Below are 72,089 nucleotides of genomic sequence, written 5' to 3'. Positions count from 1 at the left end.
GAATCAGGTTCGAATGAAACACACAGTTGTGTGTCACTAATTTTCATGCATGCTCATTGTGGAAGTGAGTGCAGCCACGCACTTAGCAATAGTGAGAACTCTCAAGATGAACATAGCCAGGAAGAAGTAAGAAGAGTAGAAACAACATTTAGGATGAATATAATTGGGGAGTTGCTGTTTCATTACAATCATTTCATGCAAGCAAGGATGTTCCAAAATTATAAAGGGAAGGAGAATGTGCTTAACCAAAAAGCTTGTATTTCTCAATGTGACCTATCGATACCTCTGGAATGGTCATTGGTGTACAGACTAGAATTTGTGTGCATACTCCTTGAAGGAACAGAGGCAGAAATGATGAGAGGCATGGCAACTACGTGTAGATGCATTCCTGGAGAATTACAGATCATGGTAGAGAAAAGAGAGAATTAAATATGAAATGACAGTTGGCAAAGATTACACTGAGTCATGTTTCAAAAGCTGGGGAGGTTTGTAGACATGGTGGTAGGAAGAACCAGTTCCTCGATGTGCCATGCACTCCGAGTGACATAGTTTGGTACTGCTGCACTAAGATACCATTGACTTATCGGCAGTTCCTGCTAGGATTGAAGGCATAAACACGCTTCATAACACACTGCATGAAGTGGAGTTCATGTTTGACAAGCAAGGTATCAGAGAAAGAAGATGATATCATGAGAGCCACTTCAAAGGACCATCGTGAAGTAGAACAATATCAATTACAATACCATGAACGGACCTACAGGCAATGGCAATCACTTCCAAGATGCGTCTGGCGTTGGAGATTAAGCTTGCGATTTTGGACCACAAAACAGGGGCTGGGGAACCACAGGAACAACAATAATGGGCAACGGCTTATGATGAATGATGTGGCTGGAGATAGGATAGCTAACGACCAGAGATCATGGAAATTAGGACACCGAATCCAAGCATTGACCAATGCGGAAATAGCCCATCGCAGAACTGACTAAGATAAGACAAAGGAGAGACTGATTTTAAGCACACCATGAAAATTGGAACCAGGCACATAAATTTTATAAAATACGGCGACATTTCAGATGTACTGCTTAAAGAGAAGGAGCATACGACGATGGACACCCATGCTGATAGGGGAAATAATATTACGAGGGATTCTGGACAATGGAAGCCAGATTTCAGTGACAGCTGACACTACTTTCGAAAGGTGCGGAAAAAATTCATTTGGTCAGTATTTTTGTTATTAAGAAAGACAAGAATATAAAAGAGTCATATTTGATAAAGTTGTGGAAATAAGCTGACAAGAAGGCGAGAGTGAGAGAGTACCAGGTGGTGCAGAAAGTCGTTGTTGAATCCTTCCAGCTTTCTAACAAGCAGAATAAGTTGTGCCATACGTTCTCCTCTGTGCACAATCGACTGTTAAGAATTAGAGGAATTGCTCATCCAACCATATTCGAAACAGATGCCATCAAGCCCAAGAATTTAGATGGTTTGCTCCAAATAAGTCACATCACGACTTTCATAGAATACACAAACTCGAACAGTAATGAAAGCAACATTAATACTTGAAGTGTGTATATGACTGGAGCCTGTATGGAATAACAGCGTTTTGGCAAGAATCACAAGAAAATGCCAATGTAAATATGCTTATCATACTTCGAGGTGCTGAAGCTCTCAAAAAGGAAAGATTTATATCGTAATAAGAAGAAAGTATCTATGTTTGATGAGACGCACTAATGTCTGACATACATTAGTGTGCATTATGAGTATTACAGGAGGAGGATAGCCAAACATAGCAATGTGAGATCCAATAGGAACCGAGTTTGTACCTCTTGTCAGGTGACTGTTGCATGGGAAAAGAAATGAATGTGGATCCTTAAGATACACTTATTATTTACAAGTCTGTTACAATTGGCATGTCGTCTGCACTGTTTAAGCATTGGGAATAATTATTTGGTGAATATGTATTGAACTCCTCACCAGAGATGTCAGTATACGTTAATTTCAATGGATGTTTGTGAGATTTCAGTTGTACAACATTAGAGAATGTTCAAACGAAAGGATTGTTAAATCGGAACAGCTTGTTTTTTATATAGTTAGATGATAATGAAGATATTTGTTTTGTTGGGTGCTCAACTACATAGTTATCAGCGCCTGTACAAATTCCGAATCTATTCACTGTCCAGTCCCGCCACTTTCTCGAATGATGATGAATTGAGGAGGACAACACCCAGTCCCTGGCTGGGAATTGAACCTGGGACCCTATGATCCAGAGGCAGCGGTGCTAGCCATTAGATAACAAGCTGCAGACTGTATTGTTTGACGTGGCAAGCAAGGTAGTGAAGAATGAGGGCTGATGAGGATGGGTCATGACTACAAGAAGACATGCTGCATTGTAGTACATTCAGAAGTTCATTAATCTGCAACAGTCCTACCTTCAGTAACAGCATGTGATTAGATGTGGCATTTACTGGGTACTAAAGTTATTTTTTATTGTTTTAATAGCATGCAGGTGGAACAGGACGTATGATGGATAAAATATATGTATAACGAAATAGAGATATGAGAGACACAGATTTTACACAATGCTGGGTTTCTATTAAAACGAAAAGGGTAAAGTAAAGCAATAATTACATGTATGGAGATATATACCGCATAAAGCAATAATTACTTGTATGGAAGTATCTACTGCATGTAGATTACAAAGTAATATAGTGAAATTTCAGCTCGTCTTCGTGTGCAGGTTTTTAAAGGCACAGAAAAAGTTGAGGTGTGTATAGTATGTGATAGGGTATTGTTTTCCACGTTGTGAAGATTTTTATTGATGGGTTAACACTGCAGCAAATGAAGATTTAGTGAAGAACATATTCTATGGAGGAAAGATAAACAATAATGGCTAGATACATAAGGATCGTACCATCCAAGGAGAACACTTCTGGTTGTACACAGTAAGAAAGAGTTATAATTGTTAACGTGTCTATTGGCTTTTTGGAATAGTCTACTTAGCTGAAGAACTCAATTTGCATGCAGATAATTGTTAATAGTGGTATACGTAAGGCATGATGTGAAAGGAAGGCAGGGACTAATATGTACTAATCTTCTAACATCTCACACTAATTTTGTATTAATCCTGTATCTGTGACTAAAAATATTTTCATGAGGTAAAAGAAACTGGATACATGATTTGTCATCAGAGACACTATTTTGTGAATCAGATTCTTTATCCAAAATCAATAGCTTAAAGAGAATTAGTAATAAGGAAAACAATAATTTCTTAAATTCCACAAAGAGAGAATTCTTTCTGTTCAACAATTTCAGTATAAAACTTCCTGGCAGATTAAAACTGTGAGCCGGACCGAGACTCGAACTCGGGACCTTTGCCTTTCGTGGGCAAGTGCTCTACCAACTGAGCTACCCAAGCACCCGAGCTACCCGAGTTCGAGTCTCGGTCCGGCTCACAGTTTTAATCTGCCAGGAAGTTTCATATCAGCGCACACTCCGCTGCAGAGTGAAAATCTCATTCTGGAATTTCAGTATACTTAGGATTATACTAGATGTCATTTTAATCCAGTTCCATATGTAAAGTTTGTAACGTAGTATTTATGGTGATATCATTGTAGGTTACACTCAATATTGTAATAGTTTTCATTCGTACTGAAACTGATTGAAACTGGTCCTGAAGATTGTGCAGAGAAATGCATGCAAGGACTACGGACACGACAGTGGCACCCACAAGAATGAGCGAGGAGCAGCTACTGCATCAAGCTGTGGCCCAGGCGAAGATCACCTGGTTATGGAGGCAGAACACCCTCAATGGAAATGCAAGATGAATGGGGGACCAACGGGTTTGGTGTCTTGCCTGGAACCCCCTGGGAAATGGAGAGGTGGACGGTGGCTTAGCTGACTTCCCTGTCACAACAACAGTCATGCTGGCAGGGCGACAAAGCTGTTAAAGTAAACAAGGGGACCTTGTGAACTACAAGTATCCAAATAACTTGGTAAAATATCAAAACAAATGAACTCACTTTACCTTCATGAATCCATGATATGTCAGATTTACCTTATTATGGATTGACTCGCCACTTTTTCTCCTCATGGAGGATCATATGCATTAGCCAGTCTGCACCACAGCACAGTGCTGTTGTAAATAATCACTATCCAGTACACCATTTTGTTTCCCTTGTGAGAATACCCTGGTATCATCTGCTGGCTTGTTTGGTATTGATCAGCAAACCCATTTTCAAGTGTAATCCATGGACAGTGGACCTAATGTTCAAGCTACTCGACGAATTGTCACTGTCCAACTCAAGGAGGATAGTCATGGTACAGTCGAGTTGACAACGAATGACTAGCACTATTACCAGCACACTGATTTTTGCGATGTGTTACAGATGGACACTATAGAAGAGGCAAGTCACACACTCACTTGGACAGGTGTTGTCACACCTAACATCACTAACACCTCTCTTCTGACCACGACTGGGGGAGTGGGAGGATGATTCACCTGCTGTCCACTGCCTTTTCCTGTGCATGCAGATTGGTCATGCCCACACTGTGAGTCCCGACCAGAGGGAGATCCAATGAACGGATATACAGCTTTTCCAATGTACATTATGCATCGATGAAAACCCTCCATCCATCTGTGTGCCAAGGTGAATCTCACAGTACACCTGAAAGTACGAAGTGATACCATCCCCAGATTAGGTTCATTCAGTGGTTTTTACGATCACAATGGACCATTATGTACTACGAATATGTTCTGATAGTTATCTTGCACTATATTCTATACTGCATTTTTACTTTTATTTATTTATTTACTTTTTTAAATTACCAAGCATTAAAATGTCTATTTTTAAGTATTCAATAACATGTAAAGATTATTCTTTGTTATCATAGTCGCATTAGATGTAGCAAATGCTCCATGGTTTTTCACAGACTTTATTTGACAGAATGATTGGAATCACCTTTGACATGAAATTTACGCTTCTCACGTAATTGAGAACACGAATAGTCATAAGGAAACCACTGGAATCATGTATTTTGTTTTGTGTATGTGTCAAGGCTATCTAAACTGGTTTACACATCATTGTATACTACCTTACTGTTCTTTCAGAAGTGTGTCGCTTGTTGATTTTGAAAACAATTACATCTGTAGAAGGTCACACTCTTTATCTAAAGCCCTATTCATATCGCAGTTTGAATAGATATCAGTAGATGTCATGTACCTTCTCTGCACTAGTAAGGTGCTGATGTGAGTGGACCTTCTGTCATTAGATGTTATCCAATCATGTAGTGAAAGGGCAACGAACGACACTTGATGAAAGGCAAAATAATTGCATAATATTATAAAACAATTTGACTCTGTCCTTGGGGAAGTTAATTATGTGTTTTCAGCTGATGACAGAAGCTGTATTTGCGTTTGTATATTCATTAATTGATCAAGTATCTGCCTTCAGCATTCGGCGTAGGGTGGTTTCCTTGAGCATGCATACAGTTTCTTCTGATTGTCACTTGGTTGTTATTTATGTGTTGTGTTTGTAAGTGTTACTTTGTCTACCCTTTTGACAGTTATTGATGTTTATTGTCACTTGGACAAACATGACGTTCACCGAGAATCAGGTGCATTGTGGGTAGTAAATTTTGCTTGTAACTGCCCCTCTACCTGTCTTAAAAGCACCTCGTCCAGTATAGAATTTTATTGTTATTGGGATATTATGAAAAACAGCAAGACATCTGTTATGCCCCTGTTCATTTAGTACGATAATAACTCTCTACTTAGAGGATAATAAGGGAGCAGAACATGATAATAATGTTATTAAGGCGTTCTGGACTGCGGTGATTGTGCATAGAGACTACTAACTAACTTCAGATCTTAACTACATTTCGTGTGGTGTGGGTCTTCTTTTCCTTTCACTTTTGAGAGTTTGTGGGAACAGGACAGAATTCTGGATCTGGGAGAGGCACAGCAGTATCCAACACGACGAAAAAAGTGGCTTTGGCATCCACATAGGCAGGCAACCTCAGATGTTGTCTCCATTAAAGCTGCCTCAACGGGTGAGTTCCAGGGGGTTGGAGTTACTGTGTAATTATGAACTGTCCCCAGCCCTGCGGCCAAATAGAGACCAGGGTAAGAAGTTTGTCAGTGGTAGGTCTGCACTTTCCCATATTCCGAGGAGTGCCTTCTACAAATAACAACCTTATGGTTTCCTTAAGAAACATGGCTTGCAGAAACATGGCTGAGGTCATCAGTCCCCTAGAACTTAGAGCTACTTAAAACTAACTAACCTAAGGACATCGCACATAACCATGCTCGAGGCAGGATTCGAACCTGCGACCATAGCGGTCGCGCGGTTCCAGACTGTAGCGCCTAGAACCGGTCGGTCACGCCGGGCGGCTCTTGCAGAAAAATAAGAGCATAGCCTTGGGGGCAATTCTTTGCTTTCACAGGACCTCTGATGTGAGACAAGTTCCTGGGTACGAAAATGAATGATTAGTAAAATTGTTTGTGATATCATGTAGACGGAGAAGAAGCAGCAGCTTCATTGAGAAAGAAGGGCGAACCAGAAAGTCATCGGTATTTTAACGCGACTCGCTTTCTTGGTGCGATTTTTCTGGAACAAAGAACTATGCCGTTGGCCGTCTGAGTGTTCTTATTCAGTGGTGGGCATGTCCTGTTTGGGGAATGAAAAGAGCAGGCTGGGTGATTCAGCTACAATATAGAGAGCTAGCTGTGGGACGGACACGCAGAAGGATCAAAGAATTCATCCAGAGACGAACAGGTGCGGATCTGGTGCATTTCTTAGTAGCTGAACAGGATGCAGAGTTCGTGTTGTCGGAAGCATGACCCAGACACAGCATGACACAGACATGACAGCATCTTTCTGCATGTCTGATGCCAAATATTTACAATAAATATTATGAACCGGTAAGATAGGACAACCCTTGATCTGCATTTACCGAGATCATTGTGGTTATCTGTCTCAAGTCAAGGATTCAGTGTGTTACGCCTACAGTCACTGTTTTCATTGGAATAAAAGCTTGTGAGTAATTTTAGAAAGTCAATTACACCTAAAGGTCACTTTCTCATTTACCTTCTACTAATGCTGAAAACCAGCAGGTTTATTTGGTGTAATTCACATACGGCACAGTTTATAATTTCAATTGAAATTCTTTCAGAGTCAGATGCGTTTAATGTGTGTCCTTAATTTAATAAATCAATGTGTTCATTTAAAACTTGCTCCTAATAGCATCCCCCATTAATAGCATACTTAACGCTACACAATTCCCCACTTTAGGACCCACAGCTAGGGCAATAAATTCTGTGCGATAGTTATTCCGTTGTGCACATATATTTCAACTTGGGTCTTAAAGGCGTGTCTGGCTCGTGACTAACTTCCTGGGGCAGGGGAAACGTTTTTAACATTAATGCAGTTTTGCAAGACAGTGCCAGTGAGAGTGGGATAAAGAGAAGGAGACAGTGGAAGTGGGTGAGAGCCTTTGGTAACAAGGGACAAAGTCTATGATAACGACAACGAGGAAGGGAAAGATACTGAGAATGAGAAGAGACAGCAGCAGTGGGAAGGAATGATTGAGATAGTAAGAGACAGCGTGAGGGAGACAGGGACAGGGAGAGGAGACAGTAATAGTAGCACAGAACGAAGGAGACTGTAGCAATGAGACAGGAGACAGTGAGAGTTAGAGAGACAGTATGTTTGCATGACAAAATTGTTCATAAATTTTTGAAGGTGCTGAGGAAGGAAGAATGAGGCAGCTGGTATTCCACATTTAAGTTAATCTTTTAAACAGGAGCATATTCGACTCTTTTGTTCTCCAACGGCAGCATTTTTTCCACTGGTGGGGAGATGCTACAAAATCTCCCAGCCAAGAATCTTCGATTCGCTGCATGGGGTTGCTAACTGTCGTTAAGGAGACTGGTTTCTTTTGTAATGATCCCATACCGTTTGTTTTGGACAGACCTTCGGAGTTTAGAAAAAGTCTCTCAATAAAGCTGTAATGTCAGAGTATTCTCACGTGTTGCTCCCATAAAATCTGCTGTTAAAATTCCTGTACAATGCCAAAATTTGTACTAATCATTTTGCGATCTGACAGCGTCTACTTGAATCTTTTGGACTTTTCTGGAGAATGAGTGTGCATCCACTGTCTAAAATGTTCCCTAGTTCCAGAGTGTACGTAGTACAATCATGTCTTGCCCCCAGTCACGACTTTATTCAGAAATTTGACCCTCCCCCCCCTCCCCACCCCTCCATCACAGTATTGAAGGAATGACAAGAACAAATCTATTATTTCAGTTTTGTGAACAGTGGTTACACGTTTTGGTACCAACTGTGTACAAAACTTACAGGAACCTAACCTCTCACTGACGATGTTAAAAAGGGTGTCCTTGATATCAAGTACATCTCCCCTCAGGCACATCTTCAGTATCTTCGGAAATAGTGAACCGACACCTCGGACGCAAATTAAGCAAACACGTTACGTAAGTTAATTAGTCAAACGTGAATGTCCTCGACTACCTACGTTGTGCACATTTGTGCGACGAGCTTTTGAAATTTCTGTACCGCACCGTCGTAGCACCATCACACATAACCCCATCCCCATACACACGGAACAAACGCAATGAACCCCGGCGGCAATGATTCATTATGCTTGCAGTGGCGAATGACATAACGTACAACGCTACTGGCGATAGAAGCAATAACGCTATTCACTACAGTCGCTTGCTGCTTACACCCTGGTGAATGCAATAGAGAGTTGATCGACGTAATATGTCCTTCAAAGTTTTCTTTTCAAACCGTACAAGCACTATGAAATTACGAGTATTTGTTTGTCTGTAATGGCGAATCAGAAGTTAATTTATGAGTAGTCCACGTTTTAATGATTATCTCAGGGTACCTATCCAGAGCTAATGTCTTTGAGTGAGACTTTCAGTAGGACACTTTACTGTGTATCATTAGCAGATACCGACCATTTTGTTCGAGCATCGGCTGTTGTGTAGCTTCTGTGCTGCATTCTGCAGGAGGATGCATCGGTGGGTGACATTTGTCTCCATGGCTGTGGCGTTGGTGGCTTGGACCAGTCATCAAACAGCAATGACTGATTAATCGAAGAGGAATTGAAGTCCCCCATCAGGTCTACATACTGTTGGGTCATAATGTTGCACGGCTCTTGGTCTGAGTTCTAGCTCATTCTGCAAATCAACGACAAGGGTGTCTGCAATAACAACAAAATCGCTCAGAAGTTGCCTGGAGTGTCACAGACTGAGGAAATGCTTTCGCTCAACATCTTCGTCAACCAGGATATTACTGTTTTTGTTTAGAGTAGAAGGTGCTGAAGATACAGCCATCAAGAGTTCGTCAATTCTACGCACGTGACCAAAAAACCAAATTCCCTTTTTCTATATTACACACGCAATTTCTTCTGTTTTAGAATGTATCGTATTTCATTTCAATTTTTAATGTAGAATCTGTCTCTCAAATTTGGACCCAGTATACTGTGTAGAATGTACCTTTTCGTTCTTATTCAGCTGCTAAATGTTTTTCAAAGAGGATAAAACAATCTGCTCCATAGTACAGTTGTACTGATGAATTTGGATACTTTTTCTTGTTTCTTATGGTTAGAAAAATTATTCCCATAGGCTTTTTATCGAAGCAACTGATTAATCCTTTCATCCTAGTACTTAAAGCTACTACTGTGTTCTTTTGATTCAAATCTAGTGCTTCGCTGGACTCTATTGCCATATTATTGTTAGTACTATTCCTTTGATTAGAAGTTTTCGAGATGTGGTGTTACGGAATTCTGAAGATTAAATGTATTGATTGGATAAATAATGAGTAGACATCGAACTGAGTGGGAGTAAAAAAGAGTTCTTTATGGTGGAGCTTGTCTGAGGAAAGGTCCGAGTTGATCACACACATTCTGAGACATCATAATTAGGTAATTCGTTAATAGAGGAAGTTTGAGGGCTGAAAGTAGTAGAAAGAGACCAAAACTCGGTTTCATTATTCAGGTACAAATTGTTGTAGAGCTGCAGTAGCTACGCAGAAAAGAAGAGAACTGTAAGGCTAGAACAGCGAGCCAGCTGTCTTCAAACTGAAGACTACAACAGCAAGACTTAGCAAATCCTCGCACTCAGCGACCTTAACGCTAGTGATGTTTGAATCCAAATATTGTACACATTTTCTTGTCGTCTATTTAGGGGACAATATTCATTGGTGCACACCCAGAATACATTTGTGTCAAACTTCGTGACAGGTTGAAACTGTATGCCGGACCGAGACTCGAACTCGGGACCTTTGCCTTTCGCTGGAAAGTGCTCCACCAACTGAGCTACCCGAGCACGAGTTACGACCCGTCCTCGCAACTTCAATTCTGGCAGTGCCTCGTCAAACTTCACAGCTCTTCTCTTTGTGTCATTTAAATATTTATTTACGTGTAGCCCGTAAAGTAAAGACACACTTATAGTCTACAATCTAGCCAGAAGCGGCACTGGTAAGAAATCACGAGACAGTCCTGTTACACAATTGTAATAATAGAATTTCTGTGTTTTGATGAACTTTTGAAACATCCGCAGTCGGGAAACGAAGATTCTGTAATAAAACCACCACCAGTTATGCACCTCCTCAACGCCTTGAAAACAGAGTAGTAGAGTGGTATTACGCCTGGGAGCGTGATCGACATTTAGTGAAATCTGTATCTGTACGTGCTTATGCCGAAGCGGTTTAGGAAACACGGGAAATTTAAATTGGCATGATCAGATAGGTATTTGAGTTCGCTCTTGCCAAATACGACCTTAGCGTCCTTTACAGTAACAGGCTGGCGCGTCTAAGGAGAGGGAGCGCAGCTCCAATTTCTCTACATGACCGCAAAGAGCGCGGATGTCAATACAAACATGGCCTGGATTAACTTACGATACCGTTCAGGCACTGACCAGCGGTCGTATCTGACAGCCATTAGAGTCACATGTATCACGGCCAGACCTGACACCACATAAAGCACACACGGGTGGCAGCTGCAGCGCCCGGCGTGTCTGCAATCTTCCCTCCCCCCTCCCTCCCACTCTCCCTGCTTTTTTTTCGCGATTTCCTCTTTGACACTGAACAGTATCGACAGCCAGAAGTCCTCCAGCTGTCTGCCGAAACTGCTGTCGCGAAGCCATTAGTTTGGCTCGGGGACAGTCGTGCGTTTAATTGGCTGCCCCTGGAAGCCTTCTGTACGTAAATTAGCCGCCGCCCTCACCGTTTGGCTTCGTAATTTACGCAACGGGCAGCCGGCTGCCCGGGCAGATGCAAATAAACGCAGCAGCGGCGGCGGTCGTGCCTGCCCGACCACGAGACCGCCCCGGCGCTGCGCTGCGTCGACCACAGGTCCCCTCGCCGTGCTTTTCTCTTTTTTTTTTTATCCCTGCTCCCGGGACGAGCGCGGATTTTTGTAGACGTGGCTCTGTCCGTGCTGTTTGTTTTGTCAAGCACTGTTTGAATTATTGCCTCGTCCCAGTACTGTTAGACCTGCGCACTTGTCACTCGTATCTCTTTGGTGCACATTTCACAGGACAGCGATGCGTTTTTACGAGTATATAATTCTGTAGGGTTTCGTAGCCGTTGTCATTGAAGGGAAAATCTTCTAGATTGTAATCTGCATCATGCTCCTCTTCAATATTCGACGTTTCGATACCTCCAGTGAGGCTTTCCTCAGGCCTATTTGTTTTCAGTTGAACACTGTTTAAAACCAGTGTCGTGTTCACTTCTAACATGACGTTTACCTGCGCTTCTACTTGTCCTGAATGAGTGCGGGAAAACATCCTTTTATAGGTTAACGCGATACTGGTTTTCGACTGTGTTCATCCGTCCAGGGACACTGAAGAGTCCTGAAGACGAGAGCAGGAGAAGGTTCGAAAATGTCGGCTTCTGAAGAATAAGTTTCAAAAGGAACATTATGCGGCCTAACAATTCAACAGGCTCAGTTCTAAAACAGCTCCTACTGTCATCTTTGGGAGAGAATGTAAACATGTGATTGCCGCCCCGAAGGTTGGTTTTTAAGAATGCAGTGCCTCATTAGGCATAGTAATCTTGCTGGTGGAATGCCCTGGCCTACCTCTGCTTGCTGAAACGTGTTTCTGCCATCATCCAACTTGACACTAACTTCTCAGTAAATGTCGAGGGAGTCATCAGATTTGTTTTTGGTTTGCAATGATATTATATCTCCATTAGGTGTACGTATTTGTTGTTGATTTTATCTCTGTGACATCTTCATCTATGTCATACCCCGTAAGCCATCTAATAGTTATTAGCGGAGGGCACTTTCGGTACCACTATCTGATCCCATCAGCCCTGTGCGTGGGAAGAGTGATTGACGGTAAGCCTCTCTTCTCGTGGTCACTATGCGAGATGTATGTGGGGGGAAGTAATATGTTGTTTAATTCCTCCTGAAAAGTGCTGTCCCGAAATATCAATAGTAAATCTCTCCGTGATGCACAACGCCTCTCTTGTAACGCCTACCAGTGGAGTTTGTTTAACATCTCCTTAATGCTCTCTCTCCAGCTAAACGATCCCGTGATGAAACGCGCCGCTCTTTGTTGCATCTTCTCTATCAGCCCTACCTGATAGGGATCCCAGATAGATGAACAATACTCAAGAATCGGGCGAACAAGCGCCTTATAAACCACTTCTTTCGTGGCTGAGAAGCATTTCTTTAAGATTATTCCGATGAATTTGAGTTTGGTGTCTGCTTTTTCCACTGTCTGTTTTATAAGGTCGCTCTGGGTGGTTACGCCTAGGTATTTTACGGCAGACGCTGTCTCCAGCAGTTTGTCATCAACTAGTGTGAATGCGGAAGAGACTTCTTGAAGAAATGCAGCTAGTGTGTTTCTTCAGTTTTTCGTTGTAATTATACCAGCCGCAAATTAGTCTGAAACCCACGGGTGTCGATCAGAATTTTAGGATTCAGACAGGAACAAAAGTCCCCTCCAGATTACAGTCAGTAACCTCATTGTATCACTCTCAGCTCACTGGAATGTGGCTGGAAAGAATCGACCTTTATAATAGGCTGAATTGTAAAACGTCTCATACTATCCCCCTGGCTAGAAAATGTAAACATGTGATTATCCACGCGAACGTTGGTTCTTTAACATCGCAGTGCCTCACTTGGAATAGCCCTACTGTAGTTGGAATGCCCTTGCCTACCTCCGATTGTTGAAATGTTTTACCCAGCCAGTTATAGGCGGATCTACAACTTAACGGGCCCTTCGAACCACGCTGTAACTTCACATTTTCCATGTCATAGGACTAAGGAATAAAAGTGGAGACAAAAAAAAAAAAAATCATGGTTCCCATGACGACTTAACGGGCCACTTTGAGTTCAGATAGTGGTGATGTCTGGCATACTGGATATACAGCGAATGGAAAATACTTATGTTGTCCTACTATAACAACAGGCAAAATGACTTTGAAAATACGCTGTTTGCTATGATCTTACACATATTTTGTGCTGTAGTCTCTTCCCCATCTCACATGTAGTTAAATATCAAAAGCCGACCAAACATTCAGCATGCTCCACTAACGGAAAACCTTCTTTCGCAGTTTTAGAGAAACGATTGACATCCAGGTGCCTTTGAGAATATCAAAATACACACTTCTCCTCCATCCTGTAGACGGAACGAATTACGTTATTTTTGTTCTTTTGTTAGTTAAGGTCAGTTACTCGTATTTATAGTGTTTTTTATTTACCTATTCGCAGTACAAAGGCAAAGCTCCCGTGTCAGATTCCTCACATTTAATTGATTTTTTACATCAAGGTCCAATGAAACAGTCTACACGAGTTTCACGAAAATCCGCTGTTCGTTCATAACGATTTCCTCTGTGCGAATTCGTCTTCAGTAGAGATGAAACAGTGGAGAAGAAATACACCATGAACAAATACACCATGAGCAAGTACCAAAGCAGATTTCCGTGAAACGCAGCTGCAACTGCTTCTTTAAGATGGAGCTATCACTTAGTTATACACTAGCAGCAGATGTACACACAGTTGAAAAACTTCTGCTAATAACAACATGTTTTCAATGTCTCTATTTGCCAACAAAAGCCAATATGCATGCGTTTAAAAAAAGTCTGGTGGAGATCTTACAATAAAAACAACTAATACGTCACTGTTAGAGACGGTGACTTTCGACGTTTTTGTGTAAGACACAACAAGGCATGTCAACAGTTCGTATGATATCGTTTAAAATGTCCTGCAGTAAATACCATTAACAATTTTAGTATCATCAGCCAACGAAGGGTTCAAATGGTTTAAATGGCTGTGAGCATTATGGGACTTAACATCTGAGGTCATCAGTCCCCTACACTTAGAACTGCTTAAACCTTACTAATCTAACGACATCACACACATCCATACCCGAGACAGGATTCGAACCTGAAGACCGTAGCAGCCACGTGGTTCGGGACTGAAGCGTCTAGAAACGCTCGACCACAGCGCAACGAAGGGTCGTTGAAATGAGTGTCCATCTCATAACGCTCACCTGGACCCAAAGAGAAATATCTTTTTCAGTGTCCAGCTAAATTCTTTGTACAATTGTGAATTCTTTTAATCATTGTGTCAGTCAGTAAGTCCCATCTCTGCGAATAAGGTAAGTACTGGCCCGTGACGTGTGGTTAGCCGGTGTTTCCGTCGCCCCGATACTGTGGCGAAGTGGTGACTTCACAGCCAATTGTAAGCTATAGCCAATTGTAAGCTATTCTGTTCTGTGAGTACCTTTGTTGCAGAGTTTTCGAAGTAATATTAGTAATCTCGTCGAATTTTTCTTATTGTAGATGACAAGAAAATGGGCGAAACCGTATATGCCCGAAAGAACAGATAACACATATTAACTAAGGTGGGGACGATCAACTGATCATTTCAGTTCAGACGGACGCCAAGTTTGAATCCTTACGGGAATCAGCGAAATGCCACGAGTATTGTGGGTAATGGGCAAAGGGCGCTACATCAGTAGTGTGTGGTTCAAAATGGCTCGGAGCACTATGGGACTTAACATCTATGGTCATCAGTCCCCTACAACTTAGAACTACTTAAACCTACCTAACCTAAGGACATCACACAACACCCGCACCCGGTGATCGCGAGGCAGAGAAAATCCCTGACCCCGCCGGGAATCGAACCTGGGAAACGAGAACGCAACCGCACAACCCCGAGCTGCGGACAGTAGTGTGTGGATAGGTTGAGAATTTGGCTCTGACGGGAGGCGTGCTAGGGTAATCCGTGCAGTTGCGATGACCCATGTGTCCCGATGGTGCAGTGATCCGTACATCTGCCTAGTAAATAGAAGACCTGGGCTGGACCCCAGACAGACAAAAATTTTCAACTTTACCCATTGATTTAAATTAAGGCGCACTAGCAACTATTTGTCAGTCATTTCTTTGTGTTTCGATCCATAGTGGCTGCAGGATCAAAGTGTGCCTGTCCTTTTGTACATGTCAGAAAGCACAGACACCACATATATCAATCTGCAACCAGCACAAACCTTAATATCTTACTTACTGACTGAAACTGAAAGTACATCTTCATTTATTAAACAGCAGTTACCATGATTTAATCTTCTTTTAATGCTGACGTAGCTGCTCTGTATACTTCAGGAGAATGAGCCTTATTGTACATTTAGCTATTTGGTAAAAATAGCTTAGGCTTGTGTAAGAATCACCTGTAAACATGTATTGCTCCATTTCAAACGATATACTTTTAATAAACATTTTACACTATATCATAAAGTGGTATCAGCACCTACTCATCTGATGCTAAAAATGACGAAGTTACATGAAGTCATTTTGTTAAGCTAATAGTTTTTCTGAATTTAGTTTCTCGCTTTAATGTAAAGGGACCAGTTTTACAAGCAAGCTTTTCGTAATCAGATAGTTTTATTCTTAACACCTCAACACAGAGCTCAGACATTAATTAACTGCAGGCTCCAAAATTTTTACATCTCAAAGTCCGTTCTGGAACATACAGTGAACTTTTATTCTCTTTTTCTGGCATCTTTAGTGTAATCACACAAGCCATCATTTTGTGTTTCGTTGCTTTCAACGTGGGAAGTTGAATGAAAGAGATGTGCGACACACGACACAGCTGCGTATCATGCTATAACTGTCGGATGTAAATGTACCTAAGTGCGCTGTGCATTTATCACAAACTTTAGTACTTCAGGAACTCTCATATACATTACTGGCCATTAAAATTGCTACACCATCAAGATGACGTGCTACAGACGCGAAATTTAACCGACAGGAAGAAGATGCTGTGATATGCAAATGATTAGCTTTTCAGAGCATTCACACAAGGTTGGCGCCGGTGGTGACATCTAAAACGTATTCACATGAGGAAAGTTTCTCATACACAAACAGCAGTCGACCGGCGTTGCCTGGTGAAACGTTGTTGAGATGCCTCGTGTAAGGAGGAGAAATGCGTACCATCACGTTTCCGACTTTGATAAAGGTCGGATTGTAGCCTATCGCGATTGCGGTTTATCGTATCGCGACATTGCTGCTCGCGTTGGACGAGATCCAATGACTGTTAGCAGAATATGTAATCGGTGGGTTCAGGAGGGTAATACGGAACGCCGTGCTGGATCCCAACGGGCTCGTATCACTAGCAGTCGAGATGACAGGCATCTTATCCGCATGGCTGTAACGGATCGTGCAGCCACGTCTCGATCCCTGAGTCAACAGATGGGGACGTTTGCAAGACGACAACCATCTGCACGAACAAGTCGACGACGTTTGCAGCAGCATGGACTATCAGCTCGGAGACCATGGCTGCGGTTACCCTTGACGCTGCATCACAGACAGGAGCGCCTGCGATGGTGTACTCAACGACGAACCTGGGTGCACGAATGGCAAAACATCAGTTTTGCGGATGAATCCAGGTTCTGTTTACAGCATCATGATGGTCGCATCCGTGTTTGGCAACATCGCGATGAACGCACTTGGGAAGCGTGTATTCGTCATCGCCATACTGGCCTATCACCCAGCGTGATGGTATGGGGTGCCTTTGGTTACACGTTTCGGTCACCTCTTGTTCTCATTGACGGCACTTTGAACAGTGGACGCTACATTTCAGATGTGTTACGACCCGTGGCTCTACCCTTCATTCGATCCCTGCGAAACCCTACATTTCAGCAGGATAATGCACGACCGCATGTTGCAGGTTCTGTACGGGCCTTTCTGGATACAGAAAATGTTCGACTGCTGCCCTGGCCAGCACGTTCTCCAGATCTCTCACCAACTGAAAACGTCTGGGTGGCCGAGCAACTGGATCGTCACAATACGCCAGTTACTACTCCTGATGAACTGTGGTATCGTGTTGACGCTGCATGGGCAGCTGTACCTGTACACGCCATCCAAGCTCTGTTTGACTCAATGCCCGGGCGTATCAAGGCCGTTATTACGGCCAGAGGTGGTTGTTGTGGGTACTGATTTCTGAGGATCTATGCACCAAAATTGCGCGAAAATGTAATGACATGTCAGTTCTAGTATAATATATTTGTCCAATTAATACCCGTTTATCATCTGCATTTCTTCTTGGTGTAGCAATTTTAATGGCTAGTAGTGTACATATCCATGACATAACATCTCCTTTTTTTGAGTGTTTTCGTCACAGAATAGCGCTTGCAATCTGCGTCTTCGATTATTTGCCACATGTATTCCAATCTCTGTCTTTCCCTGTATTCTGCACCCTCTACGGCTCCCTCTATTAAAATGAAAGCATTCCCTGATGTCTTAACGGATGTCCTCTCTTCCCGTCTCTTCTTAATGTTAGTGTTTTCCGTATATTCCTCTCCTCGGCTATTCTGCTGAGAACGTCCTCATTCCTTACCTTATCAGTCCACCTTATTTCCAACTTTCTTCTGTAGCATCAGATCTAAAATGCTCCGATTCTCTTCTGTCCCGGTTTTGTCACAGTCCTTGTTTCACCAACATACAATGCACCAGACGTACATTCTCAGAAATTTCTTCCTCACCCAAGACCTATGTTTGATGCTAGTAGATTTCTCTTAGCCAGGAATGCTCTTTTCTCTATTTTAGTCGGTTTTCCGTGTCCTCTTTGCTCCATCATGATTAGTTCTTTTGCTTCCTAGGTAACAGAATTAACTTTCGTGCTCCCTAATTCTAATGTCAAGTTTCTCGCTATTCTCATTTCTGTTGATTCTCATTACTGTCTTCTTTCTTCGATTTACTCTCACTCAGTATGTAAACATTCAAAGCAATTTTCTGTCGAGAGACGTGCCAAACTGTAGAAGAAAAGTGTCAGACGCAGACACACCTTAATAGAAGCTAAATTTTAGAAGACGTTCGCAGAAATTACCCACGACTTTGCAAGTTTCTGTAATTTCTGAAAAGAACTAAATTACATGAAAGATTAAACGCTCCTACTTCCTAGAATATTGGCAACTGTATCTAAAAACAAGCCACTAATCTTCTCATAACGATTATTCAAGAAGGTTCCGTGCACGACTCTCCGGGTCTGCCGAAACTAGCGCGCGGCAGGGCTTGTTGCTGTTGATTTAATAAGCGGTATTAATTACCGGCTGTTCCACTTTCGCTGCGAAAAGTATCCAGCAGAGGATTGTATGCGTGAGCAAGCAAAGGTCAGAGTCATCGATGCATATGCATGCGGGAGCGCAGTAGCTTCGAGACCGTTCGCTTCGCTTCGCTCGCTTCCCGTTACACGCCTGACTCAGTTGTTGTGCAATCTGGCGTGTCCTCGAGGGAGTGCCTGATAATGCTGTTGCACGACAGCGCAACGCTTGCAATAACGGCATTGCAAACAGATTACGGAAGCAAATGAATTGAGCTCTACGAAGTGCACCTGCGTTGTGAACAGGGTATACGGAGAGCGCTACAGTGGGCATCATCATGGCCTTCGTCAAAATCACTCATCAGGATCACCTGCTCTCTTCAATAGTCCTCATCTTTACACGACGTCACACATTACACCTTCATGGATGCGCAAAAGTATATATCTTTTATTCTTATTATTATTAAATAAAGAAGAGTGCTGTTCGAAACAGATTTATGGGTAAATGAATAATAAATGAAATGCACCACATTGCTTACGTTTTACAAGATTAATTAACCGCTTTTCAGCATACAAGGTTAGCATTAGACTTGAACTGACTATCGTCGATAGAGAAGTTACAATGTTTGTAAACAACATTGGAAAAAATGTTACACATCTACACTCATGCTCATAAATTAAGGATAATGCTGAAACATTGTGAAACAACGCTCTGCTGGGCGATTTGCGGGTTTAAATCACGTCGGGGTATGGCCATGCGGTGCAATTGACCTGGGATCGTCGCACTGTGGCGCTGGCAGCAGTCCACATACGCAGAGGTGTGTTGGTGCATGTCAGGGTAGGGTGCAGCGAGTATGTGTGTAGACGTTTTCAGACATGCTAATGGTGACTGTGTGTTGAAAAAGGCTCAAAAAACACATAGTGATGACGTTATGAGGGGTAGAATACTAGGGCGACTGGAGGCTGGTCAAACACAACAGGTCGTAGCACGGGCCCTCCGTGTGCCGCAAAGTGTGATCTCAAGATTATGGCAACGACTCCAGCAGACGGGAAACGTGTCCAGGAGCTACAGTACGGGACGTCCACAGTGTACAACATCACAAGAAGACGGATATCTCACCATCAGTGCCTGCAGACGACCACTTTGTACTGGAGGTAGCTTTGCTCGTGACGCTACCGCAGCCACTGGAACAGTTGTCTCCAGACAGTCTACAGACGACTGAACAGACATGGTTTATTCGCCCAGAGACCTGCAAGGTGCATTCCACTGATCCCTGGTCACAGGAGAGCCCGTTAAGCCTGGTGTCAAGAACATAGTACATGGTCACTGGAACAGTGGTCCCAGGTTATGTTCACGGACGAGTCCAGGTACAGTGTGAAAAGTGATTCTCGCCGGGTTTTCATCTGGCGTGAACCAGGAACCCGATACCAACCCCTCAATGTCCTTGGAAGGGTCCCGTATGGAGGTCCTGGTTTGATGGTGTGGAGTGGGATTATGATTGGTACACGTACACCCCTGAATGTCTTTGACACAGTAACTGTAACAGGTCAGGTGTATCGGGACGTCATTTTGCACCAGTATGTCCGCCTTTTCAGGGGTGCACTGGGTCCCACCCTCCTCCTGATGGATGATCAACGCACGAGCCCAATGAGCTGCCATCGTGGAGGAGTATCTTGAAGCAGAAGATATCAGGCGAATGGAGTAGCCTGCCTGTTCTCCAGACCTAAACCCCATCGAGCACGTCTGGGATGCTCTCGGTCGACGTATCGCTGCACGTCTTCAAACCCCTATGACACTTCAGGAGCTTCGACAGGCACTGGTGCAAGAATGGGAGGCTAAACCCCAGCAGCTGCTCGACCACCTGATCCAGAGTATCCCAACCCGTTGTGCGGCCTGTGTACGTGTGCATAGTGATCATATCCCATATTGATGTCGGGGTACATGCACAGGAAACAGCGGAGTTTTGTAGCACATGTGTTTCGTTACCGTTTTCTCAACTTATCACCAATATCGTGGACTTACAGATCTGTGTCGTGTGTGTTCGCTAAGTGCCTATGCTATTAGCGCCAGTTTTGTGTAGTGCCACGTTGTGTAGCACCACATTCTGCAATCATCCTTAATTTATGAGCATGAGTGTAGATTGAGCCACAGACATACGGTAGATGTCGTCTTTGACTGTATGGTGATAACGCAGTTTATCACACTGTCAAAGACAACATTCACTGTGTGTTTCTGCCTCAGTCTGGAGTGTAACATCTTTTTCGATAAGATAGAAGCTGAAGCAATGAATTAATTTTTCGGCTTCTATCCTTATTGAAGATAGATTTGAGACTCATATGTCTCCAGGAAAACGTAATTTCATCAGATCAGCTTTCCAGTGTTCTTTACAAACATTATAATTTCTGTGGCGACGATAGTCAGCTAAAGCTGGATGGGTACATAGACTTGAAAGTGTGTCACTGTACTCTTATACAGTGTATTTAGACCGACACAAATGACGTAACGCATATGAGAGAGCGCTTGCTGCTCCCCCGCAGACGCGCTGAAGTGCGCAACAGGAAACGGAGGGACGCAGGGGGGGCCTTGATAATCTGCTGACGCGGCCCTGTTACCGGAGACGTATCGCCGCTGTACGCAGGCGTTTTAAATCAGCGCGCCGTGAGGAAGGGCCCCCCAGCCCGCAGAAGAAAGCGCTTAACAATGCTATTAGGGCGGGCAGCCGCGCGTTTCCAGCGTATCTCCATAATTTTCCAGTAAGCCGGCGCGGTAAGTGTCCGCTGGCCCCCGCTCCGGCCGGCTCCGCCAGTGTGCAAATAAGCGAGCGGCCGGCCCGGAATACTCCAGAGCCCGCAATGGCCGACCTCTTACACGCTAATGCGCTCGCAGACATGTGTTCCGTGCCGCTAACGACGCAGCGCGAGTTATGCGATCGCCGGCCACTTCATTCCGGGCTTCAACACCGAAAGGCTTTACCTGGTGCGGTAACGAACGGCATATTCAATTTCCTTTGGTGACCGCTTCACTAAAAGAAGCTGTAGTTACCTTAGGTTGCGGGATTAAAAAGTCATAGCCGCAATCAAAGGCCAATAGGGAGTTGCTGAGATAAAAAACTGCGTAAAGCAGGGGTGAGGCCAATCTCCTATTCAATCTCTATATCTACACTCCTGGAAATGGAAAAAAGAACACATTGACACCGGTGTGTCAGACCCACCATACTTGCTCCGGACACTGCGAGAGGGCTGTACAAGCAATGATCACACGCACGGCACAGCGGACGCACCAGGAACCGCGGTGTTGGCCGTCGAATGGCGCTAGCTGCGCAGCATTTGTGCACCGCCGCCGTCAGTGTCAGCCAGTTTGCTGTGGCATACGGAGCTCCATCGCAGTCTTTAACACTGGTAGCATGCCACGACAGCGTGGACGTGAACCGTATGTGCAGTTGACGGACTTTGAGCGAGGGCGTATAGTGGGCATGCGGGAGGCCGGGTGGACGTACCGCCGAATTGCTCAATACGTGGGGCGTGAGGTCTCCACAGTACATCGATGTTGTCGCCAGTGGTCGGCGGAAGGTGCACGTGCCCGTCGACCTGGGACCGGACCGCAGCGACGCACGGATGCACGCCAAGACCGTAGGATCCTACGCTGTGCCGTAGGGGACCGCACCGCCACTTCCCAGCAAATTAGGGACACTGTTGCTCCTGGGGTATCGGCGAGGACCATTCGCAACCGTCTACATGAAGCTGGGCTACGGTCCCGCACACCGTTAGGCCGTCTTCCGCTCACGCCTCAACATCGTGCAGCCCGCCTCCAGTGGTGTCGCGACAGGCGTGAATGGAGGGACGAATGGAGACGTGTCGTCTTCAGCGATGAGAGTCGCTTCTGCCTTGGTGCCAATGATGGTCGTATGCGTGTTTGGCGCCGTGCAGGTGAGCGCCACAATCAGGACTGCATACGACCGAGGCACACAGGGCCAACACCCGGCATCATGGTGTGGGGAGTGATCTCCTACACTGGCCGTACACCACTGGTGATCGTCGAGGGGACACTGAATAATGCACGGTACATCCAAACCGTCATCGAACCCATCGTTCTACCATTCCTAGACCGGCAAGGGAACTTGCTGTTCCAACAGGACAATGCACGTCCGCATGTATCCCGTGCCACCCAACGTGCCAGGTGGAAATGGCATGGCAAGCTGTTCCACAGGACTAGATCCAGCATCTCTACGATCGTCTCCATGGGAGAATAGCAGCCTGCATTGCTGCGAAAGGTGGATATACACTGTACTAGTGCCGACATTGTGCATGCTCTGTTCTCTGTGTTTATGTGCCTGTGGTTCTGTCAGTGTGATCATGTGATGTATCTGACCCCAGGAATGTGTCAATAAAGTTTCCCCTTCCTGGGACAATGAATTCACGGTGTTCTTATTTCAATTTCCAGGAGTGTAGTAAAGCAGGAACGTTAGAATAACAAATGATGATGATGATGATGATGATGATGAGTCCCATACTTCTTTACAGAGCGTAGGGGAGCGACGCGGGAGACCCTCGCCGCCTTACTTGGCAAGGTCCTAGTGGAGGTGGTTTGCCATTGCCTTCCTCCGACCGTAATGGGGATTAATGATGATGATGAAGACGACACAACAACACCCAGTCATCTCGAGGCAGAAAAAAACCCGACCCCGCCGGGAATCGAACCTGGAACCCTGTGCTCGGGAAGCGAGAACGCTACCGGGAGACCTCAGAATAACAATTACACTGGCTGAAATCCTCCAGCAAGCGAGGAGCAGGAAAGGTACCAAGCCACAAAATACATAGCACTTCATCGATAAAAGACTAATTTATTAACTACAAACTTCACCGAGCTCTTGTTAAAAATTTCTGTCACCGTGTGAAATTACGAAGCTGACATAAATGCAAGAAATTTTAATATTAGAACTTTAAGTTGAAATTAAAAATAGTGAAAGAGTGTGAACCATGACCTCACTCTCTGAGTTCTGCCAATATCTAAATTCAACACAGCACACTATGACATCAGTTACTACTAAAAGAGACACAGACATTGAAATTAACACAAGCATTAAACATAAAAAATATTTAGTTAATGACTCAGCTAACACCAGAGAAGACAGGAAACGAGAACAAATAAGGGACTACTGTAAAACAATGTGAAATATAGACCAGAGAAAGAGTACACAGGCCAACGAAAAAAATTTTTTTTTTGAAAAACGTTTTTTATTTTGATGGATCATCTTTGTAGATTATTATGAGCTGAATCCAAATTTGGCCTTAGTTTTTTTGTATCATCCATAGTTTTCGAGCAATATGCTTTTTATCGTACAGTGTAAAAATCCTACGGGGAAATTAATGAAACGCATTGTCACAACATAGGCTTGGTTTGTATTTATATTTGTGTTAATAGAGGCTGGAATTGGTTTCTATTTTCTTTCTCTTTTTCTTTGAAGCTTCTTGTATAGCTTTTTCTACGATGAGTCGCTCGCTGAGCTTGTCGGTGAAGTGACCAACAGTTGTCCCCCATCATGCTGGTGTTCCAGCGGCTTTGTTAGCGTTTCTCCATCACTTTAATGCCCTGGTGAAAACGCTCTCCTTGATCCTCACTAACATCTCCCATATTGTCTGGGAAGTAGTCAAGGTGACTGTTCAAAAAGTGAACTTTCAGGCTCATTAAACATCCTAAAATTTTAAAATTCTTTAACATTTAGCTATAATAGAAACATATTCTGTGTCTTTTTTATGTCCTAAGAAGTTTGTAACGACTTGTTTGAATGATACCCATGCTTCTTCCTCATTTAAGGTCACTGTGGATTCAAAGTTAACATCTAACATCAATTTTCTAATGTCAGGTACGACAAAGACGCCTATTTTAGTTTAGCTTCTGAAAGGTGTGGAAACTTTTAGCAGAGATACTTAAAACATGGTCCATCTTTAGGTAAACCCTTTACAAACTATTTCATTAGGCCTAACTTTGTATGTAGAGGTGGTAGGAGTACGTTTTTTTGGATCTACAAGGTTTTTGCGTAGAATGTTCTTCTAATCAGGTTTTAAAGACTCCCCACAGGCCAGTTCTTTCTGCACCAGTGTTGATCCCTAGCCCTACTGTCCCATTCACACAAGAAACATGGAAATTTGCTAAGGCCACCTCGCTGACCAAGGAAAATGCATGTTACTTTTAGATCGCCACATATTATCCAATCATGGGCAGAATAGCCTATTTTATTTAGCACTATTTCTAGGTTTTCATAGCTTTCTTTCATACGTACAGAATATCCAACAGGTATAGATACATACATGTTACCATTGTGTAATAAAACAGCCTTTAAACTAGTTTTGGATGAATCAATAAACAGCCTTCAGTCTTCCTTTTTGTATTCAATACCAAACATATTCATCAGACTGGGAATGTCTGAGCAGTACACTAAATTACCTTCTTGTTGAAAAAACTTAGAAAACTGCTGCTCTCTCTTTCTGTACATGTAGATGTTGGTTCCAAACGCCAATAAGTTCTTTTCATTTAATCTAGAGCCTAGCAATTCAGCTTTTTCTTTCGTTAAGCCCAGATCCCTAACCAAATCGTTAAGCTCGGTCTGAATAAACACTCTGGGCTCTGGACTTTCTGATTTACAACGGAATTCATCATCATCTGGTTCATCTAAATCACATTGTACATCAGAAAATACTTCTGCTGGAATAGAATTTATGTCATCTTGTGGTTCAGGAATAGGCAAATCTACACCATACCCTACTGGTCGGATGGCGGACAGAAAGTTAAGGTAGCTTATAACCTTCATGTTTTTCGAATTATGACCAGTAATATCAACACTGCAAAACTAGCAATCATCAGAATAACTTCTTGACTCCCTCCATATCATACGAACAACAAATCTAAAGGCTTTTTTCTCCTTTTTGGACAATTTTCTCAGATCTTCAGCACACACATAACATACTATATGCAGGGCCCAAGATTTACCATGATAACCAAGTTTAGGTCCAAAGTATGATTGATAAACCTTTTTCACAAATTCTGTAATGTTTCTTTGGTGGTTTTTAATCACAGATTCACCACAAATATAACAAAAACAGTCAGTAGATCTTCTACAACCACGATTAGACACTCTACTGAGCACATGTACAGGAAATGAGAATGTGAGGTAAGGTTGACAGTAAACAAAACACTATCTGTTAACACAGAAATAGAATCGACCTTTTTTTACCAGAAAATGTTTTTCAGCAGTGCTACCAAAGTCATCTACATTCATTACACCTCCCTTTTAAATTATTTTATCTATATAAAAGTTCCAGAATGAGATTTTCACTCTGCAGCGGAGTGTGCGCTGATATGCAACTTCCTGGCAGATTAAAACTGTGTGCCCGACCGAGACTCGAACTCAGGACCTTTGCCTTTCGCGGGCAAGTGCTCTATCATCTGAGCTACCGAAGCACGACTCACGCCCGGTACTCACAGCTTCACTTCTGCCAGTACCTCGTCTCCTACCTTCCAAACTTTACAGAAGCTCTCCTGCGAACCTGCAGAACTAGCACTCCTGAAAGAAAGGATATTGCGGAGACATGGCTTAGCCACAGCCTGGGGGATGTTTCCAGAATGAGATTTTCACTCTGCAGCGGAGTGTGCGCTGATATGAAACTTCCTGGCAGATTAAAACTGTGTGCCCGACCGAGAGTCGAACTCAGGACTTTTGCCTTTCGCGGGCAAGTGCTCTACCATCTGAGTTACCGAAGCACGACTCACGCCCAGTACTCACAGCTTCACTTCTGCCAGTACCTCGTCTCCCACCTTCCAAACTTTACAGAAGTTCTCCTGCGAACCTGCAGAACTAGCACTCCTGAAAGAAAGGATATTGCGGATACATGGCTTAGCCACAGCCTGGGGGATGTTTCCAGAATGAGATTTTCACTCTGCAGCGGAGTGTTCGCTGATATGAAACTTCCTGGCAGATTAAAACTGTGTGCCCGACCGAGACTCGAACTCAGGACCTTTGCCTTTCGCGGGCAAGTGCTCTACCATCTGAGCTACCGAAGCACGACTCACGCCCGGTACTCACAGCTTCACTTCTGCCAGTACCTCGTCTCCTACCTTCCAAACTTTACAGAAGCTCTCCTGCGAACCTGCAGAACTAGCACTCCTGAAAGAAAGGATATTGCGGAGACATGGCTTAGCCACAGCCTGGGGGATGTTTCCAGAATGAGATTTTCACTCTGCAGCGGAGGGTGCGTTGATATGAAACTTCCTGGCAGATTAAAACTGTGTGCCCGACCGAGACTCGAACTCAGGACCTTTGCCTTTCGCGGGCAAGTGCTCTACCATCTGAGCTACCGAAGCACGACTCACGCCCGGTACTCACAGCTTCACTTCTGCCAGTACCTCGTCTCCTACCTTCCAAACTTTACAGAAGCTCTCCTGCGAACCTGCAGAATTAGCACTCCTGAAAGAAAGGATATTGCGGAGACATGGCTTAGCCACAGCCTGGGGGATGTTTCCAGAATGAGATTTTCACTCTGCAGCGGAGTGTGCGCTGATATGAAACTTCCTGGCAGATTAAAACTGTGTGCCCGACCGAGACTCGAACTCAGGACCTTTGCCTTTCGCGGGCAAGTGCTCTACCATCTGAGCTACCGAAGCACGACTCACGCCCAGTACTCACAGCTTCACTTCTGCCAGTACCTCGTCTCCCACCTTCCAAACTTTACAGAAGCTCTCCTGCGAACCTGCAGAACTAGCACTCCTGAAAGAAAGGATATTGCGGATACATGGCTTAGCCACAGCCTGGGGGATGTTTCCAGAATGAGATTTTCACTCTGCAGCGGAGTGTTCGCTGATATGAAACTTCCTGGCAGATTAAAACTGTGTGCCCGACCGAGACTCGAACTCAGGACCTTTGCCTTTCGCGGGCAAGTGTTCTACCATCTGAGCTACCGAAGCACGACTCACGCCCGGTACTCACAGCTTCACTTCTGCCAGTACCTCGTCTCCTACCTTCCAAACTTTACAGAAGATCTGCTGCGAACCTGCAGTACTAGCACTCCTGAAAGAAAGGATATTGCGGAGACATGGCTTAGCCACAGCCTGGGGGATGTTTCCAGAATGAGATTTTCACTCTGCAGCGGAGTGTGCGCTGATATGAAACTTCCTGGCAGATTAAAACTGTGTGCCCGACCGAGACTCGAACTCAGGACCTTTGCCTTTCGCGGGCAAGTGCTCTACCATCTGAGCTACCGAAGCACGACTCACGCCCGGTACTCACAGCTTCACTTCTGCCAGTACCTCGTCTCCTACCTTCCAAACTTTACAGAAGCTCTCCTGCGAACCTGCAGAACTAGCACTCCTGAAAGAAAGGATATTGCGGAGACATGGCTTAGCCACAGCCTGGGGGATGTTTCCAGAATGAGATTTTCACTCTGCAGCGGAGGGTGCGCTGATATGAAACTTCCTGGCAGATTAAAACTGTGTGCCCGACCGAGACTCGAACTCAATACCTTTGCCTTTCGCAGTCAAGTGCTCTACCATCTGAGCTACCGAAGCACGACTCACGCCCGGTACTCACAGCTTCACTTCTGCCAGTACCTCGTCTCCTACCTTCCAAACTTTACAGAAGCTCTCCTGCGAACCTGCAGAACTAGCACTCCTGAAAGAAAGGATATTGCGGAGACATGGCTTAGCCACAGCCTGGGGGATGTTTCCAGAATGAGATTTTCACTCTGCAGCGGAGTGTGCGCTGATATGAAACTTCCTGGCAGATTAAAACTGTGTGCCCGACCGAGACTCGAACGCAGGACCTTTGCCTTTCGCGGGCAAGTGCTCTACCATCTGAGCTACCGAAGCACGACTCACGCCCGATACTCACAGCTTCACTTCTGCCAGTACCTCGTCTCCTACCTTCCAAACTTTACAGAAGCTCTCCTGCGAACCTGCAGAACAAGCACTCCTGAAAGAAAGGATATTGCGGAGACATAGCTTAGCCACAGCCTGGGGGATGTTTCCAAAATGAGAATTTCACTCTGCAGCGGAGTGTGCGATGATATAAAACTTCCTGGCAGATTAAAACTGTGTGCCCGACCGAGACTCGAACTCGGGACCTTTGCCTTTCGCGGGCAAGTGCTCTACCATCTGATCTACCGAAGCACGACTCACGCCCGGTACTCACAGCTTCACTTCTGCCAGTACCTCGTCTCCTACCTTCCAAACTTTACAGAAGATCTGCTGCGAACCTGCAGTACTAGCACTCCTGAAAGAAAGGATATTGCGGAGACATGGCTTAGCCACAGCCTGGGGGATGTTTCCAGAATGAGATTTTCACTCTGCAGCGGAGTGTGCGATGATATGAAACTTCCTGGCAGATTGAAACTGTGTGCCCGACCGAGACTCGAACTCAGGACCTTTGCCTTTCGCGGGCAAGTGCTCTACCATCTGATCTACCGAAGCACGACTCACGCCTGGTACTCACAGCTTCACTTCTGCCAGTACCTCGTCTCCTACCTTCCAAGCTTTATTGAAGCTCTCCTGCGAACCTGCAGAACTAGCACTCCTGAAAGAAAGGATATTGCGGAGACATGGCTTAGCCACAACCTGGGGGATGTTTCCAGAATGAGATTTTCACTCTGCAGCGGAGTGTGCGCTGATATGAAATATCCTGGCAGATTAAAACTGTGTGCCCGACCGAGACTCGAACTCAGGACCTTTGCCTTTCGCGGGAGAGTGCTCTACCATCTGAGCTACCGAAGCACGACTAACGCCCAGTACTCACAGCTTCACTTCTGCCAGTACCTCGTCTCCTACCTTCCAAACTTTACAGAAGCTCTCCTGTGAACCTGCAGAACTAGCACTCCTGAAAGAAAGGATATTGCGGATACATGGCTTAGCCACAGCCTGGGGGATGTTTCCAGAATGAGATTTTCACTCTGCAGCGGAGTGTTCGCTGATATGAAACTTCCTGGCAGATTAAAACTGTGTGCCCGACCGAGACTCGAACTCAGGACCTTTGCCTTTCGCGGGCAAGTGCTCTACCATCTGAGCTACGGAAGCACGACTCACGCCCGGCACTCACAGCTTCACTTCTGGCAGTACCTCGACTCCTACCTTCCAAACTTTACAGAAGCTCTCCTGCGAACCTGCAGAACTAGCACTCCTGAAAGAAAGGATATTGCGGAGACATGGCTTAGCCACAGCCTGGGGGATGTTTCCAGAATGAGATTTTCACTCTGCAGCGGAGTGTGCGCTGATATGAAACTTCCTGGCAGATTAAAACTGTGTGCCCGACCGAGACTCGAACTCAGGACCTTTGCCTTTCGCGGGCATGTGCTCTACCATCTGAGCTACCGAAGCACGACTCACGCCCGGTACTCACAGCTTCACTTCTGCCAGTACCTCGTCTCCTACCTTCCAAACTTTACAGAAGCTCTCCTGCGAACCTTCAGTACTAGCACTCCTGAAAGAAAGGATATTGCGGAGACATGGCTTAGCCACAGCCTGGGGGATGTTTCCAGAATGAGATTTTCACTCTGCAGCGGAGTGTGCGCTGATATGAAACTTCCTGGCAGATTAAAACTGTGTGCCCGACCGAGACTCGAACTCAGGACCTTTGCCTTTCGCGGGCAAGTGCTCTACCATCTGAGCTACCGAAGCACGACTCACGCCCGGTACTCACAGCTTCACTTCTGCCAGTACCTCGTCTCCTACCTTCCAAACTTTACAGAAGCTCTCCTGCGAACTTGCAGAACTAGCACTCCTGAAAGAAAGGATATTGCGGAGACATGGCTTAGACACAGCCTGGGGGATGTTTCCAGAATGAGATTTTCACTCTGCAGCGGAGTGTGCGCTGATATGAAACTTCCTGGCAGATTAAAACTGTCTGCCCGACAAAGACTCGAACTAAGGACCTTTGCCTTTCGCGGGCAAGTGCTCTGCCATCTGAGCTAACGTTGCACGACTCACGCCCGGTACTCACAGCTTCACTTCTGCCAGTACCTCGTCTCCTACCTTCCAAACTTTACAGAAGGTCTCCTGCGAACCTGCAGAACTAGCACTCCTGAAAGAAAGGACATTGCGGAGACATGGCTTAGCCACAGCCTGGGGGATGTTTCCAGAATGAGATTTTCACTCTGCAGCGGAGTGTGCGCTGATATGAAACTTCCTGGCAGATTAAAACTGTGTGCCCGACCGAGACTCGAACTCAGGACCTTTGCCTTTCGCGGGCAAGTGCTCTACCATCTGAGCTACCGAAGCACGACTCACGCCCGGTACTCACAGCTTCACTTCTGCCAGTACCTCGTCTCCTACCTTCCAAACTTTACAGAAGCTCTCCTGCGGACCTGCAGAACTAGCACTCCTGAAAGAAAGGATATTCCAGAGACATGGCTTAGCCACAGCCTGGGGGATGTTTCCAGAATGAGATTTTCACTCTGCAGCGGAGTGTGCGCTGATAGGAAACTTCCTGGCAGATTAAAACTGTGTGTCCGACCGAGACTCGAACTCAGGACCTTTGCCTTTCGCGGGCAAGTGCTCCACCATCTGAGCTACCGAAGCACGACTCACGCCCGGTACTCACAGCTTCACTTCTGCCAGTACCTCGTCTCCTACCTTCCATACTTTACAGAAGCTCTCCTGCAAACCTGCAGAACTAGCACTCCTGAAAGAAAGGATATTGCGGAGACATGGCTTAGCCACAGCCTGGGGGATGTTTCCAGAATGAGATTTTCACTCTGCAGCGGGGTGTGCGATGATATGAAACTTCCTGGCAGATTAAAACTGTGTGCCCGACCGAGACTCGAACTCAGGACCTTTGCCTTTCGCGGGCAAGTGCTCCACCATCTGAGCTACCGAAGCACGACTCACGCCCGGTACTCACAGCTTCACTTCTGCCAGTACCTCGTCTCCTACCTTCCATACTTTACAGAAGCTCTCCTGCAAACCTGCAGAACTAGCACTCCTGAAAGAAAGGATATTGCGGAGACATGGCTTAGCCACAGCCTGGGGGATGTTTCCAGAATGAGATTTTCACTCTGCAGCGGAGTGTGCGCTGATATGAAACTTCCTGGCAGATTAAAACTGTGTGCCCGACCGAGACTCGAACACAGGAACTTTGTCTTTCGCGGGCAAGTGCTCTACCATCTGAGCTACCGAAGCACGACTCACGCCCGGTACTCACAGCTTCACTCCTGCCAGTACCTCGTCTCCTACCTTCCAAACTTTACAGAAGCTCTCCTGCGAACCTGCAGAATTAGCACTCCTGAAAGAAAGGATATTGCGGAGACATGGCTTAGCCACAGCCTGGGGGATGTTTCCAGAATGAGATTTTCACTCTGCAGCGGAGTGTGCGCTGATATGAAACTTCCTGGCAGATTAAAACTGTGTGCCCAACCGAGACTCGAACTCAGGACCTTTGCCTTTCGCGGGCAAGTGCTCTACCATCTGAGCTACCGAAGCACGACTCACGCCCGGTACTCACAGCTTCACTTCTGCCAGTACCTCGTCTCCTACCTTCCAAACTTTACAGAAGCTCTCCTATGAACTTGCAGAACTAGAACTCCTGAAAGAAAGGATATTGCGGAGACATGGCTTAGCCACAGCCTGGGGGATGTTTGCAGAATGAGATTTTCATTCTGCAGCGGAGTGTGCGCTTATATGAAACTTCCTGGCAGATTAAAACTGTGTGCCCGACCGAGACTCGAACTCAGGACCTTTGCCTTTCGCGGGCAAGTGCTCCATACATCTAAGGTACCGAAGCACGACTCACGCCCGGTACTCACAGCTTCACTTCTGCCAGTACCTCGTCTCCTACCTTCCAAACTTTAGAGAAGCTCCCCTGCGAACCTGCAGAACTAGCACTCCTGAAAGAAAGGCTATAGCGGAGACATGGCTTAGCTACGGCCTGGGGGATGTTTCCAGAATGTGATTTTCACTCTGCAGCGGAGTGTGCGCTGATATGAAACTTCGTGGCGGATTAAAACTGTGTGCCCGACCGAGACTCGAACTCAGGACCTTTGCCTTACGCGGGCAAGTGCTCTACCATTTGAGCTACCGAAGCACGACTCAAGCCCGGTACTCACAGCTTCACTTCTGCCAGTACCTCGTCTCCTACCTTCCAAACTTTACAGAAGCTCTCCTGCGAACCTGCAGAACTAGCACTCCTGAAAGAAAGGATATTGCGGAGACATGGCTTAGCCACAGCCTGGGGGATGTTTCCAGAATGAGATTTTCACTCTGCAGCGGAGTGTGCGCTGATATGAAACTTCCTGGCAGATTAAAACTGTGTGCCCGACCGAGACTCGAACTCAGGACCTTTGCCTTTCGCGGGCAAGTGCTCTACCATCTGAGCTACCGAAGCACGACTCACGCCCGGTACTCACAGCTTCACTTCTGCCAGTACCTCGTCTCCTACCTTCCAAACTTTACAGAAGCTCTCCTGCGAACTTGCAGAACTAGCACTCCTGAAAGAAAGGATATTGCGGAGACATGGCTTAGCCACAGCCTGGGGGATGTTTCCAGAATGAGATTTTCACTCTGCAGCGGAGTGTGCGCTGATATGAAACTTCCTGGCAGATTAAAACTGTGTGCCCGACAAAGACTCGAACTCAGGACCTTTGCCTTTCGCGGGCAAGTGCTCTACCATCTGAGCTACCGATGCACGACTCACGCCCGGTACTCACAGCTTCACTTCTGCCAGTACCTCGCCTCCTACCTTCCAAACTTTACAGAAGGTCTCCTGCGAACCTGCAGAACTAGCACTCCTGAAAGAAAGGATATTGCGGAGACATGGCTTAGCCACAGCCTGTGGGATGTTTCCAGAATGAGATTTTCACTCTGCAGCGGAGTGTGCGCTGATATGAAACTTCCTGGCAGATTAAAACTGTGTGCCCGACCGAGACTCGAACTCAGGACCTTTGCGTTTCGCGGGCAAGTGCTCTACCATCTGAGCTACTGATGCACGACTCACGCCCGGTACTCACAGCTTCACTTCTGCCAGTACCTCGTCTCCTACCTTCCAAACTTTACAGAAGCTCTCCTGCGGACCTGCAGAACTAGCACTCCTGAAAGAAAGGATATTGCGGAGACATGGCTTAGCCACAGCCTGGGGGATGTTTCCAGAATGAGATTTTCACTCTGCAGCGGAGTGTGCGCTGATAGGAAACTTCCTGGCAGATTAAAACTGTGTGCCCGACCGAGACTCGAACTCAGGACCTTTGCCTTTCGCGGGCAAGTGCTCTACCATCTGAGCTACCGCAGCACGACTCACGCCCGGTACTCACAGCTTCACTTCTGCCAATACCTCCTCTCCTACTTTCCAAACTTTACAAAAGCTCTCCTGCGAACCTGCAGAACTAGCACTCCTGAAAGAAAGGATATTGCGGAGACATGGCTTAGCTACAGCCTGGGGGATGTTTCCAGAATGAGATTTTCACTCTGCAGCGGAGTGTGCGATGATATGAAACTTCCTGGCAGATTAAAACTGTGTGCCCGACCGAGACTCGAACTCAGGACCTTTGCCATTCGCGGGCAAGTGCTCTACCATCTGAGCTACCAAAGCACGACTCACGCCCGCTACTCACAGCTTCACTTCTGCCAGTACCTCATCTCCTACCTTCCAAACTTTACAGAAGCTGTCCTGCAAACCTGCAGAACTAGCACTCCTGAAAGAAAGGATATTGCGGAGACATGGCTTAGCCACAGCCTGGGGGATGTTTCCAGAATGAGATTTTCACTCTGCAGCGGAGTGTGCGCTGATATGAAACTTCCTGGCTGATTAAAACTGTGTGCCCGACCGAGACTCGAACTCAGGAACTTTGTCTTTCGCGGGCAAGTGCTCTACCATCTGAGCTACCGAAGCACGACTCACGCCCGGTACTCACAGCTTCACTTCTGCCAGTACCTCGTCTCCTACCTTCCAAACTTTACAGAAGCTCTCCTGCGAACCAGCAGAATTAGCACTCCTGAAAGAAAGGATATTGCGGAGACATGGCTTAGCCACAGCCTGGGGGATGTTTCCAGAATGAGATTTTCACTCTGCAACGGAGCGTGCGATGATATGAAACTTCCTGGCAGATTAAACCGGTGTGCCCGACCGAGACTCGAACTCAGGATCTTTGCCTATCGCGGGCAAGTACACTACCATCTGAGCCACCGAAGCACGACTCACGCCCGATACTCACAGCTTCACTTCTGCCAGTACCTCGTCTCCTACCTTCCAAACTTTACAGAAGCTCTCCTGCGAACCTGCAGAACTAGCACTCCTGAAAGAAAGGATATTGCGGAGACATGGCTTAGCCACAGCCTGGGGGATGTTTGCAGAATGAGATTTTCACTCTGCAGCGGAGTGTGCGCTGATATCAAACTTCCTAGCAGATTAAAACTGTGTGCCCGACCGAGACTCGAACTCAGGACCTATGCCTTTCGCGGGCAAGTGCTCTACCATCTGAGCTACCGAAGCACGACTCACGACCGGAACTTACAGCTTCACTTCTGCCAGTACCTCGTCTCCTACCTTCCAAACTTTACAGAAGCTCTCCTATGAACTTGCAGAACTAGAACTCCTGAAAGAAAGGATATTGCGGAGACATGGCTTAGCCACAGCCCGGGGGATGTTTGCAGAATGAGATTTTCACTCTGCAGCGGAGAGTGCGCTTATATGAAACTTCCTAGCAGATTAAAACTGTGTGCCCGACCGAGACTCGAACTCAGGACCTTTGCCTTTTGCGGGCAAGTGCTTCATCCATCTGAGCTACCGAAGCACGACTCACGCCCGGTACTCACAGCTTCACTTCTGCCAGTACCTCGTCTCCTACCTTCCAAATTTTACAGAAGCTCTCCTGCGAACCTGCAGAACTAGCACTCCTGAAAGAAAGGCTATAGCGGAGACATGGCTTAGTTACGGCCTGGGGGATGTTTCCAGAATGAGATTTTCACTCTGCAGCGGAGTGTGCGCTGATATGAAACTTCGTGGCGGATTAAAACTGTGTCCGACCGAGACTCGAACTCAGGACCTTAGCCTTACGCGGGCAAGTGCTCTACCATTTGAGCTACCGAAGCACGACTCACGCCCGGTACTCACAGCTTCACTTCTGCCAGTACCTCGTCTCCTACCTTCCAAACTTTACAGAAGGTCTCCTGCGAACCTGCAGAACTAGCACTCCTGAAAGAAAGGATATTGCGGAGACATGGCTTAGCCACAGCCTGGGGGATGTTTCCAGAAAGAGATTTTCACTCTGCAGCGGAGTGTGCGCTGATATGAAACTTCCTGGCAGATTAAAACTGTGTGCCCGACCGAGACTCGAACTCAGGACCTTTGCCTTTCGCGGGCAAGTGCTCTACCATCTGAGCTACCGAAGCACGACTCACGCCCGGTACTCACAGCTTCACTTCTGCCAGTACCTCGTCTCCTACCTTCCAAACTTTACAGAAGGTCTCCTGCGAACCTGCAGGACTAGCACTCCTGAAAGAAAGGATATTGCGGAACATGGCTTAGCAACAGCCTGGGGGATGTTTCCAGAATGAGATTTTCACTCTGCAGCGGAGTGTGCGCTGATATGAAACTTCCTGGCAGATTAAAACTGTGTGCCCGACCGAGACTCGAACTCAGGACCTTTGCCTTTCGCGGGCAAGTGCTCTACCATCTGAGCTACCGAAGCACGACTCACGCCCGGTACTCACAGCTTCACTTCTGCCAGTACCTCGTCTCCTACCTTCCAAACTTTACAGAAGCTCTCCTGCGAACCTGCAGAACTAGCACTCCTGAAAGAAAGGATATTGCGGAGACATGGCTTAGCCACAGCCTGGGAGATGTTTCCAGAATGAGATTTTCACTCTGCAGCGGAGTGTGCGATGATATGAAACTTCCTGGCAGATTAAAACTGTGTGCCCGACCGAGACTCGAACTCAGGACCTTTGCCTTTCGCGGGCAAGTGCTCTACCATCTGAGCTACCGCAGCACGACTCACGCCCGGTACTCACAGCTTCACTTCTGCCAGTACCTCGTCTCCTACCTTCCAAACTTTACAGAAGCTCTCCTGCGAACCTGCAGAACTAGCACTCCTGAAAGAAAGGATATTGCTGAGACATGGCTTAGCCACAGCCTGGGGGATGTTTCCAGAATGAGATTTTCACTCTGCAGTGGAGTGTGCGCTGATATGAAACTTCCTGGCAGATTAAAACTGTGTGCCCGACCGAAACTCCAACTCAGGACCTTTGCCTTTCGCGGGCAAGTGCTCTACCATCTGAGCTACCGAAGCACGACTCACGCCCGGTACTCACAGCTTCACTTCTGCCAGTACCTCGTCTCCTACCTTCCAAACTTTACAGAAGCTCTCCTGCGAACCTGCAGAACTAGCACTCCTGAAAGAAAGAATATTGCGGAGACATGGCTTAGCCACAGCCTGGGGGATGTTTCCAGAATGAGATTTTCACTCTGCAGCGGAGTGTGCGATGATATGAAACTTCCTGGCAGATTAAAACTGTGTGCCCGACCGAGACTCGAACTCAGAACCTTTGCCTTTCGCGGGCAAGTGCTCTACCATCTGAGCTACCGAAGCACGACTCACGCCCAGTACTCACAGCTTCACTTCTGCCAGTACCTCTTCTCCTACCTTCCAAACTTTACAGAAGCTCTCCTGCGAACCTGCAGAACTAGCACTCCTGAAAGAAAGGATATTACGGAGACATGGCTTAGCCACAGCCTGGGGGATGTTTCCAGAATGAGATTTTCACTCTGCAGCGGAGTGTGCGATGATATGAAACTTCCTGGCAGATTAAAACTGTGTGCCCGACCGAGACTCGAACTCAGGACCTTTGCCTTTCGCGGCAAGTGCTCTACCATTTGAGCTACCGAAGCACGACTCACGCCCGGTACTCACAGCTTCACTTCTGCCAGTACCTTGTCTTCTACCTTCCAAACTTTAGAGAAGCTCTCCTGCAAACCTGCAGAACTAGCACTCCTGAAAGAAAGGATATTGCGGAGACATGGCTTAGCCACAGCCTGGGGGATGTTTCCAGAAAGAGATTTTCACTCTGCAGCGGAGTGTGCGCTGATATGAAAGTTTCTGGCAGATTAAAACTGTGTGCCCGACCGAGACTCGAACTCAGGACCTTTGCGTTTCGCGGGCAAGTGCTCTACCATCTGAGCTACCGAAGCACGACTCACGCCCGGTACTCACAGCTTCACTTCTGCCAGTACCTCGTCTCCTACCTTCCAAACTTTACAGAAGCTCTCCTGCGAACCTGCAGAACTAGCACTCCTGAAAGAAAGGATATTGCGGAGACATGGCTTAGCCACAGCCTGGGGGATGTTTCCAGAATGAGATTTTCACTCTGCAGCGGAGTGGGCGCTGATATGAAACTTCCTGACAGATTAATACTGTGTGGCCGACCGAGACTCGAACTCAGGTCCTTTGCCTTTCGCGGGCAAGTGCTCTACCATCTGAGCTACCGAAGCACGACTCACGCCCGGTACTCACAGCTTCACTTCTGCCAGTACCCCGTCTCCTACCTTCCAAACTTTACAGAAGCTCTCCTGCGAACCTGCAGAACTAGCACTCCTGAAAGAAAGGATATTGCGGAAACATCGCTTAGCCACAGCCTGGGAGATGTTTCCAGAATGAGATTATCACTCTGCAGCGGAGTGTGCGCTGATATGAAACTTCCTGGCAGATTAAGACTGTGTGCCCGACCGAGACTTGAAATCAGAACCTTTGCCTTTCGCGGGCAAGTGCTCTACCATCTGATCTACCGAAGCACGACTCACGCCCGGTACTCACAGCTTCACTTCTGCCAGTACCTCGTCTCCTACCTTCCAAACTTTACAGAAGCTCTCCTGCGAACCTGCAGAACTAGCACTCCTGAAAGAAAGGATATTGCGGAGACATGGCTTAGCCACAGCCTGGGGGATGTTTCCAGAATGAGATTTTCACTCTGCAGCGGAGTGTGCGCTGATATGAAACTTCCTGGCAGATTAAAACTGTGTGCCCGACCGAGACTCGAACTCAGGACCTTTGCCTTTCGCGGGCAATTGCTCTACCATCTGAGCTACCGAAGCACGAGTCACGCTCGGTACTCACAGCTTCACTTCTGCCAGTACCTCGTCTCCTACCTTCCAAACTTTACAGAAGCTCTCCTGCGAACCTGCAGAACTAGCACTCCTGAAAGAAAGGATATTGCGGGGACATGGCTTAGCCACAGCCTGGGGGATGTTTCCAGAATGAGTTTTTCACTCTGCAGCGGAGTGTGCGCTGATATGAAACTTCCTGGCAGATTAAAACTGTGTGCCCGACCGAGACTCGAACTCAGGACCTTTGCCTTTCGCGGGGAAGTGCTCTACCATCTGAGCTACCGAAGCACGACTCACGCCCGGTACTCACAGCTTCACTTCTGCCAGTACCTCTCTCCTACCTTCCAAACTTTACAGAAGCTCTCCTGCGAACCTGCAGAACTAGCACTGCTGAAAGAAAGCATATTGCGGAACATGACTTAGCAACAGCCTGGGGGATGTTTCCAGAATGAGATTTTCACTCTGCAGCGGAGTTTGCGCTGATATGAAACTTCCTGGCAGATTAAAACTGTGTGCCCGACCGAGACTCGAACTCAGGACCTTTGCCTTTCGCGGGCAAGTGCTCTACCATCTGAGCCACCGAAGCTCGACTCACGCCCGGTACTCACAGCTTCACTTCTGCCAGTACCTCGTCTCCTACCTTCCAAACTTTACAGAAGCTCTCCTGCGAACCTGCAGAATTAGCACTCCTGAAAGAAAGGATATTGCGGAGACATGGCTTGGCCACAGCCTGGGGGATGTTTCCAGAATGAGATTTTCACTCTGCAGCAGAGTGTGCGGTGATATGAAACTTCCTGGCAGATTAAAACTGTGTGCCCGACCGAGTCTCGAACTCAGGACCTTTGCCTTTCGCGGGCAAGTGCTCTACCATCTGAGCTACTGAAGCACGACTCACGCTCGGTACTCACAGCTTCACTTCTGCCAGTACCTCGTCTCCTACCTTCCAAACTTTACAGAAGCTCTCCTGCGAACCTGCAGAACTAGCACTCCTGAAAGAAAGGATATTGCGGAGACATGGCTTAGCCACAGCCTGGGGGATGTTTCCAGAATGAGATTTTCACTCTGCAGCGGAGTGTGCGCTGATATGAAACTTCCTGGCAGATTAAAACTGTGTGCCCGACCGAGACTCGAACTCAGGACCTTTGCCTTTCGCGGGCAAGTGCTCTACCATCTGAGCTACCGAAGCACGACTCACGCCCGGTACTCACAGCTTCACTTCTGCCAGTACCTCATCTCCTACCTTCCAAACTTTACAGAAGCTCTCCTGCGAACCTGCAGAACTAGCACTCCTGAAAGAAAGGATATTGTGGAACATGGCTTAGCAACAGCCTGGGGGATGTTTCCAGAATGAGATTTTCACTCTGCAGCGGAGTGAGCGCTGATATGAAACTTCCTGGCTGATTAAAACTGTGTGCCCGACCGAGACTCGAACTCAGGACCTTTGCCTTTCGCGGGCAAGTGCTCTACCATCTGAACTACCGAAGCACGACTCACGCCCGGTACTCACAGCTTCACTTCTGCCAGTACCTCGTCTCCTACCTTCCAAACTTTACAGAAGCTCTCCTGCGAACCTGCAGAACTAGCACTCCTGAAGAAAGGATATTGATGAGACATGGCTTAGCCACAGCCTGGGGGATGTTTCCAGAATGAGATTTTCACTCTGCAGCGGAGTGTGCGCTGATATGAAACTTCCTGGCAGATTAAAACTGTGTGCCCGACCGAGACTCGAACTCAGGACCTTTGCCTTTCGCGGGCAAGTGATCTACCATCTGAGCTACCGAAGCACGACTCACGCCCGGTACTCACAGCTTCACTTCTGCCAGTACCTCGTCTCCTACCTTCCAAACTTTACAGAAGCTCTCCTGCGAACCTGCAGAACTAGCACTCCTGAAAGAAAGGATATTGCGGAGACATGGCTAAGCCACAGCCTGGGGGATGTTTCTAGAATGAGATTTTCACTCTGCAGCGGAGTGTGCGCTGATATGAAACTTCCTGGCAGATTAAAACTGTGTGCCCGACCGAGACTCGAATTCAGGACCTTTGCCTTTCGCGGGCAAGTGCTCTACCATCTGAGCTACCGAAGCACGACTCACGCCCGGTACTCACAGCTTCACTTCTGCCAGTACCTCGTCTCCTACCTTCCAAACTTTACAGAAGCTCTCCTGCGAACCTGCAGAACTAGCACTCCTGAAAGAAAGGATATTGCGGAGACATGGCTTAGCCACAGCCTGGGGGATGTTTCCAGAATGAGATTTTCACTCTGCAGCGGAGTGTGCGCTGATATGAAACTTCCTGTAAAACTGTGTGCCCGACCGAGACTCGAATTTCAGGATCTTTGCCTTTCGCGGGCAAGTGATCTACCATCTGAGCTACCGAAACACGGCTCACGCCCGGTACTCACAGCTTCACTTCTGCCAGTACCTCGTCTCCTACCTTCCAAACTTTACAGAAGCTCTCCTGCGAACCTGCAGAACTAGCACTCCTGAAAGAAAGGATATTGCGGAGACATGGCTTAGCCACAGCCTGGGGGATGTTTCCAGAATGAGATTTTCACTCTGCAGCGGAGTGTGCGCTGATATGAAACTTCCTGGCAGATTAAAACTGTGTGCCCGACCGAGACTCGAACTCAGGACCTTTGCCTTTCGCGGGCAAGTGCTCTACCATCTGAGCTACCGACGCACGAGTCACGCTCGGTACTCACAGCTTCACTTCTGCCAGTACCTCGTCTCCTACCTTCCAAACTTTACAGAAGCTCTCCTGCGAACCTGCAGAACTAGCACTCCTGAAAGAAAGGAAATTGCGGGGACATGGCTTAGCCACAGCCTGGGAGATGTTTCCAGAATGAGTTTTTCACTCTGCAGCGGAGTGTGCGCTGATATGAAACTTCCTGGCAGATTAAAACTGTGTGCCCGACCGAGACTCGAACTCAGGACCTTTGCCTTTCGCGGGCAAGTGCTCTACCATCTGAGCTACCGAAGCACGACTCACGCCCGGTACTCACAGCTTCACTTCTGCCAGTACCTCTCTCCTACCTTCCAAACTTTACAGAAGCTCTCCTGCGAACCTGCAGAACTAGCACTGCTGAAAGAAAGCATATTGCGGAACATGGCTTAGCAACAGCCTGGGGGATGTTTCCAGAATGAGATTTTCACTCTGCAGCGGAGTGTGCGCTGATATGAGACTTCCTGGCAGATTAAAACTGTGTGCCCGACCGAGACTCGAACTCAGGACCTTTGCCTTTCGCGGGCAAGTGCTCTACCATCTGAGCCACCGAAGCACGACTCACGCCCGGTACTCACAGCTTCACTTCTGCCAGTACCTCGTCTCCTACCTTCCAAACTTTACAGAAGCTCTCCTGTGAACCTGCAGAATTAGCACTCCTGAAAGAAAGGATATTGCGGAGACATGGCTTAGCCACAGCCTGGGGGATGTTTCCAGAATGAGATTTTCACTCTGCAGCGGAGTGTGCGCTGATATGAAACTTCCTGGCAGATTAAAACTGTGTGCCCGACCGAGTCTCGAACTCAGGACCTTTGCCTTTCGCGGGCAAGTGCTCTACCATCTGAGCTACCGAAGCACGACTCACGCTCGGTACTCACAGCTTCACTTCTGCCAGTACCTCGTCTCCTACCTTCCAAACTTTACAGAAGCTCTCCTGCGAACCTGCAGAACTAGCACTCCTGAAAGAAAGAATATTGTGGAACATGGCTTAGCAACAGCCTGGGGGATGTTTCCAGAATGAGATTTTCACTCTGCAGCGGAGTGAGCGCTGATATGAAACTTCCTGGCTGATTAAAACTGTGTGCCCGACCGAGACTCGAACTCAGGACCTTTGCGTTTCGCGGGCAAGTGCTCTACCATCTGAACTACCGAAGCACGACTCACGCCCGGTACTCACAGCTTCACTTCTGCCAGTACCTCGTCTCCTACCTTCCAAACTTTACAGAAGCTCTCCTGCGAACCTGCAGAACTAGCACTCCTGAAGAAAGGATATTGATGAGACATGGCTTAGCCACAGCCTGGGGGATGTTTCCAGAATGAGATTTTCACTCTGCAGCGGAGTGTGCGCTGATATGAAACTTCCTGGCAGATTAAAACTGTGTGCCCGACCGAGACTCGAACTCAGGACCTTTGCCTTTCGCGGGCAAGTGCTCTACCATCTGAGCTACCGAAGCACGACCCACGCCCGGTACTCACAGCTTCACTTCTGCCAGTACCTCGTCTCCTACCTTCCAAACTTTACAGAAGCTCTCCTGCGAACCTGCAGAACTAGCACTCCTGAAAGAAAGGATATTGCGGAGACATGGCTAAGCCACAGCCTTGGGGATGTTTCCAGAATGAGATTTTCACTCTGCAGCGGAGTGTGCGCTGATATGAAACTTCCTGGCAGATTAAAACTGTGTGCCCGACGAGACTCGAACTCAGGACCTTTGCCTTTCGCGGGCAAGTGCTCTACCACCTGAGCTACGGAAGCACGACTCACGCCTGGTACTCACAGCTTCACTTCTGCCAGTACCTCGTCTCCTACCTTCCAAACTTTACAGAAGCTCTCCTGCGAACCTGCAGAACTAGCACTCCTGAAAGAAAGGATATTGCGGAGACATGGCTTAGCCACAGCCTGGGGGATGTTTCCAGAATGAGATTTTCACTCTGCAGCGGAGTGTGCGCTGATATGAAACTTCCTGGCAGATTAAAACTGTGTGCCCGACCGAGACTCGAACTCAGGACCTTTGCGTTTTCGGGCAAGTGCTCTACCATCTGAGCTACCGAAGCACGACTCACGGCCGGTACTCACAGCTTCACTTCTGCCAGTACCTCGTCTCCTACCTTCCAAACTTTACAGAAGCTCTCCTGCGAACCTGCAGAGGAGACGAGGTACTGGCAGAAGTGAAGCTGTGAGTACCGGGCGTGAGTCGTGCTTCGGTAGCTCAGATGGTAGAGCACTTGCCCGCGAAAGGCAAAGGTCCTGAGTTCGAGTCTCGGTCGGGCACACAGTTTTAATCTGCCAGGAAGTTTCATATCAGCGCACACTCCACCGCAGAGTGAAAATCTCATTCTGGAAACATCCCCCAGGCTGTGGCTAAGCCATGTCTCAGCAATATCCTTTCTTTCAGGAGTGCTAGTTCTGCAGGTTCGCAGGAGAGCTTCTGTAAAATTTGGAAGGTAGGAGACGAGGTACTGGCAGAAGTGAAGCTGTGAGTACCGGGCGTGAGTCGTGCTTCGGTAGCTCAGATGGTAGAGCACTGGTCCGCAAAAGGCAAAGGTCCTGAGTTCGAGTCTCGGTTGGGCTCACAGTTTTAATCGGCCAGGAAGTTTTATATAAAAGCAGTTAATTTCTTTAAATAATCGCTTAATTTAATAAATTAAACTGTAAAATGTGAAGAAATGGTGGGTGATACAGTTTTCTAAATGTCATATTTTGATTTCACACCCTAAAAAACATAAGAATAAAGTAATTTCAGCAAAAATGTTTTTCGATTGCTGGCTTGTGTTATTTGATTATTCATAAATAATCAAGTAAAATGCAAATCTCAATCCACACAGCTTGATTTTACAATAAGGTTTCTCAGGCTGGTTTTATAAAAGAATTGTCTATATCAATAAAACAGAAAGAGCGTCCTCAACAGCAATCAGTAAATTACTCTTCAATACCAAACTCAACTGCATAGATGCATGAGAAATAAGATCTATAAATTACAAATAAGGCTCAACTCTGATACGCTGAAATGACAATGACATTTCATGAAAGTAAGTTCGCCCAAGTAACTCAAACCAAATACACGTGCACTTCAAGACATAACAACCTAAGCACCATGAAGGAGTGATGCAAATTGGTCAAAAACGCTAAATTGTGAAACTTGACAGCCAATGAGTGAATGTGCGACGCTGCAGCACAGTTTCATCATGCAGTGGCTAGGATAATAAATTGGGGACATGTCGATTTTAGGCCATAAAGTGTTTGCGATATTAGTGGGGTAACAGGGTTTCTGGCTCACTTTTGACATAAAATTGATTTCAATTTAATTACACAAGGTAATTAATTAATCAATTAATTAACTCCTCACCCCTGATGACATCCTGGGTTTTCCCCAGCCAGCATATTGGTCCCCTTCAGGGGACTCCCAGCCGCCTTTCTCCTTCTCCCCTCTCAAGACATAATCCGAGACGGTGGTCCAGAAGAAAAGGGTGTGAACCAATAGGAATGCTGAATATGGTCATGTGATAGGCTTCAGCCAATAGAACCACAGTATCTGGTGAAGTCATTGGAGGAGATTAAAGGCAGGCTCAGGAGCACCATAGCCTCAGTCTCTCTGTCAGCCAGCAGCAGCAGTAGCATGCAGAACATCCATGAAGCATCAGCAGCAGCAGTTCAGACGCAGCACAGGAAGAAGTGGAAAAGCATCACACATTAGATCTTTGTCTGTAGTTAGCATTATTGTTGGTTGTTTTGTGTCTTGGTCTGTATGTGACACTTCCTCCTCCTTGTTCAGCAGCAGCCCTCAGCCTGTCGAAACATGCAAGGATGACCAGCATATCGGCCTCCACCGTGTCCAGGCTCACAGCAACCTCAGCGGCCATCTTGTTGAGACCAGCCCTGACCTCTGGACCTGCAGCAGCAGCAGCAGCAGCAACCTCGAGCATGTCTGAACCTGTAATGACAATGTGAAATCCTGTATCGCACCTTGTCCACAAGCTGAAGCAGGACAAGGAGCTGTTACTGTCTGTCACTGAGATATGACTGATCCCACTAGAATATCCCTGTGGTAGCGCAGGGGCAGAGTTCAGATGATTCCACACATAGCCCACTTGATGGAGCAGGACAAGGAACTATTATTGTCTGCCTCCTCATCAATTTGTGTGATGATAATGCCCCACCTGTTTCCAATGCCTCAAATGCTGTTGGTGGTCCTAAAGAACAAGATGGAAGATAGTATTGCTCACTGACATATGAGCCATCCCAGCAGAATATCCCTGTGCTAGAGCAGGGACAGAGTGCACATGCTGTGGGTAAGAAGGTAACAAGTGAGCCCATGCTTTTCAGTTCTCCATTCAATTTAACTTCTAGTGGAACAAAATGTGTAAATGAGGGTGTAGAAGCACATAATGACTGGGGCTTGCATGTGAGGACAGAAACTGAAAATTGCATTGAAAAGTGTTAAAGTGCTTATTTATGAGTCTGACTGGAAAAAAATGTGTTGCACAGAGTGCTACATCAGTCAGCAGATGACCAAAGAGTATTATCCAACTCATACCCTAGTGGACATTCACCTTACAGGTGTTATAGTATGCATTATAACAGTGCATTATGACTCTGGAATATGTGTTAAAATGGGTGAAATGTGTGTTTATCTGTGACATGCCACAATTACGAATTTATACAATGTGAATACTGTGTTATGCCTTGCACTGGAGAGACTGTGTTGGTGGTTGCTAAGCACAGAATCTGCATACAATGATATTGGCTTTCTATGTATACATAGCATACATGTTAATTATTTAGAACAGTACCTTCTGCTTCATCAATGCAGAGTCAAAAAACAAATGGGTTAAATGAATGTGTGAGAAATGGGAGTATTGGGAGGTGCCCATCAGTTTGAAGGAGATGTGCATAGAAATTACTGCATATCAAAAAGCTTTATCTGGAAATGACTTGTACAAGTGGAAAGTAGATAAATAGAGAGTAGGATGATTTCTTTGAAATACTGCACCTGAAGTATAATATGCTAATAATGTGTATATATAGTTTCAAATTGTGTTTGTATTTTATTTCATACATATCTCATTACAGTCTAAGTATTACACTTATTAATATCATTATTTTCGATACTGCACCTCTAATCATGCAGCAGCAGACAGCTGTCTCAAACACCTTCTCACCAGTCACTGTGAAACTGAATGATGTAGTTACTTTTCATGGATAAACACATATATAGCTGCATTCTCTGTGTAGCCACTATAGCTCAGCTGGTTAAGTGACAGAGCTATAGTGGCTACACATATTATTGCCATCCCACAAGAGTGTATGTGTCTTTCTATATATGCCCACTACTCCCTGATGTAGTCAGTATCTCGGCAGGGTCGGTGAAACATCCTAATCATACGGACTTTGTTGTAGGTGACTCATCCTGTGAAGACACAGAAGAAGATCTTTAGAAGAAGAAGAATGGAATACTCCTTCCTGATAACATACCAGCAGTTGTTGTAGTTCCATGCAATTGTGGCAAGACTAATGTTCTCATAATGCTGCTAACACATGTGGATGGAGTCAAATTTGAACATACGAGGGCAGTTCAATAAGTAATGCAACACATTTTTTTCTGAAACAGGGGTTGTTTTATTCAGCATTGAAATACACCAGGTTATTCCCCAATCTTTTAGCTACACAACACTATTTTTCAACGTAATCTCCATTCAATGCTACGGCCTTACGCCACCTTGAAATGAGGGCCTGTATGCCTGCACGGTACCATTCCACTGGTCGATGTCGGTGCCAACATCGTACTGCATCAATAACTTCTTCATCATCCACGTAGTGCCTCCCACGGATTGCGTCCTTCATTGGGCCAAACATATGGAAATCCGACGGTGCGAGATCGGGGCTGTAGGGTGCATGAGGAAGAACAGTCGACTGAAGTTTTGTGAACTCCTCTCGGGTGCGAAGACTTGTGTGAGGTCTTGCGTTGTCATGAAGAAGGAGAAGTTCGTTCAGATTTTTGTGCCTACAAACACGCGAAGTCGTTTCTTCAATTTCTGACGAGTAGCACAATACACTTCAGAGTTGATCGTTTGACCATGGGGAAGGACATCGAACAGAATAACCCCTTCAGCGTCCCAGAAGACTGTAACCATGACTTTACCGGCTGAGGGTATGGCTTTAAACTTTTTCTTGCTAGGGGAGTGGGTGTGGCGCCACTCCATTGATTGCCGTTTTGTTTCAGGTTCGAAGTGATGAACCCATGTTTCATCACCTGTAACAATCTTTGACAAGAAATTGTCACCCTCAGCCACATGACGAGCAAGCAATTCCGCACAGATGGTTCTCCTTTGCTCTTTATGGTGTTCGGTTAGACAACGAGGGACCCAGCGGGAACAAACCTTTGAATATCCCAACTGGTGAACAATTGTGACAGCACTACCAACAGAGATGTCAAGTTGAGCACTGAGTTGTTTGATGGTGATCCGTTGATCATCTCGAACGAGTGTGTTCGCACGCTACGCCATTGCAGGAGTCACAGCTGTGCACGGCCGGCCTGCACGCGGGAGATCAGACAGTCTTGCTTGACCTTGCGGCGATGATGACACACGCTTTGCCCAACGACTCACCGTGCTTTTGTCCACTGCCAGATCACCGTAGACATTCTGCAAGCGCCTATGAATATCTGAGATGCCCTGGTTTTCCGCCAAAAGAAACTCGATCACTGCCCGTTGTTTAAAACGCACATCCGTTACAGACGCCATTTTAACAGCTCCGTACAGCGCTGCCACCTGTCGGAAGTCAATGAAACTATACGAGACGAAGCGGGAATGTTTGAAAATATTCCACAAGAAATTTCCGGTTTTTTCAACCAAAATTGGCCGAGAAAAAAAATGTGGTGCATTACTTATTGAACTGCCCTCGTATTTGTATATTTTAAAAAACACTGTTTCAACCCAAGTATCAGCTATTACAGGAGATACTGTGCAGTGTAAAAGGCGTTATGTACATGACACTCAGTGAAAGTAGTGATATCACACCACCTAAAAAGTAAAGCCAAACACTGTGTTCATATTAGGTGATGTTGCTGTGGAAAACCAAGACCTAATTCGAAAATGTTTGTTTCAGTCGATTTATGGGTTTTGATGTATTTTATCCAAGCCAGACAAATTCCAGATTACCGAAAGAGTTGGTTATGGATAAAGCAAACCTCATTATAGCCTTCAAAAAAGCCAATATGTATTTAAAACACTTTTACCAATACTATTTAGGAGCTGACACGTCATTCAATAACTTTGTAAAGATATGTGCTGATTACTGGACTCGTCCACAGCATGAATTTCTTGTTATTGGTAAAACAAAAAGACTGAATGATAGTAGTTACAGGCAAAACTTCAAAGCTTTTCTGTATACATAGCCTGGTAAGAGAGGTGAGTACATTGGTATACATTGTACCATGGACAAAGTCGTGTGCGTTTTTGGCTCTCAACCCGAGGGGATGGGTATACATAGACAGAACATACACTTGTACGTGGATGCAAAAATTCAGGCTATCGTGCGTAAAGTTGAAGATACGGGTAGGGAGCTAGAGACATATTACCAGACTCTTCTGAGAATGATCAGTGGATTAAGTCAGTTAATTAATGAAATCAGTAAGAAAATAATCGACTTAACAAAAAAGATTGAGCTATTGGGGGGAAAATAGGTGTAGGCCCCTTGTTATTGAGAAGGGGGAGCAGCCACATAATAAGAGGAAGAAGAGCAAATATATAAAGCCTTAAGCTGCAGAGATGTCTACTTAGCGTATATCAAGATGCCGACAAAGCAGAAAGTCATTCAGGTGCGGAAAGCTGTTCAAGAGAAATTATGGTTGTTAAGATTAGGGCATATGGATCGACAGCAAACACTAAGAAAGACCCTTAAGCTGAATCTCTCACGCAGCTCGCAGCAAAAACATACGACACTTTAGTGATGGTGTTGTCATTGATGAATTCATTATCCATGAATCCTCTGAACAGACAGATAGACCATTCGACATCAGCAGGGGAAGATCATGCATGCTGGGCACACAGTCTGTAAATGTAAGTGATGGCACAATACAGACTGGTAAAAGGCAGTTTGAGAGAACACCTGTGTTAATGAATCTTGTTTTCCTAAGACCCACGAAAAAATTCATAAGTTATCCATTTAACGATAGGGAAATGTACCATGAAGTACTACATTTGACCAATGTACGTAAGATTGCAAAAAGCCAGAACAACAAGAAATATAAAACCATTATAAAACCAATACTCAATGTTGAAAACAACATTAGCAGCACTGACAATATTGGCCTTCATCATAAAACAGTGAACAATTGAATCTCGCAGTACATACCTTATGACAAGCCCAATAAGCTGCAGGTAATACAGCTCTTTCAAATGAGGTTGTTTCAGTAATTTACGAGCTTAGAGAGAGATCTATCATCGAGTAAGTATGGAACAGCAGTTCGAGAATTGCACAAACCAGCATGCAAAATTTACACTCATAGTCATGTCATGGTTAAAGGTTTGAATGACTTATGGCAGGCTGATCTTGTAGACATGAAGGACAGAATAAAGGACTCAAATACATTTTATTGTTATTGATACATACTCCAAATTTGCCTGGGCGTTACCCGTTAAAACAAAAACAGAGAGAAATGTCGCAGATGTGTTTGAGTGTCTGTTGCAGATAGGGATGAATCGATGCCCACACAACCTCCAAACCGATCACGATGGTGAGATTTACGATAGGCATTTCAAGACCATGATGGAGTGGTATAGAGTACACCACTACTCAAGATGCATCCACCTGAAGACGACTGTCGTAGAACATCTGAACAGAAAAATAAAATGTCAAATGTGGGTGCAGTGTAATTTTCACATCTCATACAAATGGACAGATATCCTCCCAGAAATAACTGCAACATATGATCGAACTAAACTTACACAATAAAAATGAGACCAGTCAATGTTTATCGTAATATTCATGGATATGGTGTACTACAATATTAAAACGATGGGTCCACATTAACAAAAATTTAATATAGGTGATTTGGCACATATCTCAAAACGCAAGACAGAATTTGAGAAATAATACCTGCCAGACTCGTCAACAGAGATATTTACAGTTCCCAGGGTGCAAAGAACGAATCCTAGAACTCATATCTTGAAGGATAGTGAAGATGAAGAAACTGCAGATTGCTTCTACATGAAAGAGTTGCAGAAATATTGAGAACCGGATGTGTTTCTTGTGCAGATTGTAATTAACAGTGGGGAAATAGAGTGCTAATCAAATGGCTTTGTTTTCCCACAGCACAAAACAGCTGGGTTGGTGCTAATGATTTGCTGTATAATGGGGATGCAAAGTCCACAACCACCACAGCAGTATAACATGCATGCTAGGAGATGCATTAGAATATGTGGTGGTATTCTAGACAAACTGCCAGAGGAATTACACATTCCAGGACGTAACTACTATGGACCTCGAACAAAGCTTCAAAAACTCTTGGCGCTATGTGACAAGGGGATTAATCTGCTCAAAGAAGCATGTATGGAACACTACATTGCATACCTGCAAATAAAGACCTCCCAACGCTCTGAAGCAGAATTGCATGGGAAGAAGAAGATACTTGGGTAAAGTACCTCAAGTTCTACCAATAGCCCAGATGTCTGGTGGTTTCCTTCCATTCCTCGTACCTGCCCTCACCAAGCTTTTCGCTGTGGAGTCCTTCACTGGTGGTCCTGCAACTATTGCTCAAACAATCAAAATTGCGCAAAACTCCCAACCGTAGTTAGAAGAGGCAAGAAGACCTAACCCCACGATGGAAGCTGCAAAATCTGGAAAAGAACTATACTTGAAACTGTACAGGAAAGAACTTGGTCTATTCACAAAAAAGGCCCGTTAGCAGTACTACCAGACTGGACACTCACAGTACTTAAGTTTATTAGAAAAAAAATTCAACATTCCAAGATTCCGTGGTGTCTTTATTACTGAAGACTATGTAGAAAACTGGTGAATGTTGTATTGTGAATTTAAATGTTGGTGGAGGTCTGGGTACCCACTGGCATTTGGTGACCTACGTGCAAACATCAGTACACATAAATCTGAAATAAGGAGAATGAATACAATGATTGATTTTAATCAGGAAGGTTAAATAGAATGCCTACTGGATTTAACAAAAGGACAGGTTTTGAAGAAGGATACTGTTGTGTCTAGACAAGACAGCCTAGACACAATGAGAGGAAGCCGAAATGCACGCTATAGGCTCACGCAGGATGGCGTGAGGTCTGAAACAGGATACGTAATGAATGCTATAAAGAAAAGTACGTAGCTTCTGGAATACTTAACTTTAATCCATCTTTTGTATACATCGTTCTTGATGAGACATGCTTCATACGATAACTATCAATTGCTATGGTGCCTTGCTAGGTCGTAGCCATTGACTTAGCTGAAGGCTATTCTAACTATCTTCTCTGCAAATAAACGAGGCTTCGTCAGTGTGCATCGCTAGCTAAGTCGTCCATACAACTGGGGCGAGTGCTAGTAAGCCTCTCGAGACCTGCCGTGTGGTGGCGCTCGGTCTGCGATCACTGACAGTGGCGACACGCGGGTCCGACATGTACTAATGGACCGCGGCCGATTTAAAGCTACCACCTAGCAAGTGTGGTGTCTGGCGGTGACACCACAGATACTAGTAAATTTTACAGATCAAATCAGACTGTGGACATACTGCCTGTCAATACAATTCGAGTCGAGTGTAACATTGCAACGAACTCCTGTCTCAGCGACAGTCTCATTCATACCATTTACGGGTTCTTCACTTCAGTTGCAACAGGTATAAGATTGTTGAGACTCCCACGAATGAAATATACCTTCCAGTGACATTTCAGACACTGGACTATTTGGAGCTACATATTGTGGACCAGAATAAGCAATTCGTCGATTTTTGCAATGCCGAAATCATTGTATTATTACATCTGAGCCAGGATGGGAGTATGGTACAACACTAGTGCACACAATCCATTGCATGCCACTTCACTGCTGAAGCGCTAAGTTATAATATGTGCGACCTATGACTTTTTTAAATCGCTTAACTTGAAACCTTGCAATGACGCCCTCACTTAATATAGCAAGTCCAGTAGAGTATTATAAGCAAATTATATGCCAGGAATACTTCTTGTATAAAACTTATGCTTCAACCACATTTAACAGGAATGATGAAATTGGGATTGTCATCCACCACCAAGGAGTGCTGACCTTTCCATGCAAGAGTTTCATATATTTGAAGGGATCATTCAAGAAAACCGATGGTAGCGCTACAGCAGGATCCACACTTACATGTATGCTTTAACATTCCTGTTTCAGGAGATATGCTATGACTTCAATGGGTCTGAGATTAACCTTACACATAATGTTGGCATAACACCAACTCTAATCTAATCTTAATACATACGTACCTGCATCATTCACAGATCTGAATGTTTAGAAAATGCAGGATGCTTCGTAGACGATCCAGTAGACAGAACAGTTGCGAAGGACAAACGATTAACTGCATGCATACCACTAAAAATGGTTATGGACTACTTTAAGGACATGACGCAGATTATTATGAACGCTAAACAGAAACTCATTCTGATTAATTGTATTGTAAAAACAACTATATTTGTGAATGTAAAACTGTATTACTACTGTGAATATTTATATCTGAGTAAAAAAATTGTTATTCACTACAATACGTCTTTGATGTTATTTCACAAATGCCTACACTCACAAATATATGTAAAGGTGCTGCAAGACGATCAAGATTTTAGTTTGAAACCTGAGGGAGGTGACCTTCAAGATGGAGAAAAACAAAATACATGAAACTGTGAAATGGACTTTGCCTATTGTGCTGCCCATGTTTCGTTATGGTACCAGATAGCAGAGACAATGTCCACTTCCGAAGACATAGCAAACACGTCTAAAATCACATTGCCAGCGCCTGAGGAAAATCAAAGGTGCAATCTACATGGATCAGGCTGAATACAGTAACAAAATCCCACACTTATTATGAGTTAAGAAATCATTTATTTCTCATCCAACTTAAAAGTAATTTTACATTTTCGTAAGGAGACACACCACTCTTTACACACATCTTCTTTGTGAGTCGACTGAAAGGAGGACACCTGCAGAATTCCAGGTCTTGAACGGGAGCAAACTTGAAGATTCGACACATCCATGAGATCTTCTCCTTCCCCTTCATGTAGATGATGGTATCTGTGTGGTCAAATAATCGAAGCTACGTCACCATATCTTATAGGGTACACAAGCATCAACCCAGTGAATTCTATGCTAGAAATGTGCACTCTTCCATGTTTTAACATACTTCACATCCTTGAAAGACCTTAGTGATGCAATGCTTGTGGAGAATGTCTCTATTATTCTGGCATCTTCTGTGTACACCACTAATTTAACATCTTTAAATATGACCTGTCTATGCTCAGAAACTGTGAGCATCTGCAATGATGTTCACACCTTGAGATACCATTGTGGAATGCTCTGGGTATTTGTGCAGCACCTGTTCATTTATAAATCTCGTTGCACAACACCAGTGAGTGGGCAGTAGTTAATCACACAGTGATGTAGGACTATTGCATACACTGCAGCGTGTTCTGGGAAACTATGTGAAGATTCAAATTCAATTCATACACCTATAGGTTGAGATATAATTATCTTGTCCTGTGTTCAGCAGTCTATTACGATGATCAGTGATAGCTCCTTGAATTTCCATGGACTGAGTAGACATCCTCAGCACTCTCATAGCAAGAAGCACAGAACCTCACATTCTTGTCAAACACTAGGCTGTATATTTTCACCCCATTGCAGAAGTAAATTCTCATAGGTGTAGAATTCTGAACTGAGATGATTCTAGCATTGGTTAACCAGCAGCTGACGAATACAGTGGAATCAGTTGCCACTTTGCCCCATCTACGCTGTAAAGAACAGTAATGAATTGATTAACAGCATCAAACATATCACCATACCTAGTACAGCAAAGTTTACATCCCTTGACATAGTTAAACTCTGCACAGCATAACAGAAACACTATATATTATCAAAGCTAATCTTCTGCAGCACAAAAAGTGAAGCAATGTAGAAATATACAAATTAACAGATCTGCTTGAGTTGGTGCTATTTCATAATTACTTTTCCTTTACCGAAAAAGTTTGTACTCAGAATGCTGGTCTACCAATGGGACATAGCTTAGCTGGCTCATTAACTGACATCTATATTAAAGACTGGACACCAAATTTTCCAAAGCAAACAAAATTGAAAATATCAGGTTCATTTATTTTAAATGTTATATTGATGACATCTTGATACTATAGAATGGGACAACCACTGAAATAGAAAGCTTACTGAGAAACTTAATAACACACACCTCAAAAAACAATTTAACAGTTCAACATCAAACATGACAAGGAATTAATTTTCTTGACCTAAACACAACCTGTCGTAACAACTGATGTAAATTCCAAATTTATAGAAAACCTACCACATCAGATGTCATTATAAATAATACTTTATGTCACTCAGATCAACACAAATTAGCATTTTTAGATCACCACTCAACCTTGAAAACAAAATTCATGCTGAGCCTGATACAAAAAACAATTAATTAAACATTTTAAAAACAATAGCCGAAAACAATGCTTGTGACCCATTCATAGTTGACAAATTAGATGAAAAGATAAAAACCAACCAAACAGCATCGATGACACAGGTCTCAGTAGCAGAAGAAACTAAACATATATCTGTGCTATTTCTTGGTAACATCTCATACCAATTTGCAAAGCTGTTTTAACCATACCAAGTCGAAATAAGTTAACACACAATGAACAAATTACAAAACAAAATAGTTCATAGCACTAAAAAAACTAAGCCACCGTTTCTCAAATCTGGTATATATAATTAACCCATGACAAATGTTCCTGCTACAGATAGGGTAAACAGGACGAAACTTTGAAATTCGATACAAACAAGATGGAGATGCACTATGTTTAAAGAATTTTAGTAAATCTAGTTTTGCAAACCAAAACAATCATTCAGTTACAAACATCAAAACAAATCTCCATATGCTACACACTGCAGGTAAAGGAATAAAAATAGCCCTTCTGGAACAATTAGAGATTTTCGTCCATAACTCTCTGAGTAGCTGGAAGACACCCATTGGGATTTTTTGTGATCTCCCAAAGGCTTTTGACTGTGTAAATCACGGAATACCTCTAGATAAGCTCAAGTACTGTGGTATGAATGGGACACTGCTCAAATGGTTTAAATCATACCTAACTGGAAGAGTGCAGAAAGTTGAAATAAGCAGTTCACATAATATGCAAAAAACTTGTAATTTCTCAAACTGGGGAACAATCAAGAATGGGGTGCTGCAAGGTTTGGTCTTGGGTCCTCTGCTGTTCTTAATATATATTAATGACTTGCCATTCTACATTCACCAAGATGCAAAGCTGTTCCTTTTTACCAATGACATAAGTATAGCTATCACACCCAACAGACAAGAATTAACTGGTGAAATTGTAAATGATGTTTTTCAGAAAATCATTAAGTGGTTCTCAGCAAATGGGCTCTCATTAAACTTTGACAAAGCACAGTACATACAGTTCCACACAGTAAATGTAGTGACACCATTAATAAATATAGACTTGAATCAGAAATCGGTAGCTAAGGTAGAATATTCAAAATTTGTAGGTGTATGCATTGATGAGGTGTTGAACTGGAAAAAACACACTGAAGATCTGCTGAAACGTTTGAGTTCAGCTACTTATGCTATTACGGTCACTGCAAATTTTGTCGAAATACATCTCAGAAACTTAGCTTACCACAACTATTTTCATTCCCTGCTTTTGTATGGCATCATATTCTAGGGTTACTCATCATTGAGTAAAAGAGTGTTCATTGCACAAAAGCATGTAATCAGGATAATTGCTGGAGCTCATCCAAGATCATCCTGCAGACACTTATTTAAAGAGCTAGAGATCTTCACTGTAGCCTCACAATATATATATTCACTTATGAAATTTGTTATTAACAATCAGAACGAATTCAAAAGTAATAGCAGTGTACATGGCTACAACACTAGGAGAAAGGATGATCTTGACTACTCAAGGTTAAATCTAACTTTGGCTCAGAAGGGGTTAAATTATGCTCCCACAAAAGTCTTTGGTCACTTACCTAATAGCATCAAAAGTCTGACAGTGCATAGCATTTAAAAGGAAATTAAAAGAATTTCTTAAAAATTAAAAATATCAAGTGTCGTGTAATATTTTGTGTAATGTAATATCTTGTGTAGACATCTTTTATTAACCTGACAGGTTCCACATCATTACAAAGTGTCGTATTCATGATCTATGGCACAAGTGCTAATCTAATCTAATCTAATCTCTAATCCATAACAATAAATCTCTCCACATCAACTTAAATGAACAAACAGACTTAGAAAAAACCATGTTTACAAATTTCAGTGCTGAAATTGTAGATGTAATACCTCCCTAACTCATTGTTTAATAGATTTTATAAATTTGACATGTAAACTTTGCCATGTAACTACATGTTATTTTTGCAACAGAGATATAGATACATAATTACGGTCGCCAGCGTTTATTAAAAGAGCAGAACAAAGAGACTCTCGGCCCTAACACAAACTCTTTGACATAACTTCTGTTATACTCCTTGGTTTATTTATGTTTTGTAAGGCATGTGGAACGTGTTACGTGTGGCTAAGTGTGAGAACTGCAGTAAAATTAACTTCACTGGAAGACATTCATTTTGTTTTCCAGAATACTGTGTGTAGCAACAACCAAGCAACACATACTAATAACTGTAAGTATTGCAGCAAAATCGATCTCATAATGTAAATAATATTCGCCACACTTAGTCCTTACATGTTTCGTTTACACATCTTGCTACAGCTACACGACTCCCACACTGTTGGAGACATTCGATAAATATGTAGTATCTGATGACGAATCGCTAGGCGTTTCGAAACTGGTAATGGAATAATAAAATTAGAAAAACAAAACAAAAGTCAAATGGTTGCAGTAATTTCAAGAAACCTTTATTCATCACAGTCGCAGTGATCCTTATCCATTATGGACAAAAGTCTTATCAAGTGAATGTAGCAAGATAATTATCAGCTACTCCAGGAAGTAAGTCAAAGGCTACTTGTTGCCATATTCTGGGATGCTGTCTAGCTACAGGTACGAAAAATATGTTTACACAGCACACAGGTTTCTTGAGCATCTTCAACTTGCACTTGAAAGACACGCAGAAGGCAGCCGCCGAGTTGTCCAACCAAATAGGCCAATTTATTCGCTTTTCTGTAACTAGGGGTCAGAGGTAACGCGTAATTACGAGTAATATTCATATTCAACTACTGCAACCTGAAAACTTCCAGTTAAGATGAGGGGCAAATATTTGGGTCATCCTATTCTTCAGTAGCTGTTGTAATTGTTTTTTCTGTCGTACATGTACTGCAAAATGAGAAGCTTATTTGTTGGACACAGTTCAACATCAGCCATCTGTTGCGTCATTATAACCCTTACTTAATACCTGACACGGAATGAATTGACCAATTATATGTTAATTGCATCGACATTCCAGGACCCCATGTACTAGACTTGGTTGGTAAACACTATGTATCGTTCGGTTACCTGAATGTAAATTACAGCTGGAACTAAATCTTGTCTTTAAGAACTCTTGCATTAAGGCTTAACAGTGAAAGCTTTACTGTTAGATAAACAAAATCCTCAGAAAACACATGGGCTACTGAGTCGAACTGACGGGTCATCGAACCACACAGCTGAAACAATGCATCTGGAATAGACGGCATTCCCTTAAAATTATTGTGATGCTCAGGAGAAAATACCATGGCAAAGCTGATCTGTCTAGTACACAAGCTATAGGATACAGGTGAAATAACCTCAAGCTTCGAGAATAGCGTACTAATTCAAGTTCCAAAAGTGACCGTTGCTGGCAGATGAGTATATTACCGAATTATCGGTCGTGATTGCGAAATACTGACACGAAATATGGAAAAACTAAAAAAAAATTTGGTCAGGGAAGACAAGTTTGGATTATGGAGAAATGTAGGGACATCGGAAGCAAAATTACCCAATCTCAGAAAACAGGATGAAGAATGGCCAACTTACGTTCCTAATATTTGTCAATTTTGAGGAAAGCTTTTGACAATGTTGGCCGGAAAACGCACTGACATTCTAAAGGTAGCTAGATAGAATACAGGGAGTGAAAGATTATTAAAAACCGGTGTAAAACACAAATCGAGCGCCTATTCATAATGCACTGCCTGTGGTGGACTGGTTACGCAACAATAACGTCCCTGCAATGGACTGGCCTGCACAGAGTCCTGACATAAATCCTATAGAACACCTTTTGGGTGTTTTGGAACGCCGACTTCGTGCAAGGCCTCATCGATCGATATCGATACCTCTCCTCAGTGCGACACTCCATGAAGGATGGACTGCCATTCCCCAAGAAACCCTGCAACATCTGCTTGAACGTAAGCCCGCGAGAGTGGAAGCTGTCATCAACGCTAAGGGCGGGCCAACACCATACTGAATTCCAGCATTACCGATGGAGGGCGCCATGAACTTTTAAGTCATTTTCAGCCGGGTGTCCGGATACTTTTGATCGCATATAGTTCGCAATTAAACGGTTTGATACAAATAATCTCAAAAAGCTGCTTAACATTCAGCGAATGGTTTGCACAGAGAGCAGACTGGGACTGCGTCCAAACGCCGAGTGAAGTGCTTGGCGCTGAACAGAAATTCTGCTACGCTTTCTACACTTCATAATAATTCGTATATTGTCCACAGAATATTAACTAACGTTTGTTTCTCAGTGTAAATGGTTCACTGCATAGCGAAAATATGGTAAGAAAGATTTAATGACACTCAGGGTTACAGTAGCATTTAATACGTCAAAATGTCCTTTTATAATTAATATTTGATGCAGAAAGGTTCGTAGTTTCGTACATAAATGTTGTTTGATCGCTGTCATTTAAGACCGCCGAGTTGGATCCACTGTCACGACGTACTCACAGCTCCTCACACGACTGGCTTAGTTACAGTGCATCTGGCATTAAACTCTTAATGGTTACAACTAATCATGAATGCTTGCGTGTGCTACATTTTCAATATCCATTCGCCAACGTTAGTGCTTCATACGTCCAGTTAGGTTGGTGTAAGTCACACATGTGGCGTGAGTACCATAAGCTCCGTCGGCCTCATCAAGTACTCAACGGGCATGTACTCAAGCATTTAGCATCAGAAATTGAATACCGGTTACGGTATATTGATAATTTTTACTTATGGACCGTCTGAGGAAGACAGGACTAAAAAAGTTGAAGATGTAAATACCGGTTACCTAACCATAATCGAAGCACAAGGTCTCATTTACCTAGAATACTAGCTGTGACCGTTCATAAAGAAACTAATTATTTAAACAAAAATAAATTTTTATATACCACGTTTTCAAATCGGACTACAAAGGATGAAGTAATTTCTCATAGTCCATCCCAACCCAATACAGATAGCCCAGAAAATTTGTAATAGTGGAAATACATGTAAGATTTCAAACGAGAAGTGAGGGGCGCATGCAATACATAATTGATCCACGAATAGTTCACCTCCTTACTTTTACTACTGCAGGAACCACACATTTTCCGATTTAAATCTTACAAATGTTCTCAAATTATTAAAAATTCACAGTCGTAAACTTTCTGGGCTATCTGTATGGAGTTAGGTATCTGTATGTGAATAGGAGAAATTACTTTGCTTTTTTTAGTACGGTTTTAAATTGTGTTATATTAAAAGTTTATTTTTATTTAAATAATTATTTTCTGCTTTTTGGTGCTGTGTTTGTGCAAATTTTCAGGGATTTTAAGGATATTGATGAGATTATAAAAGAGATATATATTAATTTCAGTTTCATTTCAGTGTCGTTTGGCCTAATAATATGCAAAATAAAACATCAATCTGTTTTTTCCCTAAAACATTATAATAGAGAAGCAACCAAAATTAATTTTATAGGCTTTTTATAAGATTTTTATTTCAATACTAGCTTTATATCTACAGCTTTTCACTTGTACACGTACGTCACATATACTGCACATATCTTCTCCTCCTCCTTCTTTCTGTCCATCTCCTCCTCCCTAACTCGCTGTCTGTCTCCTCCTCACTGGTTGTCATCGCTTACTTTACTCTAACTGTCCATCCCACCGTCCCCCTGTCTCTGACCATCTCCCACAGACCGCTCTCCAAATCTGTCTCCTTCTCACCCCTCTCCTTGTCTACCTTCTCATCCACCCTCACTCTGTCCATCTACTATCCATCTCCTCTCCCCCTCCCCTCTCGGTCTCTCCACCTCCTCTTCCTTTCTCTATCTGTCCATCACCCCCTTCCACCCTAGCTGTCCTCATCCTACCGTTGTCTGTGTCTATCTGATCCTCCCTCTCTCACTGTCCATCTCCTCCGTCTCCCTCTCTGTTCAAGTATACCTGTCCCTATGCACACTCTTTGCAAAACATTCTCATACTACCGACACAGCACACCAGTTGTGCAGATCAGGCTAGATGTTACATGTTACCAACTTCCACTTCCCTCCTCCCCCCCCCCTCCCCCACACACAAACACCCCACCAAACATAACGATAAGAAAGCGAGTTAATATGGCGTTGTAAGCCAGTTCTCAGCTATGTTAAAAATTTCAAGTCTGCATCTCATCGGCAAATTAGTTTAAAATTGTGATGTCACCGCCAGACACCACACTTGCTAGGTGGTAGCCTTTAAATCGGCCGCGGTCCATTAGTATACGTTGGACCCACGTGTCGCCACTGTCAGTGATCGCAGACCGAGCGCCACTACACGGCAGGTCTAGAGAGACGTACTAGCACTCGCCCCAGTTGTACAGCCGACTTTGCAAGGAACGGTTCACTGACAAATACGCTCTCATTTGCCGAGACGATAGTTAGCATAGCCTTCAGCTACAATTGCTACGACCTAGCAAGGCGCCGTATTCAATTGATATTGAGATTCTATTAATGTATCATCAAGAGCGATGTTCTACAAATGTGGATTAAAGTTAAGTATTCCAGAAGCTACGTACTTTTCTTTATAGCATTCATTACGTATCCTGTTTCAGACCTCACGCCAGCCTGCGTGAGTTTAAGCGCGTGCCTTTCGGCTTCCTCTCATTGTGTCTAGGCTGTCTTGGCTAGAAACAACAAAAATCAATTGCAAAATTTGTACTGAACAGACAGAAAAGAAAGCTAGTTGATAAAAATATGGCAAAAAATTGCAAAATCCTTCCGCCTGGCCGGCAGCGGTGGCCTAGCGGCTCCAGGCGTCAGTCTGGATCCGCGCGACTGCTACGGTCGCAGGTTCGAATCCTGCCTCGGGCATGAATGTGTGTGATTTCCTTAGGTTAGTTAGGTTTAAGTAGTTCTAAGTGCTAGGGGACTGATGATCTCAAATGTTTAGTCCCACAGTGCTCAGAGCCATTTGAACTATTTTGAACCTTCCGCCTGTGCAACAAGCTTCCCTACACTCTGTGCACAATTGAGTGCTCTGTTGCTAATAAGATGAAGCTAAAGCTCTTCATCCACTCACATTCATAACGTTTCCCCAAAAATTAACGCGTATGGGCAGTTTACCTTCTATAAAGACAATGCTCCTTTCTCCTCCCAGTTATGTTTGTTTCCCTTTCCCATTCTGTCAGTCATGGCTCTTTCTTTCGAATTACCTTCATTAATTCTCTTATCAAATTCTTCTTGCTCTCCCTCTTTCACTCCTTTTCTCGCGTTGTCAATGACTGTCAGCACTCATAGTTTAAATCTACCTGCCTGTAGTTTCTCTTTACTGTTGTACTTCTCACGAACGAATGTAAAGTGCCCTTTTTCAACATTGCAGTAAACTTCTGAATGCTGTATCGTACATTGTTTTTAATTTATAACACGTCAATCACAATTAGTCTAGTGTGAAATATGTAGAACGCATGGTTCGATGACAGAAATGTGTGATTTTTGTAACTATTCCAGACAGCATAAATCGATAAAGAAATTAAAATAACAGACTGCTCAGACTTTGTTCTCAGCACCCACCCTTTACTCTGCTTCTAACCAGAACATCCGGCTCATATACGATATAACTTCGAATGCCCTGTCTTATCAGATGATGAGCATTATATGTAATGCGGAAGTGACCATTAGATGTCACGACGGGCCGACATACCCAGTATAAAAGCAGGCAGGGAGTATTGTGTTGTCAGTAGAGAAGCAATAACAGCAGAGTGGGTCAGGCAAACTCAGTGGCTTCGAACGTGGACTAGTCATTAGATGTCACCGGAGTAGCAAATCTATCAGGGATATTTCAACCTTTGTTTATAAGTATAAAATCCTTGTATGAGTCCGCGGCCGTTATCACTTGTCAGTATAATTGTCCGTCTTGATTAATATCCCTCGCTCCCTTGGGGTGTTGTTCAAATGTTCAAATGTGTGTGAAATCTTACGGGACTTAACTGCTAAGGCCATCAGTCCCTAAGCGTACACACTACTTAACCTAAATTATCCTAAGGACAAACACACACACCCATGCACGAGGGAGGATTCGAACCTCCGCCGGGACCAGCCGCACAGTCCATGACTGCAGCGCCTTAGTCCGCTCGGCTAATCCCACGCGGCCTTGGGGTGTTGATCCCCACACATGATGCATGGTGACGATTCCCCCCTCCCCTCCCCCCACACTATTCAATCCTACACTAAGGACACATCGTGGGCTGCAACCCCACTGAACTTGATATGAGTGTAATGAGAGTAATTTTTGCTCTGCTATTCTGGGTGGAACTGCTGGGGACCATGAGCAACTATTCGGCGAAATTTGATCGTGGCTCGAATCAGTAACGCCGTTTATGCTTTTTCAGCCTTCTGTTTCGCAACATTCTATGGCGCGGTCACGGAGGAATGCAACGTTGTGCATGAATAAAGCGACGTACCACCGATGCATCTTTATTGAAAGTGTAGCTGTCAGTAACGTCGACATCCATTCAGTTTAGTGGTGCCCCGCGCCTGCTCTAGCGCCTGAGGGCGGACAACCCCATGCTACACAGAGTGAACGCGAATAAACTGCAGGGACGGTATGGAATGGAAATGGGGAAAAACGGCCCTGTGAACATGTGTCCGGAAATGAATCATTGCCTCGGTATATGGCGCTGAAAAATGAAAGTTCCTTTGACCACGTGCCGTGTCTGTAGCCCACAGATGACGATTTTGCAAACTGATGATGCCAGTTCTGGTTAAGATTGCCTTGTCGGTAAAGAAGACTGATGACAGAAATCCCCAAAACTGTCATGATATGGTGCAGAAACCATCACTAAATCCTTCCCGTAGAGGGAAATCTGCTGCTGATAATCCTTGCACTCGTTGCAGGTGATAGGGATTGTAGGGATTGTCATTAAGGACACATATAATCTTACTTGCATCTTGTGGTGGGCCACTTGCCTGCAGCTTGTACTAATGTTGGTCTCAATATCCTGCAGTACCTGGTCCTCCAGATTTTGTGTATACACAGTCCGCAGCCTCCCTGAACGTTCGTCTGTCTGGAATGACCCATTATGACACAAACGCCCAAAAAGGGCTTGAAATGTTGTGTGCTTTGACTGGTGGACGGGAGGGGGGGGGGCACTTGTTTTGGTAAAGCCGTGCTGCCTTTCGACCGTTTCCATCTGCTTGGCGGTACACAAACACCATCCCGGCTTTTTCCCAACATAAATACTTGACCATTCTGCTGCCTACAGCACGCTGCGTCAATCACACAGCCTGCAACACATAAGGAACACACGGTACGTCGTCATACGAACTGTCATTCGTCAGCGCCATCTACTGTGGCAGCGGTGCATTTCCGGACGCATGTTCATAGGACCTTTTCTCCTCCATTTCCAGTCAGGAATCCATCCCTGCAGTTTGTCGGTTTTATTAATGTTCACCCTGTATATTTTGATAACAAAGTCTTGTGTCTGATATCCGCAGTTTATAAAAAGAAAATGAGATTTCTATGCTGCATTACATAACTCAGAATAGAGATAAAATTTTAAAGCCATATGTTAAACTGTTTAGCAAAGCAATTGTTCGTTTAATTTGTTTGAAATGATTGTACGCTATTGTGACTTCGTGCTATTTTTTATGAAATGGCTGTACGTTCAATTTTTAGACAGTACCTTGGACTTCAGCGTAGCGTTTGCAGTTCATTATTTTTATAGATTGTTTTTGAAATGACTGTTTGCTTAATTTAAAGACGTTAGGTTTAACTTTAGTTGACAAGTCCAATTGCATTACACTTCTTAACCTCATTTAACACCCATATATTTACATTTTCATATAAGACAGACTTCTTCACTCAACAGCACGGACCACAGTACTAGATTACAGGTGATTTGACAAGATACGGTGTATCGTGGTTTTAAATTTTGTATGTCTTCGTTTTGTTCGATGCGATGTATTATTGTATTTTTGGTAGAAATATTATATCTTGTTTGTACTGTTTATATGACAGATTCTGGTGATGGCTATTGTCGAAACTCGTTTTGGAGTATACTAAAAAAATAAATAAAAATATATACAGAGGGATCAAGACGGATATTTATATTGACATTTCAACCCTTCTGAAATTGTCCAAGCCGACTGTTAGTGACGTCATTGAGATGTGTATATGCCAAAGAATAGTCACAGCTAAACCAAGACCAGATGGACCTCATATACCGGTCGACAGGGACGTCCAGCATTGCGGAGAGTTGTTGTAAAACATCGCATTAAATCAGTAAAGGGAATCACTTGTGAGTTCCAAAGTGCTACAAGCAATCCTATTATCTCAATGACTGTGGTGTGAATACATTAATGTCAACTAACAGGTGTCGGAGCACTTCTAATGAAATAGTGTAGCTCAAGCCTTCCCATGGCTATTAGTCACTCAGTTTAAAACGATTATGTCTGGTATCAATCGTTGGACCACGGATTGGACTTTGTGCGAGAGTAAGGCCGAAGCCTTCGAAACCTTGGCGATGCTTGATGTGTAACAATTAGCCCCACTGGACAGTGGACGACTGGAAACGAGTGATTCGCAATGGCGTATAGCCGTGCCAATCTAGTGGCAGAGTTTTTGTTTGGTGAATGTCTGGAGAGGGTTACCTGCGATCATCTTTAGTGCCAAGGGTTAAATGGTGAGGAGTCGGTATTATGGTATGAGAGTGTTTTTCATGGGTAGGGTGTGGCCCCGTAATTGAGGTAAGAAAATGTGAAGTGTCTGAAGGAGAAGAACACTGCACGCAATGGAGGAACAGTTCGAAGACGATGTTTGTTTGAACCAGTATGGCTCCAAGATGCTACTCCAGGCGGGTGTAAAATTGATGTGCGCAACGGAAAATAATAAACGCTAAAATGATGATTTGGCCCTGTCTGAATACCCCATGAAGCAGATCTTTGGATTTTATGTAATCCATTATGGAGTCGAGGTAGCAGTTGTCGTTATCACTGTTATCACTGTTAGCATTCAACCGCTATTCTTATACATATATTTTAACAACGCGTTTCAAGAGACAATGCTCTCATCATCAGGTTGTAAAGTGTATGTCATGAAATTAAACGGACTAAAAAGACAAAATACCATCACAAATAGTTGGGAAATCCATAGAGTAAAACAGAATTAGAGGCATATGGGACTGTGGGTCCTCTTCTTACATTGAAGTTGTTGACACAAGTCGATGGCCGTCCCATAGCTACCAAGTATGCAGTCGCACTGTGCCGGCTCGGGAGCTGTTGTGGACGACGTGCCTAGGTGTTGTGGCGTGGTTACAGCCGTGTGCTTGACGGTAACGCTATGCTATTGGGCGCCTTATTTCCTTATTGCATTGGTCTGCCATCGTTAGCCTCTCGCAACTCCGTCAGTGACATGCTACAAGTTTAAAGTCGCATACCTACCCTAAAATAATTCTAAAAACCCGCTAAAAAATCTCATTTCTTTAAAATTATCTTGTGCATTTAGAATATTGCTTTGTTTCTTTTCATGGATAGCTATCTCGAATTCCTCTAGTAAATCAAGTTTCCTCCCTTTCTTTTCTACATGCAATATTTCTACGTTATCTTCTATGCTATTAAGGGGATGGCCTGTTTCACATATATGGTTCGCAACAGCTGATTTGTCATAATTTCCTAACCTGAACGCATCTTTATATTCTTTATACCGGATAGCGAATGATCTTCCTGTCTGTCCTATATATTTTGCATCACAAGTTCTGCACTGAATCTTATAAACTCCCGATCTTTCAAACTTATTTCTCTTCTCGCCAATATTGTGCTTAAGGCTATACCTCACTAGGTTATTAGTCTGAAAAGCTATTTTAACATCGTATGGCTTAAAAATATTTGCTATCTTTTGTGAGACTGTTCCGTAGTATGGCATCGTGACAATTTTCACTCTCTCTTCATCAGGTTTTTTCTTTTTGCGCTTATTACTTTTCCGTAACAGTTTTTTTAACCATATCTATTCTGTAACCGTTATTCATCGCTATTCTCTTAACGGTATTAATTTCAGGCTCCCTATCTTTTGCGCTCATAGGTATATTGACTGCCCTATGCACGAGACTACGGAAAGCAGCTCCTTTATAAGCCTGCGGATGGCATGAATCATTCGGGATCACGGCATCAGTCGTGGTTTGTTTTCTATAAACGGAGAACGCATGTTTGTTGCCCTGCTTTTTTATATTCAGGTCCAGGAACTGTAAACAATTGTCAGTTTCATATTCCACGGTAAATTCTATTTTATTATGTGCGTCGTTGAACTTTTTTACTATTTCCTGAATGTCCTCACGGGAACCATCGACAAGTAACAGAGTGTCGTCAACATAACGTTTGTAATAAACAATTTTATCCATAATGTTATCGTCAGAATTTAGAACTTTACCTTCAAGGTCGTTGATAAAAATGCCCGCCATAGTTCCTGAAAATGCACAAGATAATTTTAAAGAAATGAGATTTTTTAGCGGGTTTTTAGAATTATTTTAGGGTAGATATGCGACTTTAAACGTGTAGCATGTCACTGACGAAGTTGAGAGAGGCTAACGATGGCAGACCAATGCAATAAGGAAATAAGGCGCCCAATAGCATAGCGTTACCGTCAAGCACACGGCTGTAACCACGCCACAACACCTAGGCACGTCAGTCCACAACAGCTCCCGAGCCGGCACAGTGCGACAGCATACTTGGTAGCTATGGGACGGTCATCGACTTGTGTCAACAACTTCAATGTAAGACGAGGACCCACAGCCCAATATACTTCTAATTCTGTTTTACTCTATGGACTTCCGAACTACACTCCTGGAAATTGAAATAAGAACACCGTGAATTCATTGTCCCAGGAAGGGGAAACTTTATTGACACATTCCTGGGGTCAGATACATCACATGATCACACTGACAGAACCACAGGCACATAGACACAGGCAACAGAGCATGCACAATGTCGGCACTAGTACAGTGTATATCCACCTTTCGCAGCAATGCAGGCTGCTATTCTCCCATGGAGACGATCGTAGAGATGCTGGATGTAGTCCTGTGGAACGGCTTGCCATGCCATTTCCACCTGGCGCCTCAGTTGGACCAGCGTTCGTGCTGGACGTGCAGACCGCGTGAGACGACGCTTCATCCAGTCCCAAACATGCTCAATGGGGGACAGATCCGGAGATCTTGCTGGCCAGGGTAGTTGACTTACACCTTCTAGAGCACGTTGGGTGGCACGGGATACATGCGGACGTGCATTGTCCTGTTGGAACAGCAAGTTCCCTTGCCGGTCTAGGAATGGTAGAACGATGGGTTCGATGATGGTTTGGATGTACCGTGCACTATTCAGTGTCCCCTCGACGATCACCAGTGGTGTACGGCCAGTGTAGGAGATCGCTCCCCACACCATGATGCCGGGTGTTGGCCCTGTGTGCCTCGGTCGTATGCAGTCCTGATTGTGGCGCTCACCTGCACGGCGCCAAACATGCATACGACCATCATTGGCACCATGGCAGAAGCGACTCTCATCGCTGAAGACGACACGTCTCCATTCGTCCCTCCATTCACGCCTGTCGCGACACCACTGGAGGCGGGCTGCACGATGTTGGGGCGTGAGCGGAAGACGGCCTAACGGTGTGCGGGACCGTAGCCCAGCTTCATGGAGACGGTTGCGAATGGTCCTCGCCGATACCCCAGGAGCAACAGTGTCCCTAATTTGCTGGGAAGTGGCGGTGCGGTCCCCTACGGCACTGCGTAGGATCCTACGGTCTTGGCATGCATCCGTGCGTCGCTGCGGTCCGGTCCCAGGTCGACGGGCACGTGCACCTTCCGCCGACCACTGGCGACAACATCGATGTACTGTGGAGACCTGACGCCCCACGTGTTGAGCAATTCGGCGGTACGTCCACCCGGCCTCCCGCATGTCCACTATACGCCCTCGCTCAAAGTCCGTCAACTTCACATACGGTTCACGTCCACGCTGTCGCGGCATGCTACCAGTGTTAAAGACTGCGATGGAGCTCCGTATGCCACGGCAAACTGGCTGACACTGACGGCGGCGGTGCACAAATGCTGCGCAGCTAGCGCCATTCGACGGCCAACACCGCGGTTCCTGGTGTGTCCGCTGTGCCGTGCGTGTGATCATTGCTTGTACAGCCCTCTCGCAGTGTCCGGAGCAAGTATGGTGGGTCTGACACACCGGTGTCAATGTGTTCTTTTTTCCATTTCCAGGAGTGTATTTGTGATGGTATTTTGTCTTTTTAGTCCGTTTAATTTCATGACATAGACTTTACAACCTGATGATGAGAGCATTGTCTCTTGAAACGCGTTGTTAAAATATATGTATAAGAACAGCGGTTGAATCTAACAGTGATAACCAGATCTTTGGATCTCTTAATTCTTTTTAAGATATAAATTACAATCTAAACATAAATGAATGAGGACGGCAACTAGCACTACTAAATGATAAATACTGTTGCTCAATATATATTTATTATGGATTAAAAGCAATCCTTTAAGTATAATTCTCTATATTTCCTAACCAAAATTTCAGATCAATTGCCCACTCTCCCCCTTTTTATGGTCACGCGATCTAACATAAATAACGCGAAATGACTGACGTCATCTACGTACCAAACGTTAGAAGACACTACTTTCAAAATCATCTACAGCGGTGTGGAACCTCAGTGGAAATAAACTAACCTGTTCACAGCTGTTTATCTTTATAGCCCTAATAAGCCGAATCAATTTGCGATATTACCGTATGTACTGCGTCTGGTGCGTCTGAGTGCTGATTCTCGTACATCTCTGCGTCGATGGAAGAACTCCAGCTACAAAATAAAATCTTCCAAACACTAGGACGGCAGTAGGCGGTCCTCTGACTAAGATACCCTAATACTGTTTTCTCCTCTCTGTGTTCTACAGACGAGAAACGCGAATTCCCAGTTACGAGGACGGAGTTCAGATAACGTCTCAACGTAAGTATAGGCAGAAGAAGTGCTCTCAGTTACTGAACGGTGCGTACTCAACGACGACTTCAAACCCAGAGGTGAAGTCCAGAATCGTATAGGTTTTTCAATAGTACAGTGCCTAACTGTTCTAACTATAAACTCTACTGAGAACAAAGGTACCAATATGACAACGTTGTTGTTGTTGTGGTCTTCAGTCCTGAGACTGGTTTGATGCAGCTCTCCATGCTACTCTATCCTGTGCAAGTTTCTTCATCTCCCAGTACCTACTACAGCCTACATCCTTCTGAATCTGCTTAGTGGATTGATCTCTTGCTCTCTCTGTACGATTTTTACCCTCCACGCTTCCCTCCAGTACTAAATTCGTCATCCCTTGATGCCTCAGAACATGTCCTACCAACCGATCCCTTCTTCTGGTCAAGTTGTGCCACAAACTCCTCTTCTCCCCTACCTCCTCATTAGTTACATGATCTACCCATCTAATCTTCAGCATTCTTCTGTAGCACCAAATTTCGAAAGCTTCTATTCTCTTCTTGTCCAAACTATTTATCGTCCATGTTTCACTTCCATACATGGCCACACTCCGTACAAATACTTTCAGAAACGACTTCCTGACACTTAAATCTATACTCGATGTTAACAAATTTCTCTTCTTCAGAAAAGCTTTCCTTGCCGTTGCCAGTCTACATTTTATATCCTCTCTACTTCGACCATCATCAGTTATTTTGCTCCCCAAATAGCGAAACTCATCTACTACTTTGTCTCATTTCCTAATCTAATGTAATTCCCTCAGCATCACCCGACAACGTACCCTGTCATAAAGCAGCATCTGTGGGAAACAGCATTCCTGCAACGGGCTGGTCTGCCCAGGGCCCAGACCTGAACCCTTTGGAACGCCTTTGGAATGAGTGAGAACGTCGACTTCGTTCCAGACTTCAACGTCTAACGTGAGTCCGTCTTCTCTGGTTTCGGGTCTTGAGGAAGATAGGAATGGCATCTCTCCGCAGAGATTTAGGCACCTCAATGAAAGCGCTCCTAGCAGAGTTCAATAAGGCCAAGGGTGGACACATTACAGAGGTACTTCTGATGAGAGGGTACTTCTGATGAGATAGTGTTGCTCAAATCTTTCCGTGACTTTTCGTCATCGAATTTAACGTGACAGTGTCTGCTCTCAGTCGTTGGACCACGGATTGGACTTCGTGCGAGAGTAAGGCCGAAGCCTTCGAATCCTTGGCGATGCTTGAGGTGTAACAAGTAACCCCACTGGATAATGGACGACTGGAAACGAGTGATTCGCAATGGCGTATAGCCGTGACAATCCAGTGGCAGGGTTTTTGTTTGGTGAATGTCTGGAGAAGGTTACCTGCCATCATATTTAGTGCCAAGAGTGAAATGTTGGGGAGGCGGTGTTATGGTTTGCGGGTGTTTTTCATGGTTAGGGTGTGGTCCCCTTATTGCGCATAAGAAAATGTTAAGTATCTGAAGTAGATGAACACACTTTACAACATCGTGTACTGCACGCAGTAGAGGAACAGTTCGAAGACGATATTTGTTTCTACCAATATGACAACGTTCCCTGACATGAAGCAGCAACTGTGTAACAATGGTTTTTGGAAAACAGCTAGCCGGCCGTTGTGACCGAGCGGTTCTAGGCGCTTCAGTCCGGAACCGCGCTGCTGCTACGGTCGCATGTTCGAATCCTGCCTCAGGCATGGATGTGTGTGATGTCCTTAGGTTAGTTAGGTTTAAGTAGTTCTAAGTCTAGGGGACTGATGACCTCAGATGTTAAGCTCCATAGTGCTTAGAGCCATTTGAACCATTTTTGAAAACAGCTTTCCTGAAAAGGGCTGGCCTACCCAGGGTCCAAACCTGAACCCATTGGAACGCCTTTGGAATGAGTGAGGACGTCGACTTCGTTCCAGACCTCAACGTCCAACGCCAGTCCGCCTTCTCTGGTATCGGCTCTTGAGGAAGACTGGCCTGGCATCCCGCCGCAGAGATTTAGGCACCTCACTGTAAGCGCTCCTAGCAGAGTTCAATAAGGCCAAGGGTGGACACATTACAGTCAGCCAACACGTGTACAGGTACTTCAGATGAGATATAGTGTTGCTCAAACCTTTCAGTGACTTTTCTTCATCAAATTTAACGTGACAGT

Source organism: Schistocerca serialis, chromosome 6, assembly GCF_023864345.2.
Source record: "Schistocerca serialis cubense isolate TAMUIC-IGC-003099 chromosome 6, iqSchSeri2.2, whole genome shotgun sequence".
Classification (NCBI taxonomy): Eukaryota; Metazoa; Arthropoda; class Insecta; order Orthoptera; family Acrididae; genus Schistocerca; species Schistocerca serialis.
The sequence above is the reverse complement of the archived record's forward strand: the minus strand, read 5'-3'. Positions refer to the sequence as shown.